This window comes from Hemicordylus capensis, chromosome 1 (assembly GCF_027244095.1).
Source record: "Hemicordylus capensis ecotype Gifberg chromosome 1, rHemCap1.1.pri, whole genome shotgun sequence".
NCBI lineage: Eukaryota > Metazoa > Chordata > Lepidosauria > Squamata > Cordylidae > Hemicordylus > Hemicordylus capensis.
Window position 1 is genome coordinate 144950982 of NC_069657.1, and position 71271 is coordinate 145022252.

General features: G+C 44.6%; 6 protein-coding genes across 7 annotated transcripts in view; 5 read left to right on the top strand and 1 right to left on the bottom strand.

The window, feature by feature from the left end:
* The first annotated feature begins 829 nt into the window (after positions 1-829).
* Positions 830-1813, top strand: LOC128327217 (olfactory receptor 1020-like). Its single transcript, XM_053255731.1, has one exon. It carries the CDS (start codon positions 830-832, stop codon positions 1811-1813), a length of 984 nt encoding a protein of 327 aa, XP_053111706.1.
* An 8723-nt stretch (positions 1814-10536) lies between these two features.
* On the bottom strand, positions 10537-51387 carry LOC128327633 (olfactory receptor-like protein OLF3). Its single transcript, XM_053256673.1, has 2 exons — positions 51344-51387; positions 10537-11698 (listed from the first exon to the last, which is right to left on the bottom strand). The coding sequence occupies exon 2, from the start codon at positions 11696-11698 to the stop codon at positions 10721-10723; it is 978 nt and encodes a 325-aa protein (XP_053112648.1). The 5' UTR covers positions 51344-51387; the 3' UTR covers positions 10537-10720.
* On the top strand, positions 24464-31414 carry LOC128327258 (olfactory receptor 1019-like). Its single transcript, XM_053255863.1, has 2 exons — positions 24464-24521; positions 30525-31414. Exons 1-2 carry the CDS (start codon positions 24464-24466, stop codon positions 31412-31414), a joined length of 948 nt encoding a protein of 315 aa, XP_053111838.1.
* Positions 35612-46150, top strand: LOC128327625 (olfactory receptor 1019-like). Of its 2 annotated transcripts, XM_053256654.1 has the most exons (3): positions 35612-35678; positions 38585-38718; positions 45138-46150. In XM_053256654.1, the coding sequence occupies exon 3, from the start codon at positions 45170-45172 to the stop codon at positions 46148-46150; it is 981 nt and encodes a 326-aa protein (XP_053112629.1). In that variant the 5' UTR covers positions 35612-35678; positions 38585-38718; positions 45138-45169. The 2 variants fall into 2 exon arrangements, with proteins under 2 accessions (XP_053112629.1, XP_053112637.1); XM_053256662.1 differs by lacking the exons at positions 35612-35678; positions 38585-38718 and adding an exon at positions 43452-43465 and having other exon boundaries at positions 45187-46150.
* A 5417-nt stretch (positions 51388-56804) lies between the features above and the next one.
* Positions 56805-60500, top strand: LOC128341321 (olfactory receptor 1019-like; the record flags this gene model as incomplete). Its single annotated transcript, XM_053287708.1, has 2 exons — positions 56805-57701; positions 60471-60500. Coding segments are annotated over exons 1-2 (927 nt in total), but the record flags the coding sequence as incomplete, so codon positions are not given.
* A 4515-nt stretch (positions 60501-65015) lies between these two features.
* Positions 65016-71271, top strand: part of LOC128327299 (olfactory receptor 1019-like) — a 16046-nt gene continuing 9790 nt past the window's right edge. The window contains exon 1 of the mRNA XM_053255987.1: positions 65016-65108. The gene's annotated coding sequence lies outside the window, so the exon portion shown is untranslated. The remainder of the gene's footprint in view (positions 65109-71271) is intronic.

A 71271-nucleotide genomic window follows, 5' to 3' on the forward strand; every position in this document is an offset into this window, starting at 1 on the left:
TGAAATATCCCCACTCTGCCCATGCTCTGGAAGTTCTGGAAGAGAGGGAACACATCACTGAGGGCCAGTGAGGTATTTCCTTTCCAGCATTCTTCCAGAGCATTTCTGGAGTGTGGACAGAGTGGGGGTGTTTTGCCCTCTTGCATAACAGTGTGCAGGTAGAGGGGCTGGGAGAGTTGCAAGTGGGTCCCAGTCACACCCCTCTTTCGATGTGTGCTTCTTTAGTCAGGATGCCAACCAGGGAATTTATGCTAGTCATCTACAGACTGAACACAGGACACAGTTTTGTACAGTATCTGTAATGAGCTTCTTAGATACTAAGAGAAGAGGCATTGATGTCAGACCTATGTATGAATTATCACACTTAAAAGTAAATTCCCACAACCATTTTCTCCCTAACACAATGTGACTTTTTTCAGTGCCTCTGTGGTAGAGGTATGCAATTTTTTGCATTTTATTATTCAATGTGTATTTGTTTCATTATTCCTTCATACAAATTGCTTTAGTTTTTTGGATACTTTAATAGGATTTTTTCCCATTATCCCCATTTGTTTTTGTAACGGTGGAGTGGGAGGCAGTTGCCTGTAACATGGCAGAGCAGAGGGCTTTTTAAAATCCATATTGTGTATATAGTATAAGAGAAGCAGCAGAGTTTGTTTTGTTTTTTTTAAATCTTTTTCAGAAAAGATGGAGCAGGTACACTGAATTGAAGAGGTCAAGACCTTGACTGATCGTTGATCAAATTTGCATCAGGAAACCACTCAGAGAGAAGAACAGAGAGTCCACTTCTACCCTTTCCATATTTTAACTGTCCATCATTAGTTAGGATATGGTAGACATGCCTGAGGGAAACTACACCACTGTGACTGAATTCATCCTCCTGGGTCTAACAGACAGGCCAGAGCTCCAGGGTGTTTTATTTGTGGTGCTCCTGATCATATACTTGACCACAGTAGTAGGGAACTTGGGCATGATCACATTAATCAAGGTTGACCCCCGACTGCATACTCCTATGTATTTTTTTCTCAGCCACTTGGCTTTCTTGGACTTCTCCTACTCCTCAGCAATTGCCTCTAAGACACTAATGAACCTATTCGCTGAGAACAAGGGCATCTCATTCATCAGCTGTGCTGCTCAGATGTATAGCTTCATTGCATTTGGGGCTACTGAATGCTTCCTTCTGGCTGTAATGGCATATGACCGCTATGTGGCCATTTGTAAGCCCTTGCTTTATAAAGTCATCATGTCCCATCGACTTTGCCTGATACTCCTGATTGGGTCTTACATTTGTGGCTTTGCAATTTCATTGATACACACAAGCTATGCTTTCCGGCTGTCGTTCTGCCACTCAAATGTCATCATTCATTTCTTCTGCGATGTCATTCCCTTGCTCAACATCTCCTGCACTAACACCAGAGCAAATGAAATCATTCTGTTTGCATTCTGTATCTTTAATGGGGTCTTCATCACATTGGAAATTTGCATTTCTTATATGTATGTTGTTTCCACTATTTTGAAAATCCGCTCCACTACAGGCAGGCACAAAGCCTTCTCCACTTGCATTTCTCACTTGACAGTTGTTGTGATGTTCTTTGGGACAGCTGTTTTTATGTATATGAGACCCAGTTCAGACTCCTCACCAGATGAAGATAGGGTTGTGTCCATTTTTTATACCGTGGTAAATCCCATGTTGAACCCCTTGATCTACAGCCTGAGGAACAAGGAGGTGAAGGATGCCTTGAAGAGGGTGTTAAACAAGAAAAATTGGGGTTTTGTGCAGAAAGATACTAAGGTGATTAAAACTATTGCTTAACATAACCTGATTAGTTTTCTCCAACTCCTTCTCTCTGCATTCTATAGAGAGCTGTTACCAATACAGTCAACATTGGGAATCTTGCTTTGAAGTTTTAAATCACCTTCTTTTATTTGTTTCTTTGGCATGAGGTCTGTACTTCCCAAAGTTTTAATTATAACCCATGTAAAAATGTAACCAAATACATTTCTATCCTGTATTAAAATATGTGGCTGCCAAAAATGGCTCCTATTAAAAGACTGATCACAAGTTTAAAAGTTGCTAGCATCAGCCCTTCTGCCTCACTCAGGACCGTTGCTTCCTCTGGCTTCTCCCATCCATGTTTTTCTTCCTAACTTCTCCCATTGTACAGAGGCGTAACTATAGGGGGGGCACGGGGGGCATGTGCCCTGGGCGCCATCTTTTCTGGTCACATGGGGGGCGCCGCCATGACCAATTTTTTTTAAAAAAAAATTAAAAATTTTTGTTAATACAAATGTTTCCTGCTCAGTGCAGCAGCGCTGCAGCCGTCAAGGGGGCACATCAGTGCCCCCTTCCCCACGAGCGGTCCCTTCTGCGCCACCTGCACCCCCCCCCCCATTGCTTTGCTGGCGTCTGGCGGCCAGTCAGTGGCCTGGCTTGGCGGCGGCGGTGGGCGCTTGTGAGGAAAAACCTAAGTATAATGTAGTATGTTGGGGGGGCGACGGGGGGCATGGTGGGGGGGGCGCCATTTCAGTGCTTGCCCCGGGCACCGTTTTCCCTAGTTACGCCTCTGCCATTGTACCAGGTCAAGAAGAGGCATTCCATATGTCATGCAGAGCAGTGACAGAATCCCATAACCAGGAAGTGCAACAGGAAGTACCTGAAAGCAGAGATACATCCTGTGGTGATAGTTTAGAAATGTACACATTCCTGTCTCTCTAATAGGTCTCCACCTTTCAGATAGAGGAGAGGGGGATTGGGTCACCCTTTGTTCTCCTTCTTGTCCTCCTCCTGTCAGCGCCAGCCTACGTATTCCTAGTGTTTCCTGGGCATTTTCCTTAAACATTCTTCATTATCTCATGGCTGCTTCACTTGCTGAGATGGAAGCCAAGCAACCATTGAGCTTGACCTGGAGTTTCCAGTAAGTAAAGAGGCTGAACAGAAACCACAGCAACAAAATGAACAAGTAATCATAGACTATGATTACAGAGGGACTCAATCCAGAAGGGATATTGAGGCAGAACCAAAGAGATCCAATCAAGAAGGGGAGATTGAGATGGAACAAGAAGTAAAACACTCAAGCAAAGTTAATAAAGGATTGCCACTGGAAGCCAGAAAGGAGAAAATGCCAGAACCCGCAGTTTGGCACAAAACAGAAGGCATGTCAGATTCAGAGACAGATAAATTGCTGCAATCGGGAAAGGAAAAGATTGCATCACATCATAAAACCAAATGTGGGACTTTGAATTCAAGAACGAGACAATGAGAAGGGGAACGTTGGGATTTTATTTTTGGTTGTTGTTGTTTAAATTGTTATTGATTTTAACAATATCTTAACATTCACATCACATTAAACAAATATTGACTTCCCGCTCACACCTCCTCGTGAATCACCAACTGTAAAATTAACCCTTGCTATAATAATAATTCAAAACATATATCTTAAACCTTACAAACTCGATTTTGATCTACCCAACCTGCTAATATTACTAAATTTCAAACCCTGTTGTAAAATCAATATTAGGAAAATAGTTCTTTAAGTATAATAAGAATGGTTTCCAATCTTCTTTAAAGCATTCCAAATTTTGATCTCTTATCAGTACTGTAAGTTTTGCCATCTCCACATATTCCAAAATTTTTATCAGCCAATCTTCTTTTGAGGGCAGTTCATTACTCTTACATTTCTGCGCATATATTATTCTGGCCGCCGTGGTAGCGTACATAAAAAATGTTAAGTTGGTTGTAGAAAACACTCCTTGCGTTATTCCCAGCAGAAAGGATTCTGGCTTCTTAGGAAATGTCATTTTGAAAATTTTCTCTAACTCATTATATATCATGTCCCAAAAGGCCATAGCCCTCCTACAAGACCACCACATATGAAAAAAGGTTCCTTCAGACTGTCCACATTTCCAACATTTGTTTGAAACATTTTTATACATTAATGCCAGTTTTTTAGGTGTCAAACACCACCTATACATCATTTTATAATAATTTTCTTTTAAAAGATAACATGCAGTGAACTTTAAATCAGTTTTCCATAATTTTTCCCAGGCTGCCATTTCTATATTATAGCCCACATCTTGAGCCCATTTTACCATAGTCATTTTAACCACTTCATCTCTTGTCTCCTCCAAAAGCAAGAGCTTATACATTTTAGAAACTACTTTTTCATCATTTTCACACAGCTCCTTCTCAAATCTCGACATCTGATCCTCAAATCCAACTTTAAGATCCTTCTTATAAACTTCATTTAACTGATGGTACTGAAACCAATTACTAACCAAATTTTGTACTTCAATTAAACTTTTTAACTTACAGTCCTTTTCTTGAAAACATAACAAATCCCTATAGGTACCCCATTGCGATAGCATATTTACCTCTTTACGTACTAGAGCTTCAATCGGGATGACCATAACAGAGTTTTAGGTTCCAACCATTTTTTATATTTTACCCAAACTCTCATTAAACTCCTTCTTATATAGTGGTTAAGAAAATCTTTATGTATGGGGAACGTTGGGATTTTCCATAGACATTGGCCAGGTTCAGACATAGAGGATAACCACAGTTATAGCTTGCTGAGGTTGTAACTGCAGCATGCCCAAATGCACAAAACCATGAATACGGGTCAAAAGCTAACTCCATTTTATTTATTTATTATTATTTGTTTATTTATTCAATTGTTATACCGCCCTTCCGAAATGGCTCAGGGCAGTTTACAATTAAAAACAGAAACCATTAAAACCAATAACAATTAAAACAGAAATATAAATATAAACTCCAACGAAAAACATCTTAAAAAACAATTAAACTATCAGAACAAGTAAAAACCTGAAAACCAGGTTAGCATTAAAACAATTAAAATTAATTAAAACCCTGAAAAGCCAGGCCAAACAGATGGGTTTTAAGGACTCTCTTGAAGGTCAGTAAGGAATTAAGATTGTAAATTTCTGCTGGGAGTGCATTCCACAGCCCAGGAGCAGGTACAGAGAAGGCCCGCCTCTGAGTCGCCACCAAACGAACTGGTGGTAACTGGATATGGACCTCCTCAGATGACTTTAACGTGCAGTGGGGGTCATGTTAAAGAAGGCGCTCTCTAAGATATCTCAGATCCAAGTCATTCAGGGCTTTAAAGGTATTGATCAGCACTTTGTATATTGCCAAGAAACATATCGGCAGCCAGTGTAACCGTTTCAAAACAGTCATAATATGGTCTCTCCAGGTTGCCCCAGAGACCAATCTGGCTGCCGCATTCTGAACTAACTGAAGTTTCTGGACTACGTACAAAGGCAGCCCCACATAGAGTGCATTGCAATAGTCAAGCCAGGAGGTTACCAGCTGATGAACCACTGTTTTGAGGTCATCCTCTTCAAGAAATGGGTGCAGCTGTCGAATCAGCCGAAGCTGATAGAAAGCACTCCTGGCCATGGTCTCCACCCGAGATACCAGGGTGAGACCTGGGTCCAGGAGTACTCCCAAGCTGCACACCTGCTCCTTCTGGGTACCAAACTGCAATGGGAACCTTCGGTTTTCTCTACGCTTCACTGCCAACTGTGGTTTTGCTTCCAAAAGTTATGCCCAACTGCTATCACCACAGTTTCATGCCCATTACCAAACCCCAGTCATAGAGGTGGCAGCACAGGTATGCCCAAGGACATGGCTGCTCCATGCTTTCAGCACTTCTTGCTTGCAGCCTCTCAGAAATTCCAGCACCATCTAAGGTTGTGAAGCTCTGCTCTAGACTCTTTATTATCTATGGTATGCCCAGATGGACCATCATGAATCAAGAGTTCTAAAGATGCTTCAAATAAGCTGGGACCTGCTTCTTGTGCTAAGAAATTCATACACTGGCCTGAATAATTATTGGGCTATGAAATCTGTATATACCTTCCATTATTCATCCAGTCTTCCCTCTTAGTGCTCATCATAACTTGCATGCAGTTATGACTCAGCATAACCTGGGACCCAGACCAAGAGGAAAAGCTAAATAGAAATGTTTCTCCATATCAACTTCATCAGGAAATGGCACCCATTTCTTATAACGCCCAGGCAAAAAACCACAGAGCCAAAGTCTGCTAAAAATTTTAAGCCCTATTTATTTCAACCGAAGAGACTTAAACAAATGATTAACTCATATGACACATTTATTTTGCCATATTTTTCATTCAGTTGAACCATTTCAAAACCTCCTCAAGTCATTGTGCGATTTGGCATAGTTAATCTTGTTACGTGTGGCATACAGTAGTGTCTTTTACCTGGATCCAACAGAGTTTTTCACTAAGTTCAGCTTGGTACTGCAAGAGTAAATGTCAAAAGCCACATTTCATAAAGGTTAGCTGTGCAATTCCCACTCACATGAATATTTTTTACATTTTATATCTTGCTCTTCCTCCAAAATCCCAGAGTGGTGTACTACATACTTAAGTTTCTCCTCACAACAACCCTGTGAAGTAGGTTAGTGCTGAAAGAGAAGGGACTGGCCCAGAGTCACCCAGCTAGTGTCATGGCTGAATGGAGATTGGAACTTGGGTTTCCCCGGTCCTAGTCCATCATTCTAACCACTACACCACGCTGGCTCTTAACAGACCTTAGGTTGGGCCTACTTCTCACAAATAGCCAATGAGGTAATAAGCCTGTTTGTCAACTGTATTTCTTCAATGCAAGTGGGGACCAGGGGCAGTCCTTAAGAGATGAGGTGAGGCAGTCACCTCAAGTGGCCAATTATTGGGTGCCATCAGGTTGGCAGATGCCCCCTGCCACCCCCTGCTGCCTCCATCCACCATCAAAGCAGTTCTTTGCCAACAAGAGGCACTGCCGCCATTCAGCAAGGAGCTGTTCCTCTCCCTCCTCCTTTTCCCCACCACTGCTTGTCTGCCTCAGTTCTTCCCTCAGCATATGAGGGAGCAAGTGAAGGAGGGTTAGGAGGGTATGTGCATACAGCACATGACAGTGACTGTTGTGAGCTTCTGCACACCATCAAGCAGCTGCTACCACCAATATTGCTTGAAAAGAAAATGGAGAGGAGAAAATGTGAGGGGGGCCATATTTGGTGCCCTGTCTCAGGAACACAAACATCTCTTGGGTCACTATTTGGTGGGGGAGAGATCATAGAAGAAAAGCTCTTCCCACAGATATATCCTCACACATAAACGAGTTGTTCTGGTAAGAACGAATCAGCCTACTTTCCTTTCACTGTCTCTACACCTGGACTAAATTCGGTTCAAATTGAGGTTCACAAGTTAGATCTCTTGCACCTCAAATGTTCATGCTTTCGCCATCTTGGATTGAGGTGGGTGACATCATCACAAACTACACCACTGGAGCATCCCTATGTGTCCATTCAGTTATAGCAAATTTGGTTCAAATCGGTTAGACTGTCCACAAGTTAGTTAGTACACTTGCAGCTCCAAAGTTTATGTGTCCGCCATCTTGAATCAGTGTGGATGACATCATCACAAACTATGCCATTGAGGTGTCTCTGTGCATGTTCATGCAACCACCATCTTGGATTAGACCTCATCACAAACTTTGACATTGCGGTGTCCCTATCTGTCCCTTCAGATGTACCAAATTTGGTTCAGATAAGTTAAGCAGTTTACAAGTTAGCCCACTTGCACCTCAAAAGTTTACATGTCCACCATCTTGAAGTGGTGAGGATGACATCATCACAAACTACTCTGCTGAGGTGTCCTTGTGTGTCACTCACTGCCACTGTATGTAATTTGGTTTAAGTTGGTTAGACAGTCCACAAATTATCCCACTTGCACCTCAGATGTTCATGGGGCCGCTATCTTGAATTGGAGTGGATGACATCATCACATATCATGCCATTTGGGCATCTCTATGTGTCTCTACAGCTGTAGCAAATTTGGTTCAAATCAGTTAAGCAGTTCACAAGTTAGCCCACTTGTGCCTCAAAGGTTTATGCATCCGCCATCTTGGATTGGGGTCGATGACATAATCACAAACAATGTCATTGAGGTGTCCCTATGTTTCCCTACAACTGTACCCAATTTGGTTCATATTGATCCAGGCGTTGCAAAGTTGATGGTTGGGAACACACGGACGGACACACACACGGACCACTGTTCCAGCTAAAGCGTGTGTGTGTGTGTGTGTGTGTGTGTGTGTGTGCACCTCCCCCCAGGCCCCTGCACAGCAGTTTTGTGCTGCCACCCAACCCCTCTCCCCAGTCAGGAAGCACTGCCCCATTTCCCCCTCTCCTCGGCCACGCCCCCACCATCTCCTCCTTTCCCTCTCACCGGCCTGGCCTTCTCCTTCTCCAGGTCCAGCTGGGGGAGATGGAGAGGGAGGGAAGCAGTGCACTGAGGCCAGAGGAGGATGGGAAGTGGAGGCAGCAGGAGGAAGGTAGAGGATGGAGGGAGGGATGGTGGGAGGGAGGACGAGGATGCAAGGAGGACGGAAAGTCAGGGCCAGGGAGGGACTTCTGCCCGGAGCTTTCTGTCTTCCCCAATCTCTCTCCTCCCCAACCCCCTGGCTGTCCGTTTCAGTTTTCACTGATCATTTTCTTCCGCCGTGCTGCTTTTTACATTTTCTTAGAGAGCAAGAAAGGCTTTCTGACCCCTGCAGATCATTTACAGCTTTCCACTCAGGAATGCTAATGCCTGATAAGTGTTTCAACTTTGCAATCCTCCAGCAGGCAGTTAATTACTTCCTGATTGTGTCCCGTCCAAAGTTCTTTGCATGGCAAAGTTGGAATTACTCATTATCACTCTGCAAAGTTACTCAGCTGATTTCTGCGCTCTCTGCAGCAAAATGTGGCTACTATTTTGTGTGCACCGCACAAACCTGGCTGGCAAGAGCAAAAAGCTTGCGAGTGAGTGAGGTGATTCTCACAATCAGTGGAAAGTGGGCTAAGGGAGCTTAGCTCGCTTTCCACGGACCATGAGAACCACCAGGCTCACAGGCAAGCCTGGTTTCCCCAAAGCAGGGAACCTGCTTAAATACCCCTCCCCTTAGGCCAGGTTAGTGGAGCAAGCACTCCACTAACCTGGGTTTTCCAATCATGTATTGCCATGCTATGGCTTCGCGCCATGGCAACTCACAAGGAGACCCACATCCCCCCCCCAATCCCCACAGCCCCCACCGGCTCTGTGATGGAGCTGGCAGTTGTGTGGGTGGCCGATCCGGCTGCCCAGGGCTTCAGCCTCGATCGTCTGTGGGGAAAGAAGGCCAAGCCCTTTCTCCCCACAAACCCCCTTACAGCAGGTCTCACCGATCGTGAGACTCACCTCAGTATTTCTTCATATGTTGCTTTGGTAAATTCAAACCTAAATTCAGTGGGGAATGGATGACTGAATGTGTGCACATTGTTTCTGCGTTGTGTTTAAAACTTAGAAGGAAACAGACAGAAGTGGAGGTCACAGGAGTACTGAGGAGGAGAGGGGGAAAGACAGACCCTGAGGCAATTCTCACGATCGCCAGAAAGCGGGCTAAGGAAGCCTAGCCCGCTTTTTGGCGAGTGTGAGAACCACCAGGCTCGCAGGCGAGCCCTGTGTCCTCAAAGCGGGTAACCCGCTTACAGAGCCCTCCCCTTAGCTGAGGTTAGCGGAGCGAGCGCTCTGCTAACCCTGTCTATTTGACCGTGTGTTGCTGCGGCGTGGCAACACATAAGAAGACCCCCGCCGTGAGGCTTAAACAAGCTTCCCAGCCCTGGGGGTCTCTCCAGGATGCCCCGTGTACTCGCATGGGGCATCCTGGAACTTCCAGGGGGCACGTGGCCTCCGATCCCTGCAGCCCCTGCTGGCTCCATGACGGAGCCGGCAGTCGTGTGGGCTCCCTGCCTGGTTGTCTGCAAGGAGAGGGGGCTAAGCCTGCTCTCCCCGCTAACCCGCTCTCAGTGAGTCTCACCAATCGTGAGACTCGCCTCACTGTGTGTGTCTGCGTAGACTGTAGTTGTGTGTTTGTAGCCTGTAGAGGGAGGTGTTTGCATCAGGGAGATTTGTGTGTCTTTGTGTGTGTATGTAGAGGGAGGTGTGTGGGGTGGGAAGGAAAGGAGTGCATCAGAGGGAGTTGGTAAATTTACCTGAGTGCTGTCTTAAACTGTGTATGTTTGTGACTTGATTTTACATAAAATCATAAACATTATTTAAAATATTTTAAAGATAAATTTTATTTATTTCTTTGTAATGTTAAGGGGCCCCCACAATGCGGATTCTCCCCCAGCCCTGCACCCCCTAGGGAAAGCCTTGATGGTGGAGGAGGAGGGTGGGAGGCGGCAGTGGCTCCCCTGGTGCAGAATGTTGGGGGGGGGGCATAAAAAATTTCGTGTGGAATGCTACGCGTGCCGCATTATTTCAAGTTATGTATCTCTGTGTGTTGGTTTGATGTGTGCACACTGATCTGATACTGCCACCCAGAACAGAATTCTTTCCACTCACTGATTGTGGAAATTAGAGGGAACCCTGACATGGACACACACACAGAATGCTGGGTGAGCTCAGAAGCCTACTGGAAAGGAGGCTAAGAAGCACTAGCTATCAGTGAGAAGGCTAGGCTAAAGCCCTTCTCCCTGACATCTAGCCCCAGCTTGAAGGAGTCCAAAGTGGTTCAATCCAGACAAAGGCTTCCTGTCTCATCTTTTTCCCTTCCCCAACCTTGTATTCAAAGGAACGGAGAGAAAATATATCCCTTTTCCTCTTTTAACCCTCCTCCTGATTGTGACTGGTTTAAGGAACAGCTGTGATTTGGAGAATGAATGATAAGAGTTCAAAAGCAAAGCAATGTTCTCCTTTTGCACTTTCCCCCAATAACTTTCACCAGGGCCCCCTTTACCTCTTGATTCCTCAGACTGTAAATCATGGGGTTCAGCATGGGAGTAACAACACAATAAAACAGCGAGGCAGTTTTCCCCTGCTTGGCTGAGTAGTGGGACCTGGGCCGCAAGTAGGCAAAGATGGCTGTTCCATAGCACAGGGTCACCACAGTTAGGTGGGCTGTGCAGGTGGAAAAAGCTTTGCGCCTTCCCTCAGCTGAACGAATCTGAAGGATGGTTGAGAGGATATACACATAAGACACCAGCACAAGAAAGAAGGGTGTGAGCAGGATGAGCACGCCAGCTCCCAGCATCACGGCATCCCCCACAAAAGTGCTAGAACAGGCCAGCTGCTGCACGGCCAACACCTCGCAGCCAAAATGGTTGATGATCCTCTTTCCACAGTATGGCAAGTGGAGAGTGAACACAGTCTGTACCAGGGCATTCACAAAGCCACTGAGCCAACATCCTCCAGCCATCTGCATACAGAGCCGCCAACTCATCACAGTGTTATAATGCAAGGGGTGGCATATGGCCATGTACCGGTCATAGGCCATGACAGCCAGCAAGATGAATTCAATTCCTCCCAGAGACAGGGAGATATACATCTGTGCCATGCAACCTTCGAAGGAGATGGTTTTATGCTCTGCCAGGAAGTTGGAAAGCATTTGAGGGATGATGGTGGTGGTGTAGCACATGTCCAGGAAGGATAGATGGCTCAGAAAATAATACATAGGTGTGTGCAAGCATGGGTCCTTTTTTAACACCAGAATGATAAGCGTATTCCCTGCCATGGTCACAATATACATCATCAGAAAGAGAACAAAAAGGCCTTTCTGAGTTCCTGGCTGAGCGGATAAGCCCAGGAGTACAAATTCCACATTCCATGTCTTATTTCCTCTTCCCATATTGTATCCAGATTCATACATCATCTATGAAAATGAAAATAACAGGAAAGAAAAACCAAGAAGTTCTAGTAAGAACTAATCTGCCTACTTTCTTTTCCCTATAATTTTAATTACCATCTTTACATTCATGCACTTTTTGTTTTTAAACACCAAATGTTTTAAACACCAAATGCAGGGTACAGTAAAACAGTAGTCTCCAGAGCCTCATCTGTAAGAATAGGGTGCACCACACATAGGTGGAGGATGGCAATGAGATGATGATATCTTTATGAAACACACCATTGAAATGTCCCTGTAAGGCACTACAACTGTACTATATTTAATCCAGATTGGTCCCGGCAATGGAAATTTATTGGGGGGAAAGACATGCACAGTCACCATCTTGAAATGATTTTTGGAATTTTTTTAATGGGATATCAAGGTTTAATCTGAACATGTATACCAAGTTTGGTTTGGTCACATGTTAGCCCACTTCCACCTCAAACATTCACACATCTGCCATAGATGACATCATCACAAAATATGCCATTGAAGTATCCCTATGTGGCATTACTAGGGGTGTGCACAAAACCGATTTGCCCGGTTCAGTTTGAGTCCAAACAAGACTTGAACTGTACCAGGCATGTTCAGTTTTGTGCACCCCTGAACATCCCTGAACAATCAGTTCGGGTTCAGGGGTTCAATTAGCAAAAAATAACTTTGTTTTAAAGTTCAAAAACTTACCACCTCCCACTCAGGGGGCTTCTCCGCAGCTGTGGTGGTGGGGTGGTCCTCCAGAGGTTCCCCCTCCCCCACTGATGTCCAGTTTGTTACAAATATGCCCGGTTTGGGCAGTTTTCAGCCCATCCCAGGCCTGTCCTCCATGGCAGTGGCCATTTTGGTGGCCACCACACATGCCCAATGGGCCTCTGCATGGCCAGGTCATGACTCAGGCTATGTAGAGACCCATTGGGCATGCATAGCGGCCTCCAAAATGGCCATCGCCATGGAGGACAGGCCCAGAACGGGTATATTTATAACAAACTGGAGACCAGCAGGGGGAGGGGGAACCTCCAGAGACACACACACACCTGTGGCCACAGAGAAGCGCCCGGAACGGGAGGTGGAGAGTTTTCAGACTTAATTTTTTTAAAAAAATCAAACCCAAACCAGGAGTTGTTTGGCTCGAGATCAGGCCGAACAGGGGCAAGTTCGGCTCAACATTGTACCCTCAAACTGGGCATGTTTGATGTTGAACCAGTTTGATACTAAACCTGTATGCACACCCCTAGGCACCACAACTGTACAGAATTTGGTTCAAATTGGTCCAGGCATTGTGATGTTGTTAGATACACACACATACACATACACACATATATGCATACACATACACATGCACAGAGAGAAGGGGGCTGATCTCATAAGATTACTTCCATGAAGAAAATTAGCTAATAATGATTTGTTCTACCTTTCCATTTCATTAGGAATATATGACTCACCTTTCTCAAAGAGATCAGAGGTCCATCTCATCTAACATTTTTGCTGACATTTAAACTGAACAGCTTTTCCCAAACTATAGTTTTTAGTATACTAACATATGCCATGAATTTTTGAAAAAATGATTGAAAAAAATACTACTTAGAATTCTCAATTTGATCCAGAAAACAAAAATACTGTGCTTGAGGTATAGCATTTTCTTGATTTTATTCCTCTTTAACTCAATGCAGAATCATAAATGGAAGATACCTCCCAAAATAACTTTGTCCAGTCCCCTAAAATAGCCCCATTCCTGGCACTTACACCATCCTTGATTTAAAAAATGCCTGCTTTGTTTTCCCCAAAAAACCTCAAAGGAAAGAAAAACTACACCATCCCTAAGCAACTCATGCCACTATCCAAGGTATTTCAGTCTGCTTTCTGATCTTCTCCTAACCTAATTTTAGGGTGTCCACCATCCACAAGGGATATTACATCATGTCAAAAACTATGGATATTGTTGATAGCTAAAGTCATACTCTTCAACACATAAGGCATTGACCTCACCTCACCCTGACATCTGAATGGCAGAACTTCTGAACCTATCAGAGAATGAATAATATTTAGTAGATGTGGGGACCACACTAAATTCAATGATATCTGCACTGAATTTTCTTTGAGTTCTGTTTTGTTTTCCGTTTCTTAGTGTCTCTTATTGCTTGCCTCCGAGAGGCTCCAAAGGAGGAGAAAAGGTGGGCAAGTACCTAACCCAGACAAGCAGTCCCCCGCACTTTGCCCCCATTTGTTTAAGAAATCTGAGATGCTGCTTGCCCACCCAGAAATGCACTTCGCCTCTTCTGTGCCCCCTTCAATTTTGTTCTAATGCTCCAGCTGCTTGCCTCCAGCTGCTTGCCTATAATGCAACCCACAGCATCCTCAGCCATGTAATGGATGTGTAGCATTTGGCCTGGCCCATCCAAGGGTACAACAATCTGGCTGGAATTTCCAAAATCACAGTGGAACATTTTCAAGTTACTATCCTTGTAGGATTTACAGCAAATTAAGTGAGTATGTGTAAAACAATAAAATGGTTGAAAAGAGGTCTCTGTTAGTGAAGACTGCTGAGTACAGGTGAAACTCGGAAAATTAGAATATCGTGCAAAAGTCCATTAAATTCAGTAATGCAAATTAAAAGGTGAAACTGATATATGAGACAGACGCATTACATGCAAAGCGAGATAAGTCAAGCCTTAATTTGTTATAATTGTGATGATCATGGCGTACAGCTCATGAAAACCCCAAATCCACAATCTCAGAAAATTAGAATATTACATGGAACCAAGAAGACAAGGATTGTAGAATAGAACAATATCGGACCTCTGAAAAGTATACAGTGTACTGTGCTTGATTGGCCAGCAAACTCGCCTGACCTGACCCCATAGAGAATCTATGGGGCATTGCCAAGAGAAGGATGAGAGACATGAGACCAAACAATGCAGTAGAGCTGAAGGCCGCTAATGAAGCATCCTGGTCTTCCATAACACCTCATCAGTGCCACAGGCTGATAGCATCCATGCCACGCCGCATTGAGGCAGTAATTGCTGCAAAAGGGGCCCAAACCAAGTACTGAATACATATGCATGCTTATACTTTTCAGAGGTCCGATATTGTTCTATTCTACAATCCTTGTCCCACTGAACAGAGTTGGCAGCATCCAAACTAAAATACTTCAGAGAAGTCCTGTTGAAATTAAATATTCCTGTAGAATAATGCCCGAGAAATACTACTGGTTAATTTCATCTGGATTCTGCTCAGTCGGGTTTATTCAGAATAAAGATATGTAAGATTGGGTTGCATAAGAGTGCAGATATTCTCTCAAAATAAAATAAAAGGAAAATGACCCCTTAAGCAAATAATTTTAGCCACCCTAGTCTGGAGACAACTTATCAGATCCGGAAAGAAATTTGGAAGAGTCTTTCACTTCCCTTGGTGTGCCAACAAATCACGTCACCTTTGGTCAAACAAGTTTTGCAGGCTTCAGAAATTAATCAAAACTGCAAAATCAGTTTACCAAGTGTGAACATAGAAAAGGCATACAACCCATGAACTTGTCTGTCTCAGAAATCTGGGGAACTGATGAGAATGAGCTCTTCATACCTGTGCTTGGATAACCTTCTCACGTCCTGGCTGCTAGAATTTCCTAGGAAGCATTTTGAGATGTTCATTCACATATTAATTCTGCATAGCCTCTGAGACTGGTTCCCAGAAGTACAATTACATTACTTTTCCCTGCACAGGGCAATAAAGCATAATTGCAAATGCCACTTTGATTGTGGCCTTGCTTACTTTACTTTACTTTACTTTTTTTGGCTGCCTCAAATGTTATCACGAAATAACTTTGTGACAGAAATTTGAGTAGTATGGGGAGCATGAAATGCCCCCAGATCACCCCAGCACACTTTCCTTCACCATCACTACTTGCTTGGTAATACTTTAGACTGTGTTCCTCCCAGCAACAGCTAGCAGTCTTCTTTTAGCCTGCTTTCCAGTAGGCTTATGAGATCACCCAGCATTCTGTGTTTGTGGCCGTGTGTGCCCCTCCCTGCATCAACTTTGCAACGCCTGGACCAATATGAATCAAATCAGGAACAGTTGTGTGTGTGCCATGTTTGAGAGGCTCCCCTCTTTTATACCTTTTTACAGGTCCTTTAATCTGAATCTCATATCAAAGGCAGACATCTCATTTTCCTCATGTATCCAGTAAAGTGTCAACAACCTCTTCTTCACCTGATCTCTCGCGAACCATATTTGGTCAGAGGATCCTGGGAGTGAGTGTCGCATCCAGCACTGTCTACTGAGTCAAACATAACTGTTTCTTTTTGGTGTACTCAAAACATTCATGTCTCCCCAAGGGTGAGAGTTCTGTGGTCAGCTAAGAGAGCAGACTTAAGGCACCTTTCTGGTCCCAAGAAAAGTGTTAATAAGATAGAGTGCATAGAATTCAGCATTTACTATTACGTGTTTATATAATGTACCCCTGAAGTATTCAGGTACTATAATCTATGTGTTATTTCCTAAGGCCTTCTAAATGTGATTATTCTTAGCATTTGCAGTTTCAAAAGCAGATATCATGATTACACTTGGCATAGCACAATGCATAAACATAATTCAGAGTGGAGATGGGCAAACTTCTCCACCTCTGTCGAGCCTTGAACAGCGAACAAACAATTTCATTCAGTTTCCAGTGCTCAGCAAAGTCACATTTACACTTCAGTTACTAACTGATCTTTCAAATATGGCAGGCTCAGACACTGGTCTAAGCTTTACCTTTTGGACTCTCAACGCCGGGCCAAGTTCGGCGAGGGTGCTCACAGCAACAGGCTTCAGCCCAGCTCATTCCCTGAGGTGCTTCCTTTCTAATTGTGGATTTTAATTCCCACCCACCCCCATTTGTAACATTCAGCAATCACATTCAAAGTAGGGTAGAAATGATCCTTGAAGGCTTGAAGAGCAACTTCATAAGAATTGGCAGCCCCTTCCAAGTTGGTAGGAAAGGGCTATATATTTTTTGGCCTTCAGGGCTCAGTCAGTGAAACAATATAGCCTTCTGCTTTGCTGGAGTAAAATCAGAGGTTTGTATAATGAGGAGGTAATTGTAGCAATAAGACCTCCATTGTTCCCAGGTTCTCCTGAGGTGGACAAGGAAAAGGGTGGTGGTGAGATCTGAGTGAAGCTGCTGTGGGCATCCAGTGAACAACAGAGTTCAGGATTGAGAAGGAAAAAGTACCTTCTGGGGTTGTGCAGGTCAGGAAAGTGGAGAAACAATCAGTAGCAGCAATAGCAGAATGCATCAGTTCAGGGAGGTAGGCCCAATAATGCAATGCAATGAAGATGCAGCAGCCCTCACAAGTTTGGCAGGCTCACATGCATAGCAGTTCAAAATCTGGCTGATTCTGGTTCTCCATACACTATCACTTATTCATTCATTAATTCATTCATTTATATCCCACTTTTCCTCCAAGGAGCCCAGAGCAGTGTACATGGTTATGTTTGTCCTCACAAAAACCCTGTGAGGTAGGTTAGGCTGAGAGATATGTTTTTATTATTATTATTATTATTATTACTACTACTTTTATACCACCCTTCCAAAAGGCTCAGGGCGGTTTACATTAAAACACCATTAAAATCAATTAATAATTAAAACAAAGAATTATAAAACATAAAACAATGATTAACAATTAAAAACATCATAAAACAACAATTAAACAATTAGAACAATTTAAAAACAAGTTTTAAAAAGCTGAGAAAGCCTGGCTGAAGAGATGTGTTTTCAGGTGTTTTCTGAAAATCGCCAGAGATGGGGAGGATCGTATCTCAGCAGGGAGCGCATTCCACAATCTCGGGGCAGCAGCCGAGAAGGTCCGTCTCTGTGTAGCCACCAAACGAGTTGGTGGCAACTGGAGATGGACTTCCTCAAGTGACCTCAGCGGCCTCATGTATGACTGGCCCAGAGTCACCCAGTGAGTTTCATGGCTGAATGGGGATTTGAACTCAGGTCTCCCCGGTCCTAGTCCAACATTCTAACCACTACACCACACTGGCATCACATTTCCTGCACCACATTTCCCATGTACTTTACAAGAAACTCTTTACTACATCAGATCTGCACGTGCAGCCTTCAGACATCCACCCATGGGCATATGGATTCCCTATTGCCATAAATGGATAATTACTGCTATCCTGTATTAAAAAGGACGTACTGCAGAAGCGAACGTGTATGTAACACAAAAGGGAGTCCCATATATTGAACCTGGAACATCAGAAAGATCTCCAGATATTGTTAGACCCAAATAGCACAGAACCCGTATTACAGATGATAGCGAATCCATATGCTGATACGATTGCAGATTTATCGGATAATTTTGCTGATAGTCCTGGCACTGCCATACATTTCAAATATAAAGTTCAGATGAAGGCAAATACAATACCTGTACAACAAAAAGTGAGGCACGTGCTTTTAAGACTACAGCATGCTGACATCACAGAACCTGTTGATTTGTCAGAATGGGTCTCTCCCATTGTTCTTATATGGAAATCAAATGATTTCCATAGATTTAAGAGATGTGCATAGATTTAAGAGATGTGAACTCCAACGTGGTAGTGGATCTTTTTCTATTCAAGAGGCTGCCCTTTGGATTAGCCTCTGCAACTTCATTATTTCAGGAATGAAGCATGCAATTTTTGGGACTACAGATGGCATCACTGACTACCCCTGCTAACTGGGCAAAGAGGCACCTTTTACCATGGTGATTCTCTTTATTTAGCAGGGGGAGAGTAACTGACCCTATCCACCCCCGGCACAGTACTTCCAGTGACTGTTGCTGATGTCTATCTTATGTTTCTTTCTAGAATGTGAGCACTTTGGGGACAGGTTTCCATCTTATTTGTTTGTTATTTCTCTGTGTAAACCGCCCTGAGCAATTTTTGAAAAGGTGGTATAGAAACTGAATTATATTATTATTATTTCTTGTTTACACAGTCAGACAGGTGTTATTGACTGGTTTGTTTTATCCAGACATCGAGTCCTTCCCAAGGACCTGGGATGGCTGAATTTTATTGTCAGTTGTTATAGATATTGTCGCAGAATATAGGCTGTTCCCAGTAAAGCTGCTTTTTGTAACTGGCTGATGGTGATTTCTGTGGCCCCTATGGTGTAGAGGTGCTCTTCAAGGTCTTTTGGAACTGCACCCAGGGCACCAATGACCACTGGGATTATTTTGGTCTTTTTCTGCCACAGCCTTTCAATTTCAATTTGTAGATCTTTGTATTTGGTGACTTTTTCTATTTCTTTTTCTTCTATTCTGCTATCCCCTGGTATTGCTATGTCAATTATTTTAACTTGTTTTTCTTTCTTCTCGACTACAGTTATATCTGGTGTATTGTGGTTGTTGTTGTTGTTGTTGTTGTTATTATTATGTCAGATTGAGATTTCAGTGTATGGCAAAACCATTGAGGAGCATGATGCTAAACTGGCAGAAGTCTTAAGAAAACTCTGACAACATAGACTTACTATCTCTGCAGAGAAATGTCAGTTTTGCACACACTAGTGGTTAGAGTGCTGGACTAGGATCAGGGAGACCAGGGTTCAAACCCCCATTCAGCCATGATACTAGCTGGGTGACTCTGGGCCAGTCACTTCTCTCTCAGCCTAACCTACTTCACAGGGTTGTTGTGAAAGAGAAACTCAAGTATGTAGTACACCGCTCTGGGCTCCTTAGAGGAAGAGCGGGATATAAATGTAAAAAAATAATAATAATTTAAAAAAATACTTGGGACACACAATATCTCAGTGGTGTACATCCCAGAACAGACTTGGTGAAAGCTATCAGGAAGCACCAGAGCCACACAACAAGGATGCACTTCATTCATTTTTAGGACTCTGTGAGTATTACTCTAAATCTGTTAGTCAGTTTTCTTCAAAAGATGCTCCATCGCATCTTCTTTTTTCAAAGAATGTAGCATTTAACTGGGATGAATTCTGCAAGGTTAGTGTTCAGGTTATCAAATCGGCCATTACGAAAGCCCTGTTCTCATTTCTTTTGACATCAACTTGCACACTGTTGTAACCTCTGATTCCTCTGACTATGGTTTGGCTGCTGTCTTGACCCAGCAAAAAGTGGACATGGAAGTTACAATTGCCTTTGCTACCAGAGTGTTTACGTCTTAGAGAAGATATATTGTTTATTTGTTTGTTTATTTATTCATTTATTACATTTATAAACTGCCCGATCCAAAGGCTTTGGGCTGTGTACAACAACTTTAAAAAGACATAAAAACACACAATTCAAAACACAGTGCTAAAAACAATATAAAAACAATTCAAAAACAATTAAAACCATTTAAAACCAATTAAAATACTTTTTTAAAAAACACTTTACAAACCTTGGAAGGCCAAGCCAAACAAATAAGTTCTTAGGGCTCTCTTAAAAGCCAACAGCAAGCCTAAACTGCGGATATCTGCCGAGAGTGCATTCCATAGGCCAGGAGGATATATATGATATATTCCATCATTGAAAAATAAGCTCTAGCGTGCTTCTGAGCGGTGAGGCACTTCAGGACTTGCTTGTGGGGCTGAAAATTCACTTTATGGCTCTATGATCAGACCATAAACCTCTATCTGTTTTGTTTATCACTCAGGGATTGTCAGGATACATCTCTGTTAGGTGTTGTGGTAATATGCCTTCAGGTGAAAACTGCAAGTCACTGTATTTACTGTGATTAGTGACTAGCAACATGTGAGGCCAATTACAGGTTGCTGAGTAATGATCTGCAGTGAATGGCCAAGGCCAGTATAAGAAGGCGGCTCAGAGAAGAGCAAAGTGTCCACAGTGGCAGATGCTGCTACACTGTGGTCCACCTGGCTGAACTATGTGAATGCTGTATCCATGTGCCTGATGTATATACATATTTATGTGTAATGGACTTACTGAGCTGCAATATCATGTGAGTGCCTTTTCTACAATATATTCTTCAGTTTAAACTCTTGCCTGTGTGTTGGAGTCTTCTTACATTTCCACTGGGATACTGGAATGTGACTCTGCGAGTAGGGCACTATGTGACTTGTGCCGTATGTGACAAATTGCAAAAGGGTTGGGTCCAGGCTATTTAAGTGAGCACCTCCTTTGTCATGAACCCTGCCATGTTTTACAATCTTCTGGAGAGGTCCGGTGATGGTTGCCCATCTCATTTAGTGGTGACCCAGGACTGGGCTTTCTCTGCGGCTGCCCCAGGGCTTTGGAATATGCTCCCTGCTAAAATAAGAGCATCTCCTTCTTTGTTTGTTTTCGTGAAGGCCCTCAAGACTCTCCTGTTCCTGAAAGCTTTTAATTAGAATTTTAATAATTTGTTTTAAAAACTGTTTTATACTATTGTTTGTATTGTGTCTGGTGTATTTTAATCTGTGTTGACTTTTTAATATTAAATTTTGTACACCGCCATATTCTTCTTCCAGACTTGTTCTTGGGAGGAGCATCACTTTGGTTCATGCACATCCCTATATGTTTCTCCCTGTATGTTTCTCTTTGTGGGATAAATTTACACACAACCCATTCCTTTGTGCTGCAGTCAGCAACGTGGTGGGCTTGCCAGCAGTCCAGGGACAGACGGTCACCTTCTGCCCACCACCACCACTCGTGCATCTGGGCACAGGTAGGCCAGGCCCTTTGCACCAATGTCAGGTGCATGCCAGTGCAGGGAGGGTGGCCAGCACTGGGCAGGGGGACATGCGGCCCTTCAGACCCTCCTAGCTGGATGGCACTTTATTTGCCGACTGGGTATTCTTTTTCTCGCTCACTCCGAGGAAAACTCAGTGACTTGCTGGGAGCAAGTCAGCAGACGAAGTGGACTGACAAGCCGTGTCCACCTCTCCCAGCCATGAGGGTTTTGTTCACCAGCTGGCTGCTTTGTCTTCCTTTCTGAGAGCAAGGGAGAAAAAGAACACCCAGCCAGTGAATAAAGTGTTTGACAGCTGGCAGTGGCCAAGGGGCCATGCATCTTGTTTTCAACTGCTGAGCACTTTGTTATAAACAAACATTTGACCAATCCACTTGACCCAAACAAAGTTGACACAATCCACTCTCAGATTCAGATCCTGATGAGCGCGATGCTTCGGCTACCAAAAGGTTCTGGAGATACTAAAGTAAATTAAGCAGATCAACAGCATCCGCCCTGTGCTGCTTTTCTAAATATGCAAAAACAAGTCTCTCACTAGGGTTTGGAAACATCTCTGTGGGGGGAAAAGAACACATCTCTTGCAAAGGATGGCCATCTTAATAATATTTAGTAATCAATGTCATTAGTTAGTGACCGGCTTTATCATTTTATCTGAGCAGAATATTTCATTGCATCGGTGCAATTAAGATAAGGCCCCTGAGAATCAGTTTAATCACTTTGTTAAGTCTACACTACAAGGAATCAGGCAATCTGATCACAAGGGACACCCATCAGGAAAGAGGTCTAATATATCAGTATGAGAGCCCATATATCACTATGAATACTGCTTTGAGATCAAGAGTGTCATGGTCACTTCTATCATATCATTGCTTTGGGCATGGAGGGCTTCCTACAGATTTCCAGAAAATGTGCCTATTTTATTCCGTCATAATCCATGTTACTTTAAATCATTCTACTTTTCGTGAAGACCACAGAACAAAGGTGAGTAAGTGTTGTGTTTAGTAATAAAGGGATTAACTAGCCTCTCTTGATTCAGCAACCTGGGTGCTGTACATAAGGAAACTGTGGGAAATGACAATGACCAAGTTTCACTGTAAATGTACAGCAGAAAGTTTGCTTTAGAGTAATCAAGCTCCAACATATATGCAATTTATGTATGGAAACAGCTGAGCTATATTGATTGGAACTGGAAAAGTGCCATTGCCCCAGATCATGCATTTAACCAGGGCAGCTCTGCAATGGCCAAGAAGTGGGCACAGGCCTCCAGTGCTGTTTCATGACATTTTGCTGCCTGGTGCAAAGAACCAAATGGCACCATTCCCTTCCATTTTTCTCTCTATTAAAATCACACACAACCATCAGAGGCATTGCTAAAACTGATAACTGAACAAGGGGGAACACATATACCTGGGCCCTAGAGGAAGTGGGGCCCGTCACAGGATGGCAGCTCGCTCTTCTTTGTTGATGATGTATGAGGTGATGTTTCTGAACCGAGGAGATACATGCATGCAAGGGTGTGTGTGTGTGTGAGAGAGAGAGAGAGAGAAAATGGGGCTATTCTGACAATCAGCAAAAATTGGGCTAGCCTCCGCTGGTTTGGATATTGCAGCTATTTAGAGAAAACACATGGAGATCCTTGTATGACTAAACACTAAACATTTATTGGTTAAATATACTTAGATAGGAAAGACCTATATCTAATCTAAAGGACTACATAGTGGATAGGTAAGGAGAGAGAGAGAGGTGTTTCCATCTGCTCTCTAGGAGGAAAGGAAGGATTGTGACTCAGCACAGGAAGTGCTGCAGAGTCAGTTCAGGGGTCATAGAGTAGGGACAGATAGGGAGACCCTGACTCACTGTCTCTACTCCCAATGCCCCTAGTGGTCATTAGGACAGTTGGTGCAAAAGGGCAATGCACTCGAAGTTCATCTCCAACATAGCCTTGCTTCATAAGTCTAGAGATACACATATCAGGTGGTTGGTAGGTAGGTAGGTAGATAAGGTGTTCTAGGCCCTGATCATCTTGGTTGCCTTATTCTGTACCTTTTCCAATTCTATAATGTCATTTTTGAAATATGGTGACCAGAACTGTACACAGTACTCCAAATGTGGCTGCACCATAGATTTGTATAAGGACATTATAATATAGCACACCTTAAGTGGCACAGTGGGGAAATGCTTGAACAACAAGCAGAAGGTTGCCAGTTCAAATCCCCGCTAGTTTGTTTCCCAAATTATGGGAAACACCTATATACAGAGGTGCTGAAAGGCATCATCTCATACTGCGCTGGAGATGGCAATGGTAAACCCCTCATTTATTCTACCAAAGAAAATCACAGGGCTCTGTAGGTGCCAGCACTCTGTAGGTGCCAGCGGTCCGAACCGGTCCGAATCGAACCACCCCCGGTTCGGTTCGAATTCGAACCTGCAGCCTGAACCTGAGGGCTGGTTCGGTTCGGATCCGAACCGCCAAACCGGTTCGCACATCCCTACTCACATGTAGCCTCCCATTCAAATGCAACCAGGGCAGACCCTGCTTAGCAAAGGGGACAATTCATGCTTGCTACCACAAGACCTGCTTTCCTCTTTCCTCACAAGGTTTGCTTGAAATCTAGTAACTATGACAAAGCAGTCTTGCAGAGAAAATATTGGGCCTGATCCTGGGATGTCTAGCAAGCACAAGAATTCCAAAGTATCCATCAAGGGATTGTCACTCAGGAAGGGCTGCCCATCCATTTCAATTTGGGAAAGTGCAATTCTGTTCAAAGAAATGCATACATAGAACCTATACCTCTGGGAATGGAGAACCCCAATTTCAGAATAGTTCCATGTATGCAGAACCATGTATTACAACTAAAAGGACTGTGGTGGCTCCATCAAAAATGTTCTTCCTACTCGTGTAATAAAGTCTAGTTCCATTTACACCCTGTTTAGTTTTCACTACAGCATGTGTTTCCCTGCCCTCAATGGCAGCATAATTCTACACTCCTACCCAGAACTTGAAATTTGCATTGTTGCTTACCTAATTGTTACTTCTCTGAATTACAGGTAAGATTCAATCAATAAATGAATACTATCAATGTATAAAACGTGCAGCAAGAAATGGCCAAGGAAAACCACACAAAAGTGACAGAGTTTGTCCTCCGGGGCTTAGTGGACAGTCCAGTAATGAAGTCATCATCATCATCAGTTTTATTACGGCCATTGGCCAGCAAAAATTGTAGTAACAAATATACACAATACGTCAATAAAGCAATGCTAAAACACAATATGACAGATTACAATCAATAATAATAAATTATTTAAAAACAACAATTATTTAAAAACAACAGACAGCTCTCGCAGTTAGGCACTTAATAGGGACCTCAACCTAATGGCAATATAGAAAAATTTAGCCACAACTGCTGTAGTCCCAGGGCTCGAATCCGCGAGGCAGTAATAAGTATAAAAGAGATCACACTTTCCGGGAAATTTAAGTAACAAAGGGGAAATGAGCTCTTCTCTAGCGTCCCGATACAACGAGCTGTACAACAACACATGGGTGACAGTTTCCAGAAGGCCAACGCCACAAGGGCAGAAAACCGCAACAGGATTATCTTTTGCAAACCTCCGATCCAAAAGAGAAGAGGGCAACACATTGAACTGGGCCCGGGCAAATGCAGCCCGAAATTTGGAAATATGTAGCGTTGTCAAATAACTAGCACCTCTATCTCCCCAGGGTGGCAAAATCCCAAAATGTAAAGGGGAGCAAGTCCTATTGGCCGAAGACCTAAGTTCCCGCCGGTCAATATCGTGCAACCGGAGAAATAATATTTCCTTCACCTTACTATATTCCTAAGTGAGGAGTTCTGAAGGAGGAAGTCCCAGTTGAATAATTTTATTATTTACAAATGTTAGCCAGGGGTTAGGATAAGAATCCACCCATAGATGTTGGAAAAAAGAAAATTCCTGAATCTCAGAACAGAGTTTACTCCATCTAGCGAAAGTAAGCTCCCAGGCTTTACAGACAATAGAGAAAGACCCAGATTCCAAACATAGAGCAGAATAAGGCACACATCTAGGCACTGCAAAAATTGCTCTCAGAAAAATAGACTGTACTCTCTCCAGTTCAGCTGTTACACCCTGGATCCATAGAGAAACTCCAAAAAGTAGTTGGGCCACGATCTTAGCACGAAATACCTGGAGTGCCATGGGAACAAACTGGCCCCCTTTAGAGTAGTAAAATCGCAAAAAGGCACTGAGGGTATGGCGGGCTTTGTGAATTGAAGACAGCCTTTGAGTTTTCCAATTTAGATTATATTGAAATGATATGCCTAAATATTTATAGTTGTAAACCTGCTCAATGTGGTTCTGATTTATTACCCATTTATATAGTTTCCTGGATTTAGAGAAAACCAGGACCTTTGTTTTTTTGTAGTTAACTGTTAGTTTGTTATCATTGCAGTAGCCGGCAAAAGCACACAACAGTCTTTGTAAACCTAATCTGGACTGGGATAGCACGGCTGCGTCATCGGCATAGAGTAAAATGGGCACTCGTTTGTTAGCCAGCTTTGGGGCATGGGAGTCCACACTCTCCAGAAATGGAGCCAAATCATTGATAGAGAGATTGAACAGTGTCGGGGCCAAGATGCAGCCCTGTCTAACCCCTTGAGTAGAGGGGATAGAATAAGTTAGGGCCCCATTGATAGCATATCTAACCCGTAATGAGGAATTGGAATAAAGCTGCATCATCAAAAATAGCAATCTCTTATCTATTGTTGTTTTTTCAAGTTTGGACCATAATAAATGTCTGGTGATAGAATCAAACGCGGATTTTAAGTCAATAAAGGCAACAAAAAATTTACATTTGGGGCCGCTAGAGTATTTCTTTGCTAGATGATGCAAGATCATACAATGATCGAGGGTAGAGCGGCCTGCTCTAAAACCTGCTTGTTCAATCCCGAGAATTTGATTTTCTGAGATACATGCCTCAAGTTTATCCAAAAGGTACAGAGCATATAATTTGCCAACCACTGACAGCAAACTAATGGGTCGATAATTGGATGGGTCTGAATGGGAACCGTTTTTGAATATGGCAACCACTATTGCTGATTTCCATTGCTCTGGAACAACACCTGAACTATTGATCGATGTAAATAAATTAGCTAGAACTAAAGCCCACCATTCTATATTAGATTTTAATAGTTCAGGAAGAATAAGATCAGGACCAGGAGCTTTTCCATTTTTAAGGTGACCTATTAGATCCGTTATTTCAGCAGGCGTAACAGGAGGCCAATGGGGCAACTCCCCAATCAGAGGGGGAACAAAGATCTGGCTAGGCTGGGCATCATTATAGACAGCAAAAAAGTGAGATTCCCACGATCTAGCCGGAATTTTACAAGGGATATTAACCCGGCCGGTTGCCGAAACCAATCTCCAAAAAGTGTGGCTATCTTTATTAGTAGTGGCCATGATAAGCTTGTTCCAGACATTTCGCAATGCTTGTTGTTTAGCATATTTAAGACTACTTTTGTATGCCTTTTTAATCTGATAGTAGATTGATGGGACTGTTTGTTCTGTACCCGATCTGTATTCTCTAGAGATACTCAGCAGTTGTTTACGTAAAGCCCTGCAACGCAGATCAAACCAGTTATTATCTGCTCTTTTACTATAGGTCTGTGTAGAATGTAGCTTACTACAATGTAGGAATTTTTGCATAAAAGCAGTTTCCAATTTTCCATATGCAACAATTGTTTGAGGTCCCAGGTGAGCTTGCACAATGGAATCAAATAAATCTCTACCTTCGGGAGAATCATAGAACCTGGAGATCTCATTTTCTACCTCCTTGGACCATTTTATCTTGCAGCTAAGATTGGCAGAACTTTCCTCAAAAGCACAGGGGAACAAATTACCCCTCCTTTCTTGAGGAAGATCTAAATAGATGTTCATGGGTAAGTGATCACTAAAAATTTGCTCACCCACTTCAAAGGAAGATACATAGGGAAGGATCGATTTGGAAACCATAACATAGTCCACTACACTATTTCCCCGGGAGGAAAGAAACGTATATTCCCCAGGAATATCTGAGGGTATAGTACCGTTTAGAATGGTCAACTCATGTATCTTAGTTAAATAGAGCAATTGAGCTCCTGATGAATTGATACATTTGTCTTTAGAATAACGGTTAATGAGAGAAGAACCATCTATGCAATCTCCCCATTTCCAAAAACGTGAGGCCATCAACGTTTTATCATCGGTACCACATCTGGAGTTAAAATCCCCCATAAGAATTACAGAAGCATGGGGAAAATTCAATAATGCTTCGGTTATATAGATATCCAACTGTTCCCAAATTGTAGTAGTGGAATTAAGTGATTGACTGGGAGGCAGATAAACATTGACCAATAACAAGTCTCCACTCCTAGCCTTGATCAAAATAGCCATAGCATAGGGGGGCAGGTCAGCTAATCGGATAGATTCTACATTTAAGGCTAGCGATATACAACATGCTAAGCCAGCCTTCAGCCTTCCCCTATTGGTATCCAAGTGGGCTTTCAGTGAGTAGATGGTATAGCCGCTGATATTGATCTCATCTTTCGTCCATGTCTCCTGAAACACTAGAATATCCCACTGTTGGATAAAAGTAATAAACTCTACGTCATTTCTCTTCCCGTTCCACCCGGCAATATTCCAGCCGAGAATTTTCCAGGTCAACTGTTCACCGCTCGCATAACAAGTCATTGAGCGGGCAGGGAAGAGCTGTTTGGTTGAAAACTCCAAAAATGAGGGACCCACACCATTTCCCATTGTGGACTTTGCCACCAGGGTTTCCAACTCTGAGGAATCTCCCACACTCCCTTCTAGCAGTGCATCCGCGGATGTAAAGTTTGGATACTTCGACTTGGCCAAGATCAACTGAGACTGTCATTGCTGCGAAAGAAGATTGGATGCATTTACAAAACTTCCTGCAGTCTTTTCCAGAGGGAGAAGAAAATTTGTGATTTTAGTCTGTCTCATAAGATGTAGGTCATCAGAAGCCAAGTTGCTCGGGTGATCCTTCGAGCGGGAGAGATTAGGCTTATCAGTCTCCTGTAGATAAATAGATGAGATAGTATTACTTGCGCTTTCTTCTGGAGAGATCTTCTTCCTTTGATTCCTGTTGTCAATTAAAATAGCCTCGAGAGATTTTAACTTAGAGATGTTAGACCATAAACCATCCTTCAGGAGTGATCCCGCTATTAGTTCAATCTTAGCCATTTCGCCCGACAGCTCTATTGAGTTGGTAGCGTTGGGAGCTAACAGAGAGTTCTTAGAAATAGAATCATTCAGCGCTTCCAAAGGTTGCAGAATATCAGAATCCAGAGACTTCAATTCTTGCGAATTAGGAACCAGACTAGACTGGATATCTTCCTGCGTCGCCAAAGATAAATTCCCATGTATTTGAACTATATCACTCTCCTCCAAAAAGTATGGGGGTTGCAATCCATCGGATAGTTCGCCCACTTCCGAAACAGTGACAAACAAAGAATTGTTTGATTCACTTGAGCCTAACAAAGTTGAACTGGGTACAGTTCAATAGTGTTCAATATGGGATCAGTGCACCAAGTCTGAGTTTGATGATCTTTCTTAACTATAGGGGAACTGCGTGAGGATTTTCTCTTCTGTGGGTTGCCAGTAGTCAGATTTGCTTGTGTGATCATACCTTTCCTCATGGACCCCAGATATAGTTCGATGGGGTCCTCGGAAGTGTTTGAGAGCTCCCCAATAACTCTCCTGGGGAATATCTCCCAGTTAGGTAGACAGTCCCGCATTCTGAGCAAAGATTGAGGAATTAGAGCATACTCAGATCTGAGCAACAGTTTGAACATGTAAGATTTAAAAGATTTGAGTTTAGAGAAGGAAATCAGATCAATTATTTGAAGAGGAAAGCACAAAATCTGAGCTAATGAAGCTCTAATTTTTCCTTTTGAATTCCAGCGCTGATGATTAGTAGAATTATGACAAATGTCCAAAATAATATGGTTTGGGTGATAAGTAGACTGAGAATTGCCATGTTTGACACGTGAGGGGAGATATCCAAGGGGGGCAAACAAACCTCCCCCTTGGATAAAATAGAATACTCAGTTAAAGACACATGGTCAGAAACTGGAATCTGCACACTTGTTTGAGAATAAGCATCAGCAAGCTGTTTGCCTTCCTTTACTTGCAATGATTTACTGTCTCCAGATCTACCCAATGGAGCTGAGTTAGATAACTTTTTCAAATCCATGGCTAAAGAGTCCATCTGGGCTGTGATTTTAGAGAGACGCTGAAACAAGTAAATCAAAGTCTCCATTATAAGTTTGGACATTTTAAAAGGTATTTCCTCACTGATAGCAGGAGTGGGAGATTTCCTTAAATTGCTCAGAGATAAATTAGCTGGGTCATCCATAGAGTGTGAGGAGGGCTCACTCCTCCCACTCAAATTGTGATGAAAGCCGGGTAATTTATTACATACTTGACTCTGCTCACGGCAGACCCCCGCTGGACTAGTCCTCGGGCTCTCAACGATAAAGTCATTCCCAGCGTTTTCAACATGCAAAGAGCCTGCAGACTGAAGTTGCAAAAAGGAGGAGTCACTCTTCTCTTGAGCAGCTGTGTCTACTGCATAGAAAGGCTTAGAGACACAGACAGAGCTCAGAGCGGTTTTCTCAAAAAGTTTAACTTTGTTAGTATGTTTCTTAGCCTGCCTCCTCCTCATTTCTTACTTAGCTGCAGACACTCCTTGCAGACTGCAGACACTCCTTGCAGATGCTTCTCATTCACTCCTGCTGAAAACCGCTGAGTCAGAAGAGACAAATCTTGCAGTAAAATAAACTCAGTCTTCTGATAGTGAAAACATTCCCCAAAATTAACACAGCCTCAGAATACAAGCCAAACAGCTCAATTAGGCTATAAGCCAAAAGCAAAAGTCTCAATTAAAAAAGAAAAACAGAAAATAAGATAAAAAACAGGAGCTCAGAACTTGCGTGTTGCTTCCTCCTGTTCCTCCTTTCTCCCGGAAGTCCCACCCAAAACTGACTCTGTTTCACACTGACTCTGATTTTGCAGAGTTTGGCTCTGTCACTTTGTCTTCCTTTCACTCCTATCACTCCTTGTGTGGAAAACAACACAAAAGTGACAGAGTTTGTCCTCCGGGGCTTAGTGGACAGTGCAGTAATGAAGTCACTGTGTTTTATTGTGATATTATTCATGTATTTAGTCACTCTGGTAGGAAATCTGGGAATGATCGTGTTAATCAGGATAGACCCTCAACTCCGGAAACCCATGTATTTCTTCCTCAGTCACTTATCTTTCTTAGATTTGGAGTATTCCTCAGCAATAGCCCCTAAAATGCTGGAGAATTTCTTAGCACAGAAGACCACCATTTCATACATTGACTGTGCTTCCCAGATGTATTTCTTTGTCTTCTGTGCAAGTACTGAGTGCATCCTTCTGGCTGCAATGGCTTACGACCGGTATGTAGCTATCTGCAATCCTCTCATGTATATGGTTTCAATGTCTCCCAAGATGTGTGCCCTGTTGGTGGCTGGATCTTACTTTGTTGGCTTTGTGAATGCAATGACACAAACAATTTCCACTTTTTCATTGTCTTTTTGTGGCTCCAATGTCATCAACCATTTCTTCTGTGATGTTCCCCCTTTGTTAGCTCTTTCCTGCAGTGACACAACCTTAAATGAAATGGTACTCTCTGTGTTTGCCACAGTCCTGAGCATATTTACTTCAGTAGAAATTGTGGTGTCGTACACGTTCATCCTGTCTGCAATCTTGCAGATCCGTTCACCTGAGGGGAAGCAAAAGGCCTTTTCAACATGTGCCTCCCACCTGATGGCTGTCACCATCTTCTATGGAACAACAGTCTTCATGTACCTGAGACCTAGTTCTACCTATTCTATGGACCAGGACAAATGGGCCTCCGTATGTTACACTGTGGTGATTCCCATGCTGAACCCTCTGATCTACAGTCTGAGGAACAAGGAAGTGAAAAATGCCTTGAGAAGAATTCCAGTGCTGAAGATAGCTTTCTTGAAGTAGCTGTTAGATACTGGGAAAAAGAGTCATTATATGCACACATTTGATCCAATGACTTGTTTAAGGTTTAAGTCACTGAAGAATTGAAATAAATACTACTGCTGCTGCTGCTACTACTACTACTACTGCTATGTATATTGATATACTGCTCTTCTACCAAAGTTCTCAAAGCAGCTTACACAGAAAAATAAATACACAAATAGAGATTAAATGCACTGGCTTAAGTGCTGGTGTGGCCCCAAACTTTCAGAAAATGGAATAAATCAGAATGGATACAATATAATAAAGAGCTGAGTCTGTTATGTGTTTGCTGTGACAATACCCATGACATAAAGAACTGGCAGCACTAATGCTACTTGCTCACAGTTCATATAAAGAGTGCATTTTCCTCATTACTGAATAACCCCAAATGAGCTGCCACATTTGGGGGTAGTGAAGGAGAATTTACTGGATTTAAGACATTGCCCAACTTGATAAAATACTGTGTCCTTTCTCATTTAAAATCTTGGCCATGTTGAATTAGCACTAAACATAAATATGTCTAGGACTGCTTCCAAGAAGTTATCTTGTATATTACCAATATTAACAAAATGGTGAATTATTGGGAGAATGGGACAAGATGCCCATTTTATAAATCCACAACTGCATTCTCAAGATCAGGCATATCCTCAGGATCCTAACTGGTCAGAACAGTTGGTTTCTGCCATCTTCTGTCACCAGCTCTCCTTTAAAGAGGGTGGGAAGGGTTTGTAGGGTGAAGATAGGTAAGAGTACTCAATGTATTCCTGTGATTGAGAAAGCCACCCAAGTTCAAAACTGTTTCTCCAGAGCTGCTATTAGTCACAGAGGGGAAAACATACAGGTACAATGGGTACCTATATATTCCTCTCTGTGTTGCAAATAACAGCTTGTGCTCATGCCTGCCTGTTCCTCAGTGCACCCCCAGACTGAATCTGGTTTCTAGAAAGAAGAAAGCCTCTGCCTGAGTGCATACCTAGAGATGTATATATCAGGAAGTATATACGATAGATAGATAGATAGATAGATAGATAGATAGATAGATAGATAGATAGATAGATAGATCCTCAAGGACTAGGGAAATGGGACATTCTGCAGGGTTTTTTTAAGTGCCCTCATGTCATTAGTGCAATCATAGGGGACTAGGAAATGCCACTCTGATAGCCACGGCCCCCTTGAGCATGTACAGAAGGGAGTAGAACAGACCAAACATCAAAGTGCTGAGATTGAAATGCTGTTTCTTTCTCTTAGAGAGTGAACATCCAGATGAGCCAAGGAACCACGGACAGATTCCCTCTCACAGATAAGAATCATTCAGTCAAATGAGCCATGCTGAAAAGCAGCCCTCCTTCCCTCTCCAGGTTGCCTCCCTTAGTAGGACACCTGTTCAGCCTTGTGTTTTACGAGAAATGTCTAGGAGAGCACACAGCCTGCCCATTATTCACACCTTTTGTCTAAGTATCTCCTCTTCCACAGAACAATGGACTCACCCAGTATCGTGCCATCAGAGTATGATGAAGTTATAAAATACCCCTTCTTGCCACCCTACATTGGAGGTAGAGTCAGCAGTAGAGGTGACAGACATGATACGGAAGGTTTTAAGGAACAGTACACTGCTTGCTTTGCTGTTCCCACCATCCCAAAGGCATCTCACATTTCTGCCAGTGCACATAGAGATTTATGTCCTGCACCTGGGCATTTTCTGTTTTTTGTTTGTGTGTTCCCTTTCCAGGGAGATCCTTAAACCCACCTGGGCAGTCAGAGCTCAGTCCTTGCTAGGCACGCTGCCTTGCTTTGTGACCCAGAGTTTCTCTCCCTCGGCCCCCAGTAACAAAGTGTCTCAACCTTCTTCTATGAAGGACACCTACAACTGTAACCCTGGAATCCATGTCCCTGGCCTGGGATACGTTACTATAGATCAGTGTAGCTCTTCTCTCTCTTTACCCATTCCCTGCCCACACTACCCCCACCCCACCCCCAGTCCATCAGCCTGTAAATGTGTATTGGAGGCCTGTCAGTGCCATTTTCAGAGTATTGATCCCTTAAGGGAAGATCATTACCAGCAATCTTGCTGAGGTGCCAACCATTGCCTTTACTCTTAGCTTTGCTCTTCAATAAAATCTAACCTTGCTTCAAGAAATGTGTCTGTAGTTTATGGTACCCTTCTGAGTGCTCGAACACAGGTGTATCCTATCCATGGTCAGCTTTCCCAATACCTCAATATATGATTTGGAGTTAAATTCCTCACATTAATCAAAAACATAGTCGCAAAGGATGGTAACTATGGGAGACTTGGTGTGTGAGCACTGTAAGATATCCCCCTTAGGGGATGGAGCTGCTCTACGAAGAGCAGAAGGTTCTAAGTTCCCTCCCTGGCTTCTCCAAGATAGGGCTGGGGGAGAGTCCTGCCTGCAACCTTGGAGAAGCCGCTGCCAGTCTGTGAAGACAATACTGAGCTAAATGGACTTATGGTCTGACACAGTATATGGCAGCTTCTTACGCTCCTATGTTCCTAAACCCAATAACAGATTAATTGGGGGAGAACGTGTGTAACAGCTAACTGGTAACAGTTATGGGAGGAAAGTCCTAAATCTGTTAATGAGTCATGGGGGATCAATTTGCAAAAACCTTTCCCCTTTGTGTTGCAGTCCTGCTCCAAATTGTTGGAAGTGAAGGATTTTGCGCTGTCTCTTGTCTCAAAGACAGTGGAGGACAGACTAGTGAGTCAGAGGGCTAGAGGGTCAAGACATTGGCCATCCCTTCTCTACTGCTCTGACACTATCCCTTTGGAATTTAGATTGCTACTCTCAGGGACTAACTAACTTCCTTCCTGCTTTGCACTCTCTCTCTCCCTTCTCTTCCTGTTCCTTCTACCTTGCAACATGCAAGCTCCTCTCCCCTGCACCATGTGTGCAGAGATGCAGAATCCATCTGCATCCAGCAAGCTAGACAGATTAGAGATCCTAACTCCTCACTTTCCTATCTAGAATGGAGTTCACTAATAAATACTCCTTATATTGATTTGAAACTATGAACTGGCTCCAAGTTACTTTACTCTCAGCATACACACATGCCTAAGTAAATTCCGCTGTGTTGTGCCTCTGTGCACTCTGCTATAATGAAAAAGGGTTTCTCCTACCAGCGAGAATTCCCCACACAAATCAGCCCTCCCCACCAGCTTTTTGGCAAAAATAATAATAAATAAGGTGCTGAAGAGACATTCACTCATTCCCAGTTATACATTTAGAGTGGCCTTCAATATCCACCAATATGCTGCTTGTCGCTCCCCCTTGCTACCACTTGGATCCCACCCTAAACTAGACTGCTACAATATATTGAGTGTGCAGAGAACTAAGGAAGTCTAGAATTTGTATTTGAAAGCATTAGAGAGCATGCAACATAGGGAGGCATGCATCTCTGTCTCTCAAACTGCAAATCCTAGACTTTCCTGTCCCCTCTCCCCACATCCCTTCTCATGTAACAGTGAAGCATGGGTTCAACAGACCTGCAGTTTGTCTCCAAACACACACCCTGTGTGCTCCCAAATGATCAAAATCCCTGCCTGGGAGCCGGCAACAGTGGCAGGACTGGCTGAGTGAGCTTCCTCAGACCCTGGAAGGACAGCCCAAACCAGCCAATAGCATTCCAACCCATGGGAGGAGCTTCATCCCTTAACGCCAGTTAAGAGAGGAATCTCAATCCAGTTGTCACACTTCCGGGAAAAGACCCTTGCTTGGGTGAATCAAACTCACTACAAACCAAGGGTTCATTCCCCAGTTCGGGGCCATAATCGGAACCATGGTTGGGTCCAGGAAGCATGGTTCTGATAATTCAGAAAACATGGGCGGTGAACCTGAGGTGAGTTAGCCTCCATTTAGGCATTATATCCAAAGGGGGTCAGCCCACTAATGAAGTCGGGCGAGGCAGTCACCTCAGGCAGCAGATCAGAGAGGCAATTAATTGGCTGCCTTCATCAACCTGCTGCCTCTGGCCACCTCACCTGGTCCACTGCCCCTCACCGATCTCACCTGATAGTGACAACTAGTGTGCACACCATCATCTGCCATCACATTCACCCTCCTCCTACTTATCACTTACATTCATCCTGCCCTGGCCCTGCCTTTTCTAAAAGCAGAGTAGCAGCAAGTATATTCAGATCACTTCCTGCCATTCTACACTGCCCTCTACCTTGTGAAAAGACAGGGCAGGATGAGAAACAGGAGTGATGGTGTCCAACTCCCATCATTAGGTAAGGTAAGGGGAGCTGGAAGGGCAGAATCATTGAGGCTTGTGTCAGAAGGAACTGGGATGAGGCAGAATCAGGTGGCCTTGGGAGGAAGGGAATTGGGCTTGGAGAGTTTGCACTTGGTTGAGCCTGGGGGATGGGGGCTTAGGAGGGAGGGAATTAGGCATGGGAGCATGATGTTGGTGCAGCTTGGGTAGGAGGAGATTGAATTTGTGCGTGCAATTCACTGGGCTCGGGCTAGAGCAGAATCAGAAGATCTTGAGAGGGGGTGGGATCCAGCCTGGGGTACAAGAGGTGGACCATGTGAAAGAGGGAATTTGATTGAGGAATAAACAATCAGTGGGGATTGGGGAGAGAAAAAAGGGCTTGGGGCACACAGTCAGTTGGACTTGGAAGGGAGTGATTTGGGCATGGGGGCACAATCAGTGAGTCTTGGGAAGGTGCAATCAGTGGGGCAGCACACAGAAGTGTACAGACGGGATCAGGAATGGTGGGTATTGCTGGAGAGGAGATAACTGTAACTGTGGGGCATGCTCGATATGCCATGGTGCTGGAGGTAGGACCGGCAGTTCATCATAGGGGTGTGCGTTTCGTTTCGGATACAAAACGTTTTGTGCCCCAAACAGGCCATTTGGGCTGTTTTGTAGCCAAAACAAAACACTCAATGCTTAAAACAGAAAATTTTTGTAGCCGAAACAAAACGTCCCTGTTTCCGATACAAAACGTTTTGTTGTTTCGGCTGTTTTGGAACTCCATTTTGCAATCACAAAAAGTCTTTCTCCTTCAGTCTCCGTTTTGAGTTTTGACATCGGTTTGAATTTCCAGCCCTTCCAGCCTGCAGATTGGCCAGTGAAAGCATGGGCTGATTGCTGGCAATTGCCTCCTTATTCCTTTTAAGGAAATTTAAGGGTAGGATTTACCCTCATGGGCCAGTGAGGCAGTGTGCATTTCATTGTTTCACACTGTTGTGTGTAGATCAATTGCATTTCTGGGGGTAGGGGATGTTAATGTGCATGACCTTTGCAATCTGCCTGGTTCTTTGGAAAGCTCTGCTGTTGTTGAAGATGGTATTTGAGGTGGATTTGGGAGAGAAAGGTGGCTTTGGGGGCAGAAGAGTGGGTCAGGTGGTAGTGCCCCAATGGGTGCCTCCTGCCACCCAGATTCCAAAGGAGTTGGGAAAGGGGCTGATTTTTAAAGAATTTCTTACATGTCTTTGGGGCAGATTTGGGGCAGAAAGGGGGTCTGAGGGGCAAAACAGTGGGTTGAGTGGCAGTGCCCCAAGGGGTGCCTGCTACAACCCAGATTCCAAAGGGATAGGGTAAAGGGCTGATTTCTTAGGAATTGTGGAAGTCTTTAAGGTTCCCCCCCCCAGGGAATAATGGAGGTTTCAGCAGATCCATAACTCCACCTGTGGGGCATGCGGGTGGCTGGGAGCGAGTGGTGATGTAGTGCACAAAGGGTGCCAACTACCCCCATGGGTTGCTGGGTTATGTTGTCTCTCTTTGAGTGTAGATTCTCTGGTAGTATATGAAATTTTCAACGACAAACCATGAATCCACTCTCAAAGGCTACCAGAGAATATACACTCAAAACATCTCAGAAACAACACAACTCAGTACCCCATGGGTTAGCAACCCATGGGAGTGGTTGGCACCCTATGTGCTCTACACCACCACTTGCTCTGGGCCACCCCAGTGCCCCCAAGTGCAGTTATGGGGCTGTTGAAACCTCCTTCATTCCCTATGGGGAAGAACTTTAAAGAAGCATAAATTCCATTAAATCTTTAAAAATCAGCCCTTTGCCCAATTCCTTTAAAATAATTCTGGAAGCTTCCTTTCCCCCACTGGGCACTACCACCCACTCTACTCTGCTCTGGGCCACCCCTTTCCCCCCGACGTGAATCTATACTTTTGCTGAAACCTCCATTATTCCCTATGGGATAAATCTTAAAATTCAATAATTCACTAAAAATCAGCCCTTTGCCCAATTCCTCCGAAATTTGGGTGGTAGCTTCCACCCATTGGGCACTACCACCCCACCCACTAGTTATTCCCCAGGCCATTTTTTTAAAAATCCAAAACATTTTGGATTCGGATTTTGCAATTTCAAACAAAGAACAAAATTGGGGTGTTTCGGATTCGGGCCAAAAACAAAACAGAAAAAAACAAAACGCACAACCCTAGTTCGTCACACTACTTCAGGTGCCAAGGGGGCTTGGTCCAGCCTGGTAAACATCCTCAAAAATATTTAAAATGTAGCCTCTTTTCCATGATGGTCTTGTGGCTCAGGCTTTCTCCACCCCACCCCCATTGGCCTCCCAGACCCTGGTGAAATGTACATTTCTCCCTTTCCCCATGCTAAGGCCCTGGTTCAAGTTGAGGGTCATCATAGTTTTGTCCACATTCACAGCATATACTGAATCTACATTGCATCACCTTTTTTTCAAATGGATTTCTTTGTAGGGCGACTGAAAAAGATCTCACAAAAATCACTGAACCACTTCTAAAAACTGCTGCTCCCTATCATTCACTGTAGAAGATAAACCAATATATTTTGGTGCACACAAAATGCCTCTCCATGCCACAGTGCCCTTTATGCTCACATTAGAGTCTCATCCCTTCCCCTACAGTCTCATCCTTTCCTCTTTCAATTCAGACCAGAAAGGACATTTGCCACCCATTAGGTTGCAATAATTAGCAAGAAAGATAACTTGATTGACAGGACAGCTAAGTATAGCGACTTGTATTATATCAACGAAAACAGTCCAGCATAAATGTTTCCAATAGGAGTGGCATTTCAGCTTTAATCATTGGGTCTTCAAATCAACTTCATGCTAAGCTTCACAGAAAGAGCTACATTTAAAGTCTCATTAAAATAACTAAGGAAAATGCCTACTAATTGCCTTGCAGGCTGTATTCCTGAGATCGTGTGGCGCCACAGGCTTGAGAGTTGTGTCCCCAAGGGCTTAAAAGGTGCATATATAACCTTTTCTGTGCAGAGCAACACCTAGTGAATTCAGAGAAGGAAAGACACAGAGCCAAAGGTATGTAAAATGAGTTTCCATTTTCAGAGGACTAGAACAATTTCACTTTCCTGCTTAAGGAACAAAAATAGACCACCTTTATAGGAGCAGCAAATATGCATTATCTGACTAATAACTGAGGTCCTCACAGTCACTTTGCGATGTGCATTTTAAATGTCAAATGACATTCAAATGTTTAAGCGGCAACAGAAAAACAGAGGCACTTGTGAGATAGAGGAGTAGCAGCCATCAAGAGAGGCAGAAACAAATATTCTTTTCTCCTTTTTGCAGACTTGTAGAATGAAATGCAATCTTAATGGGTCCAACACATCAAGGCTAGTGCACTGACTGTGTCTCAGCAACATGGGAGAAAAGGGGATTTTATAGCAGAAGACAATTGCGTAATCTTTACTTCCATTCACTCTCAGTTTCTTCTGTAGTCTAAGCCTTAGGAAAGCTCCAGATCTGTTGTCACATTTTGACTAAATACTGTGATCCCCATTCCTCTGCCTACTCATATAACAATTAGCCTACTAGTCATCATTGTTCCATGACAGAATTTTCCACATGTTAGTAGTATAACTGCATTAATTAGATTACCAACCAAACCTTCATTCCTAAACATACGACTTACTTGTGAGTTAACCCTGGTGAACTTAGTGGGACTTCCTTCTGAACATGCATGCATATGATTATGGTAAGTATGACAAAGCAGTCTTGCAGAGAAAATATTGGGCCTGATCCAGGGATTAGGGATGTGCAAAATGTTTCGGGTACAGAACGTTCTGTATCTGAATCAGACCATTTTGGGTGATTTGTCTACAAAACAAATCACCTGATTGCAACTTCTGAAAGTTTTGTTGCCAAAACAAAATACCTGAATTTTGGCTCCGAAAGATTTGTTATTTCGGACATCCATTTTTTGGCAATCTCTGAGTATAGTCTCCATTTTGTGTTTGACATCGATTTGAATTTCCTGCCCTACCAGCCTTCAGATTGGTAAAGGAAAGAATGGACTGATCTGCTGGCAATTGTCTCCTTGTTCTTGGATTGGCCTCTTTGGCACTGCAAAGTGCAAAATGACCCCGCATTGGCCAGGGGTAGGTTGAAGAAGGGGCAGGGGTAGGGGGAGTTCCCGGAGGGAAAGGTATTTAAAGGGGCAGCAGCAACCATTCTTCCTTTCTGCCTTGTGGGGGAAGAGAGAGAGAGAGCTTTGCTTTTTGCTTTGCATTGCTGCCTATTGTTCTGCCTTGCCAACCTGCCTTGCTTGCCACCAGTGCCCTGTGCCATCCTGGGGTGGATTGATTCTCTCCTGCATTAATGTTATTAATTTATTTTTGGGACGAAAAAGAGAATCCCATTTGATTCTTTTTTCACCCCTTCTTCCTGCTGCTGAGAGAATCACTGCCTGTCTGTCTGTGCACTGCCTGTCTGGCCCAGAGCTCCTGTGGCCACTGGCCACCTGGCCAGCCAGCCACCTCCTCCCCCCCTCCCCAGATTTTCCAGGCTTTTGCCCCATCATCTGAAGACTGGAGAAGAAGAGACTCTCAGAGACTACCAGACCACAGAAATGGAATACTAGACCCAACTTTGGAGAAGCCCTAGACTGAGTGAGTAGTACCCATTTATTTTAACACACACACACACCATACACACACACATATGTCTGGAATTGTGTATTAATTTCTTGAGTGGGGGGTTCCTTATTGGAGGGAGGTTTGGGGTTGCAACTGAATTAAAAAAGTTGTGTCCTATTTAGAAGACGTTTAAATAGGGGTTCTGTTTAAAGTTTAAATAGGGATCCCCGTTAGCTAGCTAGTACCAATAGGTGGCTAGAATAGTGTAGCCTTGAGGTTTAAAAAAAAACTCTTTTTTCCCATTTCAACTTTTTTTTTTTGCATTTTTTTAAAAAGAAGCCTGTCCTCCAGTGCCCATAATATATATAATATTATTGATATTCTCTGCCCAGCAGCCTACAGGCTCTGCCTCTGAGCGAGCACACACTCTTTTTGTGTTTTTAAAAAACAGAAGCCTACCCTGCTCCATCCAGCCCTCTGTGCCCATATAGACCAGTACTATTAATATTCTCTGCCCATTCTCTGAGTGGGCACATGCTCTAGCCTAGCCTCCTCCCTGCTCCCATTATTACTACCCATCCCACCCCCAACCGAAGCCTTTAAAGAAAGAACAAGGCCTTCACAAGTCCAGCAGCAGCCTATATTGTATCTTGTTCCCTAGTTCCCTATTCTACCTGTTCCCAGTACCTAGTTATAAAGTCTCAGTTATTGTATCTATCTGGTCCCCAGTTATTGGCATTCTATCTGCTGTTCCCTACTGCCCAGCCTACAGGTGGGTAACCCACTCTCCAGCCTAATCCTCACTGCGCATTTAGTTTAGCCCCCCACCCACCCCCAACTGCAGCCTTAAAGAAAGCAGCAGCAGCAGCACCACAACCCATTGGCACTGGTGGGGGGCACACGCTGCTGAAGTCCGCCCAGCTCCTGTTCTTGGCCCTTCTCCCAATGAAGTGTCCCCTGCCTTGCGACACTCACCCCACTACACTCACCCTTCTTCTGCCCCCTGCCCCTGGACTTCTCTTGTCTGCCTGGCCCTACGCCAGGGCCTGCATCCAGGCAGCAGTTGGGGGGGAGGGTCTCCCCACCAGGGAAGAAGTTCCTCCTGTGGCAGATGTGGAGGTGCTGCAGTTGGAGCCAGCTGCCAGTCCAGCCAGGTCCACCTTGCCGCCCTCCCACTGGTCCCTGTGGGGGTGGGGGCCCCAAGGTTGCATCTGAGGAGTCCCAGGAGGAATCCCCTGTGTTTCCTATCCCTGGGACTTCCCAGGCCAGCTCTGAGGGCAGTGTTGGTGGTGTGCCCCAGAAGGAACCAGCAGAAGCGCCACCACCCAAGTGGCCCCGTGTCGCAGGAGAGTCCAGCAGTGTGGTGTGGGATCACTTTGAGCTTTGCCCTGGTGATCGCAGCCATGCTGCCTGCATCCACTGCAAGGTACTTGTTAGCAGGGGCAAGGACCCCAAGCACTTCAGCACATCGGCACCCGGGGGTCCAAACCTCTGCTGGCAGTGCTGCTAGGCCAAGTGCCTACACTAGCAACAAGCATCCAGTGGCTCCTGCTCCGAGGCAGCAAAAGCTGACTGAGCGGTGGGTGCATCCTCTGGGGAAGCAGTCTGATCACCCAAAACCATGTCTGATTACCCGGGCCATTGGGGAGATGATGGCTTTGGACGATCAGCCTTTTAATATCATGGAGAATGTCGGCTTCCGCCGTCTGCTCCAGCTACTTTCTCCAGAGTACAAAATCCCCTCACGCACCACCTTCAGTAGGAGGGTGGTGCCCTCCCTGTACCATACGTGGAGGGAGGTTGTGTTAGCCTGGTTGCATGCAGCCAGGCCCAGCACCAGTGTGCACTTCACTGCAGATCTCTAGACAAGACACAGCGGGTTGCACACTGCCTTCATGTCCCTGACAGCCCACTGGTGGAGGCATGGGGGTGAGGGGACATCCAGCTTTGCCACAGCTGTATCTAGCAGCTGGTTTTCTTGAAGGCCAACCTCCCCCTGCTGGGCTACCCCTGGATGGCCATGGAGGGTGAGTGACCCACATCACCTCCCTATGCAGCGCCTCCCACACCACGGCAGCTCATCCTGACCAAGATGTGTCACAGCTGCTGACACATCCAGCAGACATGCACATAGGCACCGCCGCACTGCCAGCCCAAGAATGGTGAGATGAGGCACTGCTGCAGTGCTGGCACTCTGGGCTAGGACAAGTAAGTGCTCCCTGCATCAGGGAGGGGTTCTCCCAGATGTTGCTGAGAGAGACTACAACTCCCATTCCCCACTGTTGCAATGGCTGGCCACCATCAAGACTAGTAGGGACAATGGGAGTTGTAGTCACTCTCAGCAGCATACATCTGTGGATCCCTCGCCCGCTTGCCCAGTCCTGAGGGCCGGCGGAAGGCAGAAGTGGCACACCATCCATCATAGAGGCAGGCTGCTGCATGTGCAGGCACAGGAATGTTTCTGGGATGCTATGTCTCACACATGCCTTACATTGAACACACTCATGAGAGCAAACTGTCACAGAGGGTTTGCTTTGTTTCCCTTTAATGTTGAATAGAGTTTGTTTGAATTGTTTCAACCATGCATGACACCACGAGGCCCATGACGGAGGTGGGTGGCACGTCCTGGCCTGGCACCACTATGGCCCAGCAGCACCATCACCACCCATCCACAGAGGCTGTGGTTGGTGGGGGGTGGAGGCAGGAGGGAGAGTGGAAGATGCATGCTGATATGAAAGAATTGCTTTCCTTGACTATTTTGAATTGATGCTGAAATGAAAATGATGAATGTCAATGTGATAAAAATATGACGCTTGCATGCTGATGATGTGGTGATGACGATGAGTTGTTGTTCATGCATTTCTGTTTTGTGATGTGGCTTTCACTTGTCTATTTAATGTTTCTTGTCTGAAATTTTGCTTTCCTTTTTTCCACCCATAGGACTGTGACAGAAGCAGCAGCACATACAGACATGCACCCACCTATCCCTACCCCCACCCCCCAACAGCCGGAGCCAAGGATGAGCTTGCTGCTGTTGCCCTCACAAATGTCTGTCACACAGACTTAGAGAGCACATAGCATTCTGAGGCCATGGCCAAAATTTTAACCCTAAATCCACTAACTCTTTCACAGAGCACGCAAACACAGGTATACTATGTTCCCGCCCCCCACATAGTCTCAAGTCTAGAAGTGTGTATATATATAAAAATTCAAATGCCTTGGATGGTTTGTTGTTGGGCCTGTATTCTAGGGATCTCATGGACGGCCACAGGAGAGGTTCGTTCTCTCTCTCTCTCTCTCTCTCTCTCTCTCTCTCTCTGGACTTCTTTGCAATGAAGATTGGGACATATTGTGACTTCTAGCATCATCAGTGTTTTTATTCAAACTAGAGTGCTTGCATCTACATTAGGTTGTGCTGGTGCCACAGGCTCCGATCTGTTGCAGAAATGTAAAACAAAAAAAACAAAAAAAAAACAAAAACCCACCCCCCAAAAATTGTGTGCCATCTTCATCACTCTTCTACTTGTGTGTGGGGGGGGAACCTCACTGTTCTACTGGCAGAATGTTGTTTTGCATCCTTGTTGAACCCACTTTTATGGCCAGGTGCTACAGATGTAGCTGTGTCTATTGCTTGTGGATGAAAAATGCTTGGGGGAGGGAGGGCAGGGCACATTTGATGCTGTTGTTGGCCCTCATCTGCTGCCCTAGTCTGCTGAATCTGTGATATCACACTTACTTGTGCTTTCTTGTTGCTGGCTGCTACTGTTACCCTGCATTGGGAGGGGGCACGTGGGGCAGTGCATTTCATTGTTGTTTCACACTGTTGTGTGTAGATCAATTGCATTTCTGGGGAAAAGATGGTGGGACACAGTGGATGTGGTGAGTGACACAGTGGATGTCCATGACCTTTGGAAACCTTGCTCACTGCAAAGCTCTGATGATGATGATGATGTGTGCTGCTGCATCCACCCTATGGGACAATGGGGACAGACAGTGCCCATTTCTGCCTGTGGGTGCCTCCTAGGAGTGCCACAGTGGGTTGGGCTACCACCCAGATTTGAAAGGAATTGAGCAAAGGGTTGATTTTTAATGAATTTCTGAAGTTTACACATCTTTGGGGCAGATTCAGGGCAGAAAAGGGGCTTCAAGGGCAGAAGAGTGGGTCAGGTGGTAATGCCCCAATGGGTGCCTGCTACCATCCAGGTTGGGAAAAGGGCTAATTTTTAAAGAATTCCTGAAGTTAGTGTGTCTTTAAGCTTTTCCCCCAGAGGGAATAATGGAGGTTTCAGCAGCCCCATAACTGCACTTGGGGAGCACTGGGGTGGCCCAGAGCGAGTGGTGGTGTAGTGCACCTAGGGTGCCAACCACTCCCATACCCACAAGCCGATGCGGTACTGGGTTTTATTGTTTCTGATGTGTTCTGAGTGTAGATCTCTGGTAGCAATGAGGGTGGGTTCACTGTTTGTCACTGAAAATGAATCCCTGGTGGCGCAGTGGTAAAACTGCCGCCCTGTAACCAGAAGGATACAAGTTTGATCCTGACCAGGGGCTCAAGGTTGACTCAACCTTCCATCCTTCCGAGGTCGGTAAAATGAGTACCCAGATCATTGGGGGCAATATGCTAAATCATTGTAAACCGCTTAGAGAGCTCCGGCTATAAAGCGGTATATAAATGTAAGTGCTATTGCTATTGCTATTGCTATCCACTCTCATTTGCCACCACCAGCAGCTAGTTAGGTAGATAAGAGAGACAGATAGATAAGAAACAATGGCTTCAGTTCAGAACTTCTGAGCTCTGAGGGTAAAAAGCTTTGAACTGAAGCCGTTGTTTCTTATCTACTTTGCATTCTCTTTACATTTCAGATCAAATTTCAACAGCAAAAAGAATTTCATCAATGAATAACGAACGCAGCAAGAAAATGGCTAAAGAAAACCACACAAAGGTGACAGAGTTTGTCCTCCAGGGCTTAGTGGACAGTCCAGAAATGAAGCCACTGTGCTTTGCTGTGGTATTACTCATATATGTAGTATCCCTGATTGGGAATCTGGGAATGATCATGTTAATCAAGATGGACCGTCAACTCCAGAAACCCATATATTTCTTCCTCAGTCACTTATCTTTCTTAGATTTTGGCTATTCCTCAGCTGTTGCCCCTAGAATGCTGGGAGATTCTTTAACACAGAAGACTACCATTTCATACATAGGCTGTGCTTCCCAGATGTATTTCTTTGTCTTCTGTACAAGTACTGAGTGCATCCTTCTGGCTGCAATGGCATACGACCGGTATGTAGCTATCTGCAATCCTCTCATGTATATGGTTTCAATGTCTCCCAAGATGTGTGCCCTGTTGGTGGCTGGATCTTACTTTGTTGGCTTTGTGAATGCAATGACACAAACAATTTCCACTTTTTCATTGTCTTTTTGTGGCTCCAATATCATCAATCATTTTTTCTGTGATGTTCCTCCTTTGTTCATTCTTTCCTGCACTGACACAACCCTAAATGAAATGGTGCTCTTTATATTTGCTATGATTCAGAGCGTATGTACTGTGGTAGCAATTGTGGTGTCATATATGTTCATCCTGTCTGCAATCCTGCAGATCCGTTCAGCCGAGGGGAAACAACAGGCCTTTTCAACATGTGCCTCCCACCTGATGGCTGTCACCATCTTCTACGGAACCACAGCCTTCATGTACCTGCGGCCTCGCTCTAGTTACTCCATGAACCAGGACAAATGGGCCTCTGTGTTTTACACTGTGGTGGTCCCCATGCTGAACCCCCTCGTCTACAGCCTGAGGAACAAGGAAGTGAAAAATGCCTTGAGAAGAATTCCAACACTGAATATAACTTTTTTGAAGGGCATGCAAAGTTCATAAATACTGAAAAAGTTGCCATTTTATGTATGGGTGTGACCCAATAAACTCTTAATGGCCTTTAATCCTGTGGGGAATTGAGTAATAGGGATTTAATTTCATTTCAGTTCCCCAGTGACTTAAACAACCTTGTGTATTTGCTCACAACTGTCGATAAAATGGCTCCTTCTTTAATATTTCATTATTTCATATCTTAATGCTGAAGAATGTTATTTTTAATATTGTTTTAATATTTTTTGTTTCATGCACATTTTATCCAAATAATATGTAGATTATTGAAACAGGACAAGGTTGGGGATGGCAACGGAAATGCTACTGGAACAATTAGGAAGCACAAAGACTTTAACAAGCAAGGCCTTGCACTGCAGTTCCTCCACCTCTGTCTTGCTTGCTTAACCATTAGGAATATTCTTCCCATTGTAAACTGCTTTCCCATCTGTTTCCTTGCTTTTTACTCTATAGGTTTTGCGTTTACCAAAGGGCAGATGGACTCAATTATCCCATCTCCACCTGCTCCATAAAGATGTGGCTGAATCTGCCACAGTTGTGGGGTTGGGAGTGCATTATGCTGTCCCAAATACGACCCTCAAATCTGCCTCTTAAGGCAACTGCCTCAGTTTGCCTCATCATGTGGGCACGCTTGAAAACATCTATGAGGCAAACACAGGCAAGAGAGCTCAATGGAATCCTGTGGTTTGTGAGGCCATCCTTGACTGCTAACCCATAATGTGGCCAGTTCATGTACATTGTGTGTTCCACATGTGTATATAAAATACTACAGGGGGGGGTCATCATTTGCTGTGATGCAATACACAGAGCAAGCTGCTAATCCAGCTTCTTGACACCATCCATGTTATAAGTGTTCATTAAATGCAGAACTTCTCGCCTATTTGACTAAAGCTTGCATTTAACCACAACCTGAACCTCTAACAAATATTCAGTAGGGGTAATACAAGGGCATATATGTGGAGACCATGATTCTGATGTCATACTCCACTTCAACCTAAACTCAGTGGCCCACCTTTCGTGCGGCAGTAGGTGGACAGAAGAAGGGCTTGTAATTCTGGCCATTGGCTGTATTAATAAAGACTGACAGAAGAAGGGCTGTCTATTCCCAGGAAAAACTAAAGTGTGCCCTCGAGTCAGTGCTAACTCCTGGAAACCAGAGAACCGTGTGGTTTTTCTTTCGTAGAAAACAGAAGGGGCTTACCATTGCCATCTCCCTCACAGTATGAGATGATGCCTTTCAGAACCTTCCTATATCACTGCTGCCCGGTACAGGAGTTCCCCATAGTCTGTAATGACCTGCCTTGGCCGACTGCCCAGCAGCTATGAAAACCATGCTTTTCAGAGGGGAAGGGAGAGCCGACAGACAGGAATGGAGATTAGTCCCAAACGTTGCTAGAAGTCAACACCAGGAATTCCACAAGATCAGGAGTAAATGGGAATCAGGGTCAGACAACAACAAACAGGTCCAGATTTCTAGGTCAAGGTTGCTCACGGTAGGAATGGTCACCATGAACACTGTTTCCAGCACAGACCCAGCTTTCAGGCTGCTCTCAATAGGCAGTGTTCTGAGAACCTCACCCATCACTGCAGCTGGGCCTTGTCAGGGAGATGCAGCTGGGCCATAGCTGGGAGGGACACTGTTCCTTCTGGCCAGCCTCTCTGACCTATGGCGTTCCTCCCTCTGAGACTGTACTCTGGCCAAACATCGTTGTTGGGGATCTGGGGCAGGCAGCCCGACTACTGTGGCCTCAGAGGCTTCATCAGGAGGAGGGAGGGAAGGAGGCAGAGGGGCCTGCAGGCCTGTCAACTCTGGCTCTGCTGAGTCACCCGGAGTTTCAGCCTGCCTCCCCCTGCTCTGGCTCTTCATCTGAGGAATCCTCCTCCACGACTCCCATGGGAGTCATCACATAGTCTGGGAAACATACCAGCAGGGATTCGAACCCACGTAGCTTTCCAAATCCCTGTGGCAAAAGCTTTTTGCACAGCTCACAAGGGGAAGGGGAGCCATGTGAAATTACACCATGTGGAATTTTTGTTGGAGATGGGCATTCCATCTTCCCCATCTTGATTTGGGCCTCTAAGACAAGGAAAAATGTGAATGCAGGGAGGGCAAGTTGTAAGCGAGCACAATTGCTCACATTCCACAACATCATTACTGACCATGTAATCTGCCTTCGTTTCCCATTTCCCAGATTTGTGGAGCTTGGGCCAAAATGAGGAAGCCTGAACTCTTAACCAGCAGGATTTAAAAATATATATATTTAAGAATCGAATACATCAGGCTGGATACTATATAATAGAGAGCTGAGTATGTCATGATTTTGCTTTTGAAGTACCCATGACATAAAGAACTGACAAAACTCATGCTGCTAGCTTGGAGTTCATATAAAGCGTGCCTTTTCCTCATTATGAATAACCCCAATTAACTGCCACATCTTGGATTAGTGAAAGAGAGTTTACTGAACTGAGGACATAGCTCTCAGATTGAGGCCCAACTGAATGAAATACTGTTATTTCTAACTTAAAATCTTAGCCATTTTGCATTAGCACTAAACATGAATATGGCTAGGATTTCATAACAGCCAACATATCCCTATTTTCCCATTCAACTGAATGTATATTCCCGTTCATCTGAATCTATTTTGAGGAGTCTGTTTGCTTGTGGGTGTGCTTGTGTGAAATAAAGTCATACTTCTAAGTTTCCTACAGATATCAAATTTTGCATAGACAATCCTGTCATTTAAATTAGCTAAATGCAGTACTTTTAGCACCACAATATGGTAGGGGGAAAGTTTGATTATGTTTTATTTTTAGAAGAAATTCTGCATATAATAAATTTAAACATTATTGTTCACAACAGTTTTTTAACACTCAATAATCTGATCAGTAATTGAGAAACAAATTACATCATTTCCAAGAGAGTAGAAGATCTTTTTCAGATTCACGTTTACTATGATTTAAATTTACCTTATATGGTAATTATTCAATAAAATGAATAATATTTGGAGTTGAAATTCTACAGATTTCAAACTGTTCTTTTACTTCCCTTTTGCAAGCACATTAATAAAAAATCCCATCATATATTTTGAAGAGTTTGTTTGTGGATTTGTTTATACAAAATAAGGTTATATTTCCCAATTACCTACAGATACCAAATTTTGCAGAAACAAACCTGTCATTAAAATTAACGGAATGCACTACATTTTACACCAGAATATGCTGGGTGAAAGGGTATAATATTATTTTACTTAAATTATTTTTAATTATAGAAGAGTCAAGGAGTTCTAAGGAGCTACTAGCCGTCTTTGCCAGCAGCCTTTTCTTGGTACTTTTGATAGGAAAGACGTCATGACTATTATGCTGAGCACGTAAAAAATATTTGCTAACAACATTAAAATTGAGTCAAAGTTGTATTCGATCTAGTAATCTTTTATGTTTTGTCTTTTAGAAGTTTTCCCAGTGGGAATCCTGTAGGGAGTGTGTGGTAGGTGGAGTCAGAAAGAAAGAGGGTAAGGAGAAGGAGAAGATGGAGTTGTTTCTGAACAGGGGCACACCAAGTTAACTTGGGCACCCAGACTGCCCAGCCATGAGCCACCCCCCACGCGTGAGGCCCCCCGAAATTTCCTTTGGGGGTTCCGCCCCTCCCAAGCTCCGGGTTTGTTTTGGTCTAAGTACTCTCACCACGGCCGAGGGGTGGCTGGGGGGGGGGAGCAGTCCTTCACCCTTCTCCCCTCTCCCCTGGCAGCTGTGGGGTATGAGCAGGAACAATGTTGAGCCCATCCGTTCAGGTCAGCATCTTGAAGCAACTGCAAGGTGTGCCTGTGCAGTTGCTTCAAGATGCTGGCCCGAACAAATGGGCTCAGCATCATTATAAATCCTTTGGTAATGAGATTTTGAACTGCTATGCATGTGAGCCTGCCAAACTTGTGAGGGCTGCTGCATCTTCATTGCACTGCATTATTGGGCCTACCTCCCTGAACTGATGCATTCTGCTATTGCTGCTACTGAGTGTTTCTCCACTTTCCTGACCTGCACAACCCCAGGAGGTACTTTTTCCTTCTCAATCCTGAACTCCGTTGTTCACTGGATGCCCACAGCAGCTACACTCAGATCCCACCACCACCCTTTTCCTTGTCCACCTCAGGAGAACCTGGGAACAATGGAGGTCTTATTGCTACAATTACCTCCTCATTATACAAACCTCTGATTTTACTCCAGCAAAGCAGAAGGCTATATTGTTTCACTGACTGAGCCCTGAAGGCCAAAAAATATATAGCCCTTTCCTACCAACTTGGAAGGGGCTGCCAATTCTTATGAAGTTGCTCTTCAAGCCTTCGAGGCAGGGGCGTAGCAAGGTTGGAGTGGGCCCAGAGACAAGATTTTAAAATGGGGCCCCCCCACTCAAAGTCCAGGGCCTCCGCACACCCCAGGCCCCCAAGGATTTAAGTCTGATATTCCAAAATAAGTATGCTGCCTGGAAATACATTTCACTGAATACACACACGCACACGTCACAATATATAGTGATATACATTGAGTACTATACATTTGTTTTACTTTTAATGCCTAGAACACACTAGAAAGATGAATGATTAAAATGGCCCCCTCGCTGCAGATTAGCCAAGGAGACTTTCAACCATGCAGGGTGAGCCTATGTTTGTTTTCTCAGAATTCTGAACAAATTCAGTCAAGTTTGATTCCAGGAGAATTTCACAGGAGGCTTTTAAAGCCCTTTAACACACATCTCCTCTGGAATGGAGGTGCTGCATTCACATGTTGGCCAGATTTATCCTGAAGTCCCTGCAGGTTATTGGGGAGCAGTTCACACACAAGAAAAATAAAATAAAAGCAGAAGACAAGCTTCACAGTTCTCACTCAGACCTTCTGGGTTGCAAAACAACTTGAACATAAGTGCATTTATAAATGAATGAATAAAATAAATATAATACTGTTTCTTCCAGAAGTTTTTGTAATTTTCTGCCATGAAACAAGCCACTTATAGGACTTTTTAGATAGTTTTTTTTAAGCCAGCATATTTTCCAAGCTGTTTAAAAATAAATATTCAGAGACTTCTCAGTCCCTCCTCCCCCACCCCCATATCAAAGCCCTATGGCAAGCAGATCCCTATATATCCGGGTGGGGGTGGGGGGCAGGGAAGGTAACCACAAAAAGGAGTTCACACTCTACCTGGCAGCAGGGGGTCTTCTGCTGCAGAGAACAGTGGAGGCCTCTCTGGCTGCCTCCTCCTTCCTGGCTGGCTTGGGCCCTACTGGAGTTCAGGCTTCACAGAGGCCTACACTAGACCTCCGTGGAAGCCCCGCCCACCCGCCGATCAGCTGAGAGGCGGGAGAAAAGGAGTTCTTTGCAGCTTGTCTGCTGCCTGGATTGCCGGCCAGGAGAACAAGCTGGAGAGACGGCGAACAGGGCAAGTGGCTGAGGGGCCTTGGGGCTGGGCTGGGGGCAATGGGAAGTCACGTGAGGTGCCTCTGGGGGGCCCCTCCAGGCAGTGGGGCCCCCAGACAACTGTCTCCCCTTGCCCGATCGTTGTTACGCACCTGCTTCGAGGATCATTTCTACCCTACTTTGAATGTGATTGCTGAATGTTACAAGTTCTATTCTAGAACTCTATTCACTGCCTGGTGAATCTATCAATCAATATTTCACAGCATTATATGCCTTAAGTGTAACCTGTGAGCTTGACAACTTTACTTATGAAATGATCAGGGATAAGACTGTTATGAAAACAAACTGCTCCAAATTGCATGAAAAACTGCTTCTGGAGCAGAAATGTACCATCAAATGATTTCCATAGATTTAAGAGATGTGCATAGATTTAACAGATGTGAACTCCAACATGGTAGTGGCTCTTATTCAATTCAAGAGACTGCCCTTTGGATTAGCCTCTGCAGCTTCATTATTTCAAGAACTATGCATGCAATTTTGGGGACTACAGATGGCATTACTTACTTTCAGAATGAGATTTTAGTGTATGGCTAAACCATTGAGAAGCATGATGCTAAACTGGCAGAAGTCTTAAGAAAGCTATCTCTGCAGAGAAATATCAGTTTCGCACACACTTGGTGACATACTTGGGACACACAATATATCAGTGGTGTACAGCACAAAACAGACTTGGTGAAAGCTATCAGGAAGCACCAGAGCCACACAACAAGGATGCACTTCCTTCATTTTTAGGACTCTGTGAGTATTGATCTAAATTTGTTAGTCAGTTTGCCTCAAAAGATGCTCCATCGCATCTTCTTTTTTAAAAGAATGAAGCACTTAACGGGGATGAATCCTACAAGGCTAGTTTTCAGACTATCAAATTGGCCATTACTGAAAGCCCTGCTCTCACTTCTTTTGACATCAACTTGCACACTGTTGTAACCACTGATGCCTCTGAATATGGTTTGGGTGCAGTCTTGACCCAGCAAAAAGTGGACAGGGAAGTTACAGTTGCCTTTGCTTCCCGAGTGCTTACGTCTTAGAGAAGAAATATTCTGTCACTGAAAAATAAGCTCTAGGGGGCTTCTGGGCAGTGACACACTTCAGGACTTATTTGTAGGGAAGATAATTCACTTTATGAATCTATGATCAGACCTTAAACCTCTTTCTGTTTTATTTATCACTCAGGGATCAAGTCAAGCAACCCCAAGAATTACCAAATGAATCACCAGACATATGGACTTTGATATCCAGGTGGAATATCTTCCAGGCCTTCAAGATACAACTGCAGATTGTTTCTCTGCCAACCTCCTTACAAGCAGAAGTGACCAAAATTGCCCATGAAGATCACCTGGGCATGAGCTTGACTAAAAGGTGAATCAGAGAATGCTTTTGGTGACCAGGTATAGACAAACACATTTAAAATGTAATTGAGCACTGTGTGACTTGTGCTGTATGTGACAAATTGCAAAAGGCTTTGGTCCAGGCTATTTAAGAAAGCATCTCCTTCATCATGAACCCTACCACCTGTTACGATCTTCTAGAGAGGTGCAATTAGGGTTGCCACCCTAATCGTTTGATGGCGACTCAGGACTGGGCTTTCTTTGTGGCTGCCGCAGGGCTTTGGAATATGCTCCCTGCTGAAATAAGTGCATCTCCTTCTCTGCTTGTTTTCAGGAAGACCTTTAAGACGCTCCTGTTCTTGCAAGCTCTTAATCAGAATTTTAATAATTTTAATAATTTGTTTTTTAAACTGTTTTATACTATTGTTTGTATTGTGTCTGGTGTATTTTAATCTGTGTTGACTTTTTAATATTAAATTTTGTACACCGCCATATTCTTCTTCCAGACTTGTTCTTGGGAGGAGCATCACTTTGGTTCATGCACATCCCTATATGTTTCTCCCTGTATTCTCCCTGTATGTTTCTCTTTGTGGGATAAATTTACACACAACCCATTCCTTTGTGCTGCAGTCAGCAACGTGGTGGGCTTGCCAGCAGCCCAGGGACAGACGGTCACCTTCTGCCCACCACCACCACTCGTGCATCTGGGCACAGGTAGGCCAGGCCCTTTGCACCGATGTCAGGTGCATGCCAGTGCAGGGAGGGTGGCCAGCACTGGGCAGGGGGACATGCGGCCCTTCAGACCCTCCTAGCTGGATGGCACTTTATTTGCCGACTGGGTATTCTTTTTCTCGCTCACTCCGAGGAAAACTCAGTGACTTGCTGGGAGCAAGTCAGCAGACGAAGTGGACTGACAAGCCGTGTCCACCTCTCCCAGCCATGAGGGTTTTGTTCACCAGCTGGCTGCTTTGTCTTCCTTTCTGAGAGCAAGGGAGAAAAAGGACACCCAGCCAGTGAATAAAGTGTTTGACAGCTGGCAGTGGCCAAGGGGCCATGCATCTTGTTTCCAACTGCTGAGCACTTTGTTATAAACAAACATTTGACCAATCCACTTGACCCAAACAAAGTTGACACAATCCACTCTCAGATTCAGATCTTGACGAGCGCAATGCTTCAGCTACCAAAAGGTTCTGGAGATACTAAAGTAAATTAAGCAGATCAACAGCATCCGCCCTGTGCTGCTTTTCTAAATATGCAAAAACAAGTCTCGCACTAGGGTTTGGAAACATCTCTGTGGGGGGAAAAGAACACATCACTTGCAAAGGATGGCCATCTTAATAATATTTAGTAATCAATGTCATTAGTTAGTGACCGGCTTTATCATTTTATCTGAGCAGAATATTTCATTGCATCGGTGCAATTAAGATAAGGCCCCTGAGAATCAGTTTAATCACTTTGTTAAGTCTACACTACAAGGAATCAGGCAATCTGATCACAAGGGACACCCAACAGGAAAGAGGTCTAATATATCAGTATGAGAGCCCATATATCACTATGAATATTGCTTTGAGATCAAGAGTGTCATGGTCACTTCTATCATATCATTGCTTTGGGCATGGAGGGCTTCCTACAGATTTCCAGAAAATGTGCCTATTTTATTCCGTCATAATCCATGTTACTTTAAATCATTCTACTTTTCATGAAGACCACAGAACAAAGGTGAGTAAGTGCTGTGTTTAGTAAAGGGATTAACTAGCCTCTCTTGACTCAGCAACCTGGGTGCTGTACATGAGGAAACTGTGGGAAATGACAATGACCAAGTTTCACTGTAAATGTACAGCAGAAAGTTTGCTTTAGAGTAATCAAGCTCCAACATATATGCAATTTATGTATGGAAACAGCTGAGCTATATTGATTGGAGCTGGAAAAGTGCCATTGCCCCAGATCATGCATTTAACCAGGGCAGCTCTGCAATGGCCAAGAAGTGGGCACAGGCCTCCAGTGCTGTTTCATGACATTTTGCTGCCTGGTGCAAAGAACCAAATGGCACCATTCCCTTCCATTTCTCTCTCTATTAAAATCACACACAACCATCAGAGGCGTCGCTAAAACCGAATAACTGAACAAGGGGGAACAGATATACCTGGGCCCTAGAGGAAGTGGGGCCCGTCACAGGATGGCAGCTCGCTCTTCTTTGTTGATGATGTATGAGGTGATGTTTCTTAACCGAGGGGATACATGCATGCAAGGGTGTGTGTGTGTGTGTGTGTGTGTGTGTGTGTGTGTGTGTGTGTGTGTGTGTGTGTGTGAAAATGGGGCTATTCTGACAATCAGCAAAAATTGGGCTAGCCTCCGCTGGTTTGGATATTGCAGCTATTTAGAGAAAACACATGGAGATCCTTGTATGACTAAACACCAAACATTTATTGGTTAAATATACTTAGATAGGAAAGACCTATATCTAATCTAAAGGACTACATAGTGGATAGGTAAGGAGAGAGAGAGATGTTTCCATCTGCTCTCTAGGAGGAAAGTAAGGATTGTGACTCAGCACAGGAAGTGCTGCAGAGTCAGTTCGGGGGTCATAGAGTAGGGACAGATAGGGAGACCCTGACTCACTGTCTCTACTCCCAATGCCCCTAGTGGTCATTAGGACAGTTGGTGCAAAAGGGCAATGCACTGGAAGTTCATCTCCAACATAGCCTTGCTTCATAAGTCTAGAGATACACATATCAGGTGGTTGGTAGGTAGGTAGGTAGATAAGGTGTTCTAGGCCCTGATCATCTTGGTTGCCTTTTTTCTGCACCTTTTCCAATTCTATAATGTCATTTTTGAAATATGGTGACCAGAACTGTACACAGTACTCCAAATGTGGCTGCACCATAGATTTGTATAAGGACATTATAATATAGCACACCTTAAGTGGCACAGTGGGGAAATGCTTGAATAACAAGCAGAAGGTTGCCAGTTCAAATCCCCGCTAGTTTGTTTCCCAAATTATGGGAAACACCTATATACAGAGGTGCTGAAAGGCATCATCTCATACTGCGCTGGAGATGGCAATGGTAAACCCCTCATTTATTCTACCAAAGAAAATCACAGGGCTCTGTAGGTGCCAGCACTCTGTAGGTGCCAGCGGTCCGAACCGGTCCGAATCGAACCACCCCCAGTTCGGTTCGAATTCGAACCTGCAGCCTGAACCTGAGGGCTTGTTCGGTTCCGAACCGCCGAACCGGTTCGCACATCCCTACTCACATGTAGCCTCCCATTCAAATGCAACCAGGGCAGACCCTGCTTAGCAAAGGGGACAATTCATGCTTGCTACTACAAGACCTGCTTTCCTCTTTCCTCACAAGGTTTGCTTGAAATCTAGTAACTATGACAAAGCAGTCTTGCAGAGAAAATATTGGGCCTGATCCTGGGATGTCTAGCAAGCACAAGAATTCCAAAGTATCCATCAGGGGATTGTCACTCAGGAAGGGCTGCCCATCCATTTCAATGGGGGAAAGTGCAATTCTGTTCAAAGAAATGCATACATAGAACCTATACCTCTGGGAATGGAGAACCCCAATTTCAGAATAGTTCCATGTATGCAGAACCATGTATTACAACTAAAAGGACTGTGGTGGCTCCATCAGAAATGTTCTTCCTACTCGTGTAATAAAGTCTAGTTCCATTTACACCCTGTTTAGTTTTCACTACAGCATGTGTTTCCCTGCCCTCAACGGCAGCATAATTCTACACTCCTACCCAGAACGTGAAATTTGCATTGTTGCTTATCTAATTGTTACTTCTCTGAATTACAGGTAAGATTCAATCAATAAATGAATACTATCAATGTATAAAACGTGCAGCAAGAAATGGCCAAGGAAAACCACACAAAAGTGACAGAGTTTGTCCTCCAGGGCTTAGTGGACAGTCCAGTAATGAAGTCACTGTGTTTTATTGTGATATTATTCATGTATTTAGTCACTCTGGTAGGAAATCTGGGAATGATCGTGTTAATCAGAATAGACCCTCAGCTCCGGAAACCCATGTATTTCTTCCTCAGTCACTTATCTTTCTTAGATTTGGGGTATTCCTCAGCAATAGCCCCTAAAATGCTGGAGAATTTCTTAGCACAGAAGACCACCATTTCATACATTGACTGTGCTTCCCAGATGTATTTCTTTGTCTTCTGTGCAAGTACTGAGTGCATCCTTCTGGCTGCAATGGCATACGACCGGTATGTAGCTATCTGCAATCCTCTCATGTATATGGTTTCAATGTCTCCCAAGATGTGTGCCCTGTTGGTGGCTGGATCTTACTTTGTTGGCTTTGTGAATGCAATGACACAAACAATTTCCACTTTTTCATTGTCTTTTTGTGGCTCCAATGTCATCAACCATTTCTTCTGTGATGTTCCCCCTTTGTTAGCTCTTTCCTGCAGTGACACAACCTTAAATGAAATGGTACTCTCTGTGTTTGCCACAGTCCTGAGCATATTTACTTCAGTAGAAATTGTGGTGTCGTACACGTTCATCCTGTCTGCAATCTTGCAGATCCGTTCAGCCAAGGGGAAGCAAAAGGCCTTTTCAACATGTGCCTCCCACCTGATGGCTGTCACCATCTTCTATGGAACAACAGTCTTCATGTACCTGAGACCTAGTTCTACCTATTCTATGGACCAGGACAAATGGGCCTCTGTATGTTACACTGTGGTGATTCCCATGCTGAACCCTCTGATCTACAGTCTGAGGAACAAGGAAGTGAAAAATGCCTTGAGAAGAATTCCAGTGCTGAAGATAGCTTTCTTGAAGTAGCTGTTAGATACTGGGGAAAAGAGTCATTATATGCACACATTTGATCCAATGACTTGTTTAAGGTTTAAGTCACTGAAGAATTGAAATAAATACTACTGCTGCTGCTGCTGCTACTACTACTACTACTACTACTGCTATGTATATTGATATACTACTCTTCTACCAAAGTTCTCAAAGCAGCTTACACAGAAAAATAAATACACAAATAGAGATTAAATGCACTGGCTTAAGTGCTGGTGTGGCCCCAAACATTCAGAAAATGGAATAAATCAGAATCGATACAATATAATAAAGAGCTGAGTCTGTTATGTGTTTGCTGTGACAATACCCATGACATAAAGAACTGGCAGCACTAATGCTACTTGCTCACAGTTCATTTAAAGAGTGCATTTTCCTCATTACTGAATAACCCCAAATGAGCTGCCACATTTGCGGGTAGTGAAGGAGAATTTATTGGGTTTAAGACATTGCCCAACTTGATAAAATACTGTGTCCTTTCTCATTTAAAATCTTGGCCATGTTGAATTAGCACTAAACATAAATATGTCTAGGACTGCTTCCAAGAAGTTATCTTGTATATTACCAATATTAACAAAATGGTGAATTATTGGGAGAATGGGACAAGATGCCCATTTTATAAATCCACAACTGCATTCTCAAGATCAGGCATATCCTCAGGATCCTAACTGGTCAGAACAGTTGGTTTCTGCCATCTTCTGTCACCAGCTCTCCTTTAAAGAGGGTGGGAAGGGTTTGTAGGGTGAAGATAGGTAAGAGTACTCAATGTATTCCTGTGATTGAGAAAGCCACCCAAGTTCAAAACTGTTTCTCCAGAGCTGCTATTAGTCACAGAGGGGAAAACATACAGGTACAATGGGTACCTATATATTCCTCTCTGTGTTGCAAATAACAGCTTGTGCTCATGCCTGCCTGTTCCTCAGTGCACCCCCAGACTGAATCTGGTTTCTAGAAAGAAGAAAGCCTCTGCCTGAGTGCATACCTAGAGATGTATATATCAGGAAGTATATACGATAGATAGATAGATAGATAGATAGATAGATAGATAGATAGATAGATAGATCCTCAAGGACTAGGGAAATGGGACATTCTGCAGGGGGTTTTTAAGTGCCTTCATGTCATTAGTGCAATCATAGGGGACTAGGAAATGCCACTCTGATAGCCACGGCCCCCTTGAGCATGTACAGAAGGGAGTAGAACAGACCAAACATCAAAGTGCTGAGACTGAAATGCTGTTTCTTTCTCTTAGAGAGTGAGCATCCAGATGAGCCAAGGAACCACGGACAGATTCCCTCTCACAGATAAGAATCATTCAGTCAAATGAGCCATGCTGAAAAGCAGCCCTCCTTCCCTCTCCAGGTTGCCTCCCTTAGTAGGACACCTGTTCAGCCTTGTGTTTTACGAGAAATGTCTAGGAGAGCACACAGCCTGCCCATTATTCACACCTTTTGTCTAAGTATCTCCTCATCGACACAGAACAATGGAATCACCCAGTATCGTGCCCTCAGGCTATGTTGAAGTTATAAAATACCCCTTCTTGCCACCCTACATTGGAGGTAGAGTCAGCAGTAGAGGTGACAGACATGATACAGAAGGTTTTAAGGAACAGTACACTGCTTGCTTTGCTGTTCCCACCACCCCAAAGGCATCTCACATTTCTGCCAGTGCACATAGAGATTTATCTCCTGCACATGGGCATTTTCTGGTTTTTTTTGTGTGTGTTCCCCTTCCAGGGAGATCCTTTAAAACCCACCTGGGCAGTCAGAGCTCAGTCCTTGCTAGGCACGCTGCCTTGCTTTGTGACCCAGAGTTTCTCTCACTCGGCCCCCAGTAACAAAGGGTCTCAACCTTCTTCTATGAAGGACACCTACAACTGTAACCCTGGAATCCATGTCCCTGGCCTGGGATAGGTAACTATAGATCAGTGTATCTCCTCTCTCTCTCTCTCTCTCTCTCTCTCTCTCTCTCTCTCTCTCTCTCTCTCTCTCTTCCTCTCCCCATTCCCTGCCAACACTACTCCCACCCCACCCCACCCCCAGTCCATCAGCCTGTAAATGTGTATTGGAGGCCTGTCAGTGCCATTTTCAGAGTATTGATCCCTTAAGGGAAGATCATTACCAGCAATCTTGCTGAGGTGCCAACCATTGCCTTTACTCTTAGCTTTACTCTTCAATAAAATCTAACCTTGCTTCAAGAAATGTGTCTGTAGTTTATGGTACCCTTCTGAGTGCTCGAACACAGGTGTATCCTATCCATGGTCAGCTTTCCCAATACCTCAATATATGATTTGGAGTTAAATTCCTCACATTAATCAAAAACATAGTCGCAAAGGATGGTAACTATGGGAGACTTGGTGTGTGAGCACTGTAAGATATCCCCCTTAGGGGATGGAGCTGCTCTACGAAGAGCAGAAGGCTCTAAGTTCCCTCCCTGGCTTCTCCAAGATAGGGCTGGGGGAGATTCCTGCCTGCAACCTTGGAGAAGCCGCTGCCAGTCTGTGAAGACAATACTGAGCTAAATGGACTTATGGTCTGACTCAGTATATGGCAGCTTCTTACGTTCCTATGTTCCTAAACCCAATAACAGATTAATTGGGGGAGAACGTGTGTAACAGCTAACTGGTAACAGTTATGGGAGGAAAGTCCTAAATCTGTTAATGAGTCATGGGGGATCAATTTGCAAAAACCTTTCCCCTTTGTGTTGCAGTCCTGCTCCAAATTGTTGGAAGTGAAGGATTTTGCACTGTCTCTTGTCTCAAAGACAGTGGAGGACAGACTAGTGAGTCAGAGGGCTAGAGGGTCAAGACATTGGTCATCCCTTCTCTACTGCTCTGACACTATCCCTTTGGAATGTAGATTGCTACTCTCATGGACTAACTTCCTTCCTGCTTTGCACTCTCTCTCTCCCTTCTCTTCCTGTTCCTTCTACCTTGCAACATGCAAGCTCCTCTCCACTGCACCATGTGTGCAGAGATGCAGAATCCATCTGCATCCAGCAAGCTAGATAGATTAGAGATCCTAACTCCTCACTTTCCTATCTAGAATGGAGTTCACTAATAAATACTCCTTATATTGATTTGAAACTATGAACTGGTTCCAAGTTACTTTACTCTCAGCATACACGCATGCCTAAGTAAATTCTGCTGTGTTGTGCCTCTGTGCACTCTGCTATAATGAAAAAGGGTTTCTCCTACCAGCGAGAATTCCCCTCACAAATCAGCCCTCCCCACCAGCTTTTTGGCAAAAATAATAATAAATAAGGTGCTGAAGAGACATTCACACATTCCCAGTTATACATCTAGAGTGGCCTTCAATATCCACCAATATGCTGCTTGTCGCTCCCCCTTGCTACCACTTGGATCCCACCCTAAACTAGACTGCCACAACATATTGAGTGTGCAGAGAACTAAGGAAGTCTAGAATTTGTATTTGAAAGCATTAGAGAGCATGCAACATAGGGAGGCATGCATCTCTGTCTCTCAAACTGCAAATCCTAGACTTTTCTGTCCCCTCTCCCCACACCCCTTCTCATGTAACAGCGAAGCATGGGTTCAACAGACCTACAGTTTGTCTCCAAACACACACCCTGTGTGCTCCCAAATGATCAAAATCCCTGCCTGGGAGCCGGCAACAGTGGCAGGACTGGCTGAGTGAGCTTCCTCAGACCCTGGAAGGACAGCCCACACCAGCCAATAGCATTCCAACCCATGGGAGGAGCTTCATCCCTTAACTCCAGTTAAGAGAGGAATCTCAATCCGGTTGTCACGCTTCTGGGAAAAGACCCTTGCTTGGGTGAATCAAACTCACTACAAACCAAGGGTTCATTCCCCAGTTCGGGGCCATAATCGGAACCATGGTTGGGTCCAGGAAGCATGGTTCTGATAATTCAGAAAACATGGGCGGTGAACCTGAGGTGAGTTAGCCTCCATTTTGGCATTATAGCCAAAGGGGGTCAGCCCACTAATGCAGTCAGGCGAGGCAGTCACCTCAGGCAGCAGATCAGAGAGGCAACTAATTGGCTGCCTTCATCAACCTGCTGCCTCTGGCCACCTCACCTGGTCCACTGCCCCTCACCGATCTCACCTGATAGTGACAACTAGTGTGCACACCATCATCTGCGACCACATTCACCCTCCTCCTACTTATCACTTTCCATTCATCCTGCCCTGGCCCTGCCTTTTCAAAAAGCAGAGTAGCAGCAAGTATATTCAGATCACTTCCTGCCATTCTACACTGCCCTCTACCTTGTGAAAAGACAGGGCAGGATGAGAAACAGGAGTGATGGTGTCCAATTCCCATCATTAGGTAAGGTAAGGGGAGCTGGAAGGGCAGAATCATTGAGTCTTGTGTCAGAAGGAACTGGGATGAGGCAGAATCAGGTGGCCTTGGGAGGAAGGGAATTGGGCTTGGAGAGTTTGCACTTGGTTGAGCCTGGGGGATGGGGGCTTAGGAGGGAGGGAATTAGGCATGGGAGCATGATGTTGGTGCAGCTCGGGTAGGAGGAGATTGAATTTGTGGGTGCAATTCACTGGGCTCGGGCTAGAGCAGAATCAGAAGATCTTGAGAGGGGGGGGATCCAGCCTGGGGTACAAGAGGTGGACCATGTAAAAGAGGGAATTTCTTTGGGGAATAAACAATCAGTGGGGATTGGGGAGAGAAAATCAGGCTTGGGGCACAGAGTCAGTTGGGCTTGGAAGGGAGTGATTTGGGAATGGGGGCACAATCAGTGAGTCTTGGGAAGGTGCAATCAGTGGGGCAGCACACAGAAGTGTACAGACGGGATCAGGAGTGGTGGGTATTGCTGGAGAGGAGATAACTGTGGGGCATGCTCGATATGCCATGGTGCTGGAGGTAGGACCGGCAGTTCATCATAGGGGTGTGTGTTTCGTTTCGGATACAAAACGATTTGTGCCCCAAACAGGCCATTTGGGCTGTTTTGTAGCCAAAACAAAACACTCAGTGCTTAAAACAGAAAATTTTTGTAGGCGAAACAAAATGTCCCTGTTTCCGATACAAAACATTTTGTTGTTTCGGGTGTTTTGGAATTCCATTTTGCAATCACGAAAAGTCTTTCTCCTTCAGTCTCCGTTTTGAGTTTTGACATCGGTTTGAATTTCCAGCTCTTCCAGCCTGCAGATTGGCCAGTGAAAGCATGGGCTGACTGCTGGCAATTGCCTCCTTATTCCTTTTAAGGAAATTTAAGGGTAGAATTTACCCTCATGGGCCAGTGAGGCAGTGTGCATTTCATTGTTTCACACTGTTGTGTGTAGATCATTTGCATTTCTGGGGGTGGAGGATGTTAATGTGCATGACCTTTGCAATCTGCCTGGTTCTTTGCAAAGCTCTGCTATTGTTGATGATGTTATTTGAGGTAGATTTGGGAGAGAAAGGTGGCTTTGGGGGCAGAAGAGTGGGTCAGGTGGTAGTGCCCCAATGGGTGCCTCCTGCCACCCAGATTCCAAAGGGGCTGATTTTTAAAGAATTTCTGAAGTTTACATGTCTTTGGGGCAGATTTGGGGCAGAAAGGGGGTCTGAGGGGCAAAACAGTGGGTTGGGTGGTAGTGCCCCAAGGGGTGCCTGCTACAACCCAGATTCCAAAGGGATAGGGTAAAGGGCTGATTTCTTAGGAATTGTGGAAGTTTACACGTCTTTAAGGTGTCCGCCCCCCCCCAGGGAATAATGGAGGTTTCAGCAGATCCATAACTCCACCTGTGGGGAACGCGGGTGGCTGGGAGCGAGTGGTGATGTAGTACACATAGGGTGCCAACTACCCCCATGGGTTGCTGGGTTATGTTGTCTCTCTTTGAGTGTAGATTCTCTGGTAGCATATGAAATTTTCAACTACAAACCATGAATCCACTCTCAAATGCTACCAGAGAATCTACACTCAAAACATCTCAGAAACAACACAACCCAGTACCCCATGGGTTAGCAACCCATGGGAGTGGTTGGCACCCTATGTGCTCTACACCACCACTTGCTCTGGGCCACCCCGGTGCCCCCAAGTGCAGTTATGGAGCTGCTGAAAACTCCTTCATTCCCTATGGGGAAGAACTTTAAAGAAGCATAAATTCCATTAAATCTTTAAAAATCAGCCCTTTGCCCAATTCCTTTGAAATAACTTTGGAAGCTTCCTTGCCCCCACTGGGCACTACCACCCACCCTACTCTGCTCTGGGCCACCCCTTTCCCCCCGACGTGAAGCTATACTTTTGCTGAAACCTCCATTATTCCCTATTGGAAAAATCTTAAAATTCAAAAATTCAGCAAAAATCAGCCCTTTGCCCAATTCCTCTGAAATTTGGGTGGTAGCTTCCACCCATTGGGCACTACCACCCCACCCACTAGTTATTCCCCAGGCCATTTTTTTAAAAAATCCAAAACATTTTGGATTCGGATTTTGCAATTTCAAACAAAGAACAAAATTGGGGTGTTTCGGATTCAGGCCAAAAACAAAACAGAAAAAAACAAAACGCACAACCCTAGTTCATCACACTACTTCAGGTGCCAAGGGGGCTTGGTCCAGCCTGGTAAACATCCTCAAAAATATTTAAAATGTAGCCTCTTTTCCATGATGGACTTGTGGCTCAGGCTTTCTCCATCCCACCCCCATTGGCCTCCCAGACCCTGGTGAATTGTACATTTCTCCCTTTCCCCATGCTAAGGCCCTGGTTCAAGTTGAGGGTCATCATAGTTTTGTCCACATTCACAGCATATACTGAATCTACATTGCATCACCTTTTTTTCAAATGGATTTCTTTGTAGGGCGACTGAAAAAGATCTCACAAAAATCACTGAACCACTTCTAAAAACTGCTGCTCCCTATCATTCACTGTAGAAGATAAACCAATATATTTTGGTGCACACAAAATGCCTCTCCATGCCACAGTGCCCTTTATGCTCACATTAGAGTCTCATCCCTTCCCCTACAGTCTCATCCTTTCCTCTTTCAATTCAGACCAAAAAGGACATTTGCCACCCATTAGGTTGCAATAATTAGCAAGAAAGATAACTTGATTGACAGGACAGCTAAGTATAGCGACTTGTATTATATCAACGAAAACAGTCCAGCATAAATGTTTCCAATAGGAGTGGCATTTCAGCTTTAATCATTGGGTCTTCAAATCAACTTCATGCTAAGCTTCACAGAAAGAGCTACATTTAAAGTCTCATTAAAATAACTAAGGAAAATGCCTACTAATTGCCTTGCAGGCTGTATTCCTGAGATCGTGTGGCGCCACAGGCTTGAGAGTTGTGTCCCCAAGGGCTTAAAAGGTGCATATATAACCTTTTCTGTGCAGAGCAACACCTAGTGAATTCAGAGAAGGAAAGACACAGAGCCAAAGGTATGTAAAATGAGTTTCCATTTTCAGAGGACTAGAACAATTTCACTTTCCTGCTTAAGGAACAAAAATAGACCACCTTTATAGGAGCAGCAAATATGCATTATCTGACTAATAACTGAGGTCCTCACAGTCACTTTGCGATGTGCATTTTAAATGTCAAATGACATTCAAATGTTTAAGCGGCAACAGAAAAACAGAGGCACTTGTGAGATAGAGGAGTAGCAGCCATCAAGAGAGGCAGAAACAAATATTCTTTTCTCCTTTTTGCAGACTTGTAGAATGAAATGCAATCTTAATGGGTCCAACACATCAAGGCTAGTGCACTGACTGTGTCTCAGCAACATGGGAGAAAAGGGGATTTTATAGCAGAAGACAATTGCGTAATCTTTACTTCCATTCACTCTCAGTTTCTTCTGTAGTCTAAGCCTTAGGAAAGCTCCAGATCTGTTGTCACATTTTGACTAAATACTGTGATCCCCATTCCTCTGCCTACTCATATAACAATTAGCCTACTAGTCATCATTGTTCCATGACAGAATTTTCCACATGTTAGTAGTATAACTGCATTAATTAGATTACCAACCAAACCTTCATTCCTAAACATACGACTTACTTGTGAGTTAACCCTGGTGAACTTAGTGGGACTTCCTTCTGAACATGCATGCATATGATTATGGTAAGTATGACAAAGCAGTCTTGCAGAGAAAATATTGGGCCTGATCCAGGGATTAGGGATGTGCAAAATGTTTCAGGTACAGAACGTTCTGTATCTGAATCAGACCATTTTGGGTGATTTGTCTACAAAATAAATCACCTGATTGCAACTTTTGAAAGTTTTGTTGCCAAAACAAAATACCTGAATTTTGGCTCCGAAATATTTGTTATTTCGGACATCCATTTTTTGGCAATCTCTGAGTATAGTCTCCATTTTGTGTTTGACATCGATTTGAATTTCCTGCCCTTCCAGCCTTCAGATTGGTAAAGGAAAGAATGGACTGATCTGCTGGCAATTGTCTCCTTGTTCTTGGATTGGCCTCTTTGGCACTGCAAAGTGCAAAATGACCCCGCATTGGCCAGGGGTAGGTTGAAGAAGGGGCAGGGGTAGGGGGAGTTCCCGGAGGGAAAGGTATTTAAAGGGGCAGCAGCAACCATTCTTCCTTTCTGCCTTGTGGGGGAAGAGAGAGAGAGAGAGTTGCTTTTTGCTTTGCATTGCTGCCTATTGTTCTGCCTTGCCAACCTGCCTTGCTTGCCACCAGTGCCCTGTGCCATCCTGCCACCAGTGCCCTGTGCCATCCTGGGGTGGATTGATTCTCTCCTGCATTATTGTTATTAATTTATTTTGGGGACGAAAAAGAGAATCCCATCTGTTTCTTTTTTCACCCCTTCTTCCTGCTGCTGAGAGAATCACTGCCTGTCTATCTGTGCACTGCCTGTCTGGCCCAGAGCTCCTGTGGCCACTGGCCACCTGGCCAGCCAGCCACCTCCTCCCCCCCCCCCCAGATTTTCCAGGCTTTTGCCCCATCATCTGAAGACTGGAGAAGAAGAGACTCTCAGAGACTACCAGACCACAGAAATGGAATACTAGACCCAACTTTGGAGAAGCCCTAGACTGAGTGAGTAGTACCCATTTATTTTAACACACACACACACCATACACACACACATATGTCTGGAATTGTGTATTAATTTCTTGGGTGGGGGGTTCCTTATTGGAGGGAGGTTTGGGGTTGCAACTGAATTTAAAAAGTTGTGTCCTATTTAGAAGACGTTTAAATAGGGGTTCTGTTTAAAGTTTAAATAGGGATCCCCGTTAGCTAGCTAGTACCAATAGGTGGCTAGAATAGTGTAGCCTTGTGGTTTAAAAAAATAACTCTCTTTTTTCCCATTTCAACTTTTTTTTTTTTTTTGCATTTTTAAAAAAGAAGCCTGTCCTCCAGTGCCCATAATATATATAATATTATTGATATTCTCTGCCCAGCAGCCTACAGGATCTGCCTCTGAGTGAGCACACGCTCTTTTTGTGTTTTTAAATAACAGAAGCCTACCCTGCTCCATCCAGCCCTCTGTGCCCATATAGACCAGTACTATTAATATTCTCTGCCCATTCTCTGAGTGGGCACATGCTCTAGCCTAGCCTCCTCCCTGCTCCCATTATTACTACCCATCCCACCCCCAACCGAAGCCTTTAAAGAAAGAACAAGGCCTTCACAAGTCCAGCAGCAGCCTATATTGTATCTTGTTCCCTAGTTCCCTATTCTACCTGTTCCCAGTACCTAGTTATAAAGTCTCAGTTATTGTATCTATCTGGTCCCCAGTTATTGACATTCTATCTGCTGTTCCCTACTGCCCAGCCTACAGGTGGGTAACCCACTCTCCAGCCTAATCCTCACTGCGCATTTAGTTTAGCCCCCCACCCACCCCCAACTGCAGCCTTAAAGAAAGCAGCAGCAGCAGCACCACAACCCATTGGCACTGGTGGGGGGCACACGCTGCTGAAGTCCGCCCAGCTCCTGTTCTTGGCCCTTCTCCCAATGAAGTGTCCCCTGCCTTGCGACACTCACCCCACTACACTCACCCTTCTTCTGCCCCCTGCCCCAAATTCTTTTTTAAAAGTTTTTTTTTTAAGTCAGGGTTTTAAAAAGAAGCCCCAAAAGAGATGGCTGGGAGGGGTGGAAGAGTGTCAGGCAGAGGGAGGCCTTTTCTTGCTGGTCGTGGGGGTGGGGGTTAGCAACAGGGGTCTATTCCCTGAATCACCCCGTCCCTGCTTTGGTGCGCAGGCTGGACTTCTCTTGTCTGCCTGGCCCTACGCCAGGGCCTGCATCCAGGCAGCAGTTGGGGGGAAGGGCCTCCCCACCAGGGAAGAAGTTCCTCCTGTGGCAGATGTGGAGGTGCTGCAGTTTGAGCCAGCTGCCAGTCCAGCCAGGTCCACCTTGCCGCCCTCCCACTGGTCCCTGTGGGGGTGGGGGCCCCAAGGTTGCATCTGAGGAGTCCCAGGAGGAATCCCCTGTGTTTCCTATCCCTGGGACTTCCCAGGCCAGCTCTGAGGGCAGTGTTGGTGGTGTGCCCCAGAAGGAACCAGCAGAAGCGCCACCACCCAAGTGGCCCCGTGTCGCAGGAGAGTCCAGCAGTGTGGTGTGGGATCACTTTGAGCTTTGCCCTAGTGATCCCAGCCATGCTGCCTGCATCCACTGCAAGGTACTTGTTAGCAGGGGCAAGGACCCCAAGCACTTCAGCACATCGGCACCCGGGGGTCCAAACCTCTGCTGGCAGTGCTGCTAGGCCAAGTGCCTACACTAGCAGCAAGCATCCAGTGGCTCCTGCTCCGAGGCAGGAAAAGCTGACTGAGCGGTGGGTGCAGCCTCTGGGGAAGCAGTCTGATCACCCAAAACAATGTCTGATTACCCGGGCCATTGGGGAGATGATGGCTTTGGACGATCAGCCTTTTAATATCATGGAGAATGTCGGCTTCTGCCGTCTGCTCCAGCTACTTTCTCCAGAGTACAAAATCCCCTCACGCGCCACCTTCAGTAGGAGGGTGGTGCCCTCCCTGTACCATACGTGGAGGGAGGTTGTGTTAGCCTGGTTGCATGCAGCCAGGCCCAGCACCAGTGTGCACTTCACTGCAGATCTCTAGACAAGACACAGCGGGTTGCACACTGCCTTCATGTCCCTGACAGCCCACTGGTGGAGGCATGGGGGTGAGGGGACATCCAGCTCTGCTACAGCTGTATCTAGCAGCTGGTTTTCTTGAAGGCCAACCTCCCCCTGCTTGGCTACCCCTGGCTGGCCATGGAGGGTGAGTGACCCACATCACCTCCCTATGCAGCGCCTCCCACACCGCGGCAGCTCATCCTGACCAAGATGTGTCACAGCTGCTGACACATCCAGCAGACATGCACACAGGCACCGCCGCACTGCCAGCCCAAGAATGGTGAGATGAGGCACTGCTGCAGTGCTGGCACTCTGGGCTAGGACAAGTAAGTGCTCCCTGCATCAGGGAGGGGTTCTCCCAGATGTTGCTGAGAGAGACTACAACTCCCATTCCCCACTGTTGCAATGGCTGGCCACCATCAAGACTAGTAGGGACAATGGGAGTTGTAGTCACTCTCAGCAGCATACATCTGTGGATCCCTCGCCCGCTTGCCCAGTCCTGAGGGCCAGCGGAAGGCAGAAGTGGCACACCATCCATCACAGAGGCAGCCTGCTCCGTGTGCAGGCACAGGAATGTTTCTGGGATGCTATGTCTCACACATGCCTTACATTGAACACACTCATGAGAGCAAACTGTCACAGAGGGTTTGCTTTGTTTCCCTTTAATAGAGTTTGTTTGAATTGTTTCAACCATGCATGACACCACGAGGCCCATGACGGAGGTGGGTGGCATGTCCTGGCCTGGCACCACTATGGCCCAGCAGCACCATCACCACCCATCCACAGAGGCTGTGGTTGGTGGGGGGTGGAGGCAGGAGGGAGAGTGGAAGATGCATGCTGATATGAAAGAATTGCTTTCCTTGACTATTTTGAATTGATGCTGAAATGAAAATGATGAATGTCAATGTGATAAAAATATGACGCTTGCATGCTGATGATGTGGTGATGACGATGAGTTGTTGTTCATGCATTTCTGTTTTGTGATGTGGCTTTCACTTGTCTATTTAATGTTTCTTGTCTGAAATTTTGCTTTCCTTTTTTCCACCCATAGGACTGTGACTGAAGCAGCAGCACATACATACATGCACCCACCTATCCCTACCCCCACCCCCCAACAGCCGGAGCCAAGGATGAGCTTGCTGCTGTTGCCCTCACAAATGTCTGTCACACAGACTTAGAAAGCACATAGCATTCTGAGGCCATGGCCAAAATTTTAACCCTAAATCCACTAACTCTTTCGCAGAGCACGCACACAGAGGTATACTATGTTCCCGCCCCCCACATAGTCTCAAGTCTAGAAGTATATATATATTATGCAATTCAAATGCCTTGGATGGTTGTTGTGCCTGTATTCTAGGGATCTCATGGAAGGCCACAGAAGAGGTTCATTCTCTCTCTCTCTCTCTCTCTCTCTCTCTCTCTCTCTCTCTCTCTCTCTCTCTGGACTTCTTTGCAATGAAGATTGGGTCATATTGTGACTTCTAGCATCATCAGTGTTTTTATTCAAACTAGATTGCTTGCATCTACAGTAGGTTGTGCTGGTGCCACAGGCTCCGATCTGTTCCAGAAATGTAAAAAACAAAACAAAAAAAACAAAAAAAAAAAAAACAAAAAAATTGTGTGCCGTCTTCATCACTCTTCTACTTGCATTGGGGGGGGGGGACCTCACTGTTCTAGTGGCAGAATGTTGTTTTGCATCCTTGCTGAACCCACTTTTATGGCCAGGTGCTACAGATGTAGCTGTGTCTGTTGCTTGTGGATGAAAAATGCTTGGGGGGGGGGGAGGGCAGGGCACATTTGATGCTGTTGTTGGCCCTCATCTGCTGCCCTAGTCTGCTGCATCTGTGATATCACACTTACTTGTGCTTTCTTGTTGCTGGCTGCTACTGTTACCCTGCATTGGGAGGGGGCATGTGGGGCAGTGCATTTCATTGTTGTTGATCTACACACTGTTGTGTGTAGATCAATTGCATTTCTGGGGAAAAGATGGTGGGACACAGTGGATGTGGTGAGTGACACAGTGGATGTCCATGAACTTTGGAAACCTTGCTCACTGCAAAGCTCTGCTGTTGATGATGATGATGATGATGATGTGTGCTGCTGCTGCATCCACCCTATGGGAAAATGAGGACAGACAGTGCCCATTTCTGCCTGTGGGTGCCTCCTAGGAGTGCCACAGTTGGTTGGGCTACCACCCAGATTTGAAAGGAATTGAGCAAAGGGTTGCTTTTTAATGAATTCCTGAAGTTTGCACGTCTTTGGGGCAGATTCAGGGCAGAAAAGGGGCTTCAAGGGCAGAAGAGTGGGTCAGGTGGTAGTGCCCCAATGGGTGCCTGCTACCATCCAGGTTGGGAAAAGGGCTAATTTTTAAAGAATTCCTGAAGTTAGTGTGTCTTTAAGCTTTTTCCCAGAGGGAATAATGGAGGTTTCAGCAGCCCCATAACTGCCCTTGGGGAGCACTGGGGTGGCCCAGAGCGAGTGGTGGTGTAGTGCAACTAGGGTGCCAACCACT

Excerpts from the sequence above, each read along its gene's own strand:
- LOC128327217 (XM_053255731.1), top strand. The coding sequence starts at position 830 with ATGGTAGACATGCCTGAGGGAAACTACACCACTGTGACTGAATTCATC.
- LOC128327633 (XM_053256673.1), bottom strand. The coding sequence starts at position 11,698 with ATGATGTATGAATCTGGATACAATATGGGAAGAGGAAATAAGACATGG.
- LOC128327258 (XM_053255863.1), top strand. The coding sequence starts at position 24,464 with ATGGCCAAGGAAAACCACACAAAAGTGACAGAGTTTGTCCTCCGGGGC. Across the intron at positions 24,522-30,524 it reads CCTCCGGGGCTTAGTGGACA|TGGACAGTGCAGTAATGAAG; the intron begins GTCCAGTAATGA and ends TCCGGGGCTTAG.
- LOC128327625 (XM_053256654.1), top strand. The coding sequence starts at position 45,170 with ATGAATAACGAACGCAGCAAGAAAATGGCTAAAGAAAACCACACAAAG.